At 38.0% G+C, this 72,089-nt stretch overlaps 2 protein-coding genes, 1 non-coding gene and 1 pseudogene across 6 annotated transcripts; 2 read left to right on the top strand and 2 right to left on the bottom strand.

Moving 5' to 3' along the window:
• Positions 1-2,131: 2,131 nt before the first annotated feature.
• LOC130734562 (uncharacterized) lies at positions 2,132-4,538 on the top strand. 4 transcript variants are annotated; one of them, XM_057587031.1, is made up of 4 exons: positions 2,132-2,317; positions 2,553-2,791; positions 3,925-4,021; positions 4,110-4,538. In XM_057587031.1, exons 2-4 carry the CDS (start codon positions 2,612-2,614, stop codon positions 4,364-4,366), a joined length of 534 nt encoding a protein of 177 aa, XP_057443014.1. In that variant the 5' UTR covers positions 2,132-2,317; positions 2,553-2,611; the 3' UTR covers positions 4,367-4,538. The 4 variants fall into 4 exon arrangements, with proteins under 4 accessions (XP_057443014.1, XP_057443010.1, XP_057443012.1 ...); XM_057587027.1 differs by having other exon boundaries at positions 2,547-2,791; XM_057587029.1 differs by having other exon boundaries at positions 2,132-2,360.
• A 26,070-nt stretch (positions 4,539-30,608) lies between these two features.
• On the top strand, positions 30,609-30,715 carry LOC130734882 (small nucleolar RNA R71). Its single transcript, XR_009018219.1, has one exon. It is a non-coding gene; the product is annotated as a small nucleolar RNA R71 (small nucleolar RNA).
• Positions 30,716-46,507: 15,792 nt separating this feature from the next.
• Positions 46,508-47,782, bottom strand: LOC130734218 (uncharacterized; annotated as a pseudogene).
• Positions 47,783-51,195: 3,413 nt separating this feature from the next.
• On the bottom strand, positions 51,196-56,112 carry LOC130734561 (uncharacterized). The gene is made up of 6 exons (XM_057587026.1): positions 55,818-56,112; positions 55,629-55,659; positions 55,478-55,491; positions 55,327-55,377; positions 53,907-53,968; positions 51,196-51,642 (listed from the first exon to the last, which is right to left on the bottom strand). The coding sequence occupies exons 1-6, from the start codon at positions 56,040-56,042 to the stop codon at positions 51,363-51,365; spliced, it is 663 nt and encodes a 220-aa protein (XP_057443009.1). The 5' UTR covers positions 56,043-56,112; the 3' UTR covers positions 51,196-51,362.
• Positions 56,113-72,089: the final 15,977 nt, after the last annotated feature.

The raw sequence follows: 72,089 nt of genomic DNA, 5'->3' as shown, positions 1-72,089 counted from the left end.
GATGTCTTCGAGTAGCAACGAACGGTGCAGTGATCAGGCAAGAAAAGGAGAAAATCTTTTTCCTCCTCCTTCTCCTCCAAGCTCGCGGGTTCAATGGCTATGGGTTTGGAAAATTGTGATTTTTTTCAAGCTATTTATAGTTTATGGAAAATGCGGAAAAATGAAAATTTCGCAGTTCCGATTTTTCCTGTGCCTTCCCCTGTGAATTCTAAGATAGGTTCTGGCGACAGAATTCCAAAACTCAGAATAGGTTTCTTGGAACTAAGACAAACGATCCAAAGTCGGTGTAAATCGATTTTACCCGTAAAACTACTTTTTGCAATTGATGTCGGATGAGAAAACTTCTTTCTGAAGAAAGATTAGAAACCTCGAGAGAAATAGGTGTATGCGTGTGGAATCTTCGTTTGAAGCTCCGAATAGAAAAAGTCTTCATCGACCGTTTATTTTAAGTTTCTTGAGTTATCAGAGATTTAGTTTCGGCAAACCTCCGAGAATTGGAATCGGACGTTCGTACATTTCAGGGTTTCGTATCGAAATGCTTGTCATGGAAAGATTAAGAGAAGTTCTAACATTTCTCTGAAGATTTTTGGAATTAGTTTCCATCATGTATTTAAGTGCAAATTAGTCGTTTACTAACGCTCTCGTCCTAGGTATAAGCGAATACTACTTGCGCTATAGCTTATATCGACTTTAATACTATCCTTAGCCTTTTCCTGAACTTTCTTCTTCATAAATTTATTCTATTCGATAAACAATTGTTCAGATTTTCCTTCACGTTACATTGAAACTAATCGTGAATAAGAATTTTATTCGGTTTATTCTAAGCTTAAAAACTTGGGTCTCACAACCACCACCATCAGATATGGGTTAATTCATTTCAGATATGGGTTGCAGGTTGTTCTAGGTTTAGGTGAGTGAGAAAAATTTGTGGGAAAATCCGATCTTGGTGGACGAAGGGGAGGAGGAAAATCAGATTATGGCTTCTCAGATCTAATACTTCTGCTTCTCAATTTTTAATTTAATTTTTAAAAACATGCACAAAGTCGATGGCTCATCCATGACTCCTACCGGTCCAAGGATTTGAATTCGTGATTTCAGCCATTTCCGTTAGCATTTTATTGTTTCAGAATTTTCTTATTTAAATGTTGTTACTTACTATGCTCTTAAATCTTAATCAAGGAGCAACTATTGGTTACCTAACTGTGAGTAAAACATCATTTTGTCCATTGCACGTTTCTTGATTAAAAACTACTTTGTACGGTTTATAGAATATTGGTTGACCAGATCTGGAAATGGTAGGAACCCTAACCTAACTAGAGTTGAAGATGAAGAAGAAATGAAAGCGATGAATGGGATAAATGAGACGAATCGAGGGTTGGGGAATGAATTTGGGAGAAGGAGTAAGTTTAAGTTGCACTCATTCATGGAGTAAGTTTAATTTTTTTACTGAATAGTTTACTAGATCCACTCAACTATAATCATATTATCTATTCATTAACTATTTCACTAATTATACTCTAATATATTAATTGTTTGAATTTCTGAAGAAAAAAAAAACAATTTACCCGTAAACCTCGTGTAGCATGTAAAAAGCACATTGTGCATAAAAAATGCAAACACGTCCTCAAGGTCCCAATTTAGAACATAAAAAAGAGCGGGCTAACACTCACCCAAGTTCCCAGCACATGCTAAACAAACAACTGTTAGCTTAGCTATTCGCAGGCCGCAATCTTAAGCGGCGAATCCACCAATCAATTAAATCATTTCTCTCAAGGCCCCACCTACCACCTTCTCTTTCTCTATTATTTTTTTCTATGGTAAATTTGTGCGAGCCGAGAAATCAACCATGTTTGTCTTTTTTTTTTTTTTTTTTTTTTTTTTTTTCCTTTGGACACCCGTCTTCACGGGGGAAATGGACACCACAAGACTAATCTGGTTCGGGATACGGTAGTGATGTCCCTGACTACAAAGGTTTTTATTTTTGACCTCCGGACCAAAAGCCTAGGTGAAATCTCTTAAGAAAATGCACATTCACCACTTGTGACACTCTTTGTGGTTAAAAATAAATGTTTTTTTTTTATCATTTTATAAATAAATATAAATCTTTGCCATTTGTATCAACTATCAAGTGTTGTATTGACACAACACAAACACAAATGACACATTTCGCCACAGGAACAACAACATCGAACATAACCAGAAACCAAGTGGCACACACACACGCGGAGAGAGAGGTGCTGGTCTTTGCGTGATTTTGCTGACGCTAGAGAAACCGCATGAAACCCATTACTTCTTCGATTCTCTTCAATCTAAATTCGTAAGCTTTTCTTCTTCTTTGGAACCGGTGCTTCAATTCATGGGTATTGGTTTTCACCTCTTACTTGCCTTGGCATTTTTTTTCTTTATTGTTACATTCTTGTGATTGAAAATGGGAAAATGGGTTATATGAGATTGCTGCTAATGTAAATAATAAGTGATCTTCTTTTTTTTCTGTTGATTTGTTGTTGATGATTTTGGATTTGGACCTGTTATTTTGGATCTGCAAGGTAAAGACTTTGAGGTTCTGCTTTTTTCTTGGAGAAAAACAAATTGAGTGGTTGGTCGTGGGTAAATGGAGGATGAGGAAGGGGATCAAAAGACAAGGAGAGTGGTTTTCGTGACTGTAGGGACAACTTGTTTCGATGCTCTTGTGAGAGCAGTGGATTCTCAAAATGTTAAACAAGAGTTGTTTGCCAAAGGGTATACTCATCTTATCATCCAAATGGGCCGTGGATCCTATGTTCCTAATAAGGTATTTTCAAACTGTGTTCACTCTCTCCTTTTGTTTTTAGTTCTTTCTTTGGGAAATAGATTTTTACATTTGCAAATAATTTTTGCATATTTTCTTAGTACAAATTCATAAATCATAGATATTGATAGAGAGATAGACATAGTTTCTAATGGGAGAGTATGTTTTCATTCTTGTGCTGATATGGGCTATGAAAATTCATGTGAGATTGTTACCTAAAAACATTTGCTAAATGACCTTTCTGGACTTAACTTGATATCATGATTGGTATTTGCCTATTCGGGTCTTTGAGAGATTGAGAAAGAATATGTATGAGGAATCTTGGAGAGATAATTAGGTGATGGTAGCTCATAAGAAGTGACAACTGTGGAAGCTTGCTTTAAGAAAGTTGAGATATAACTGCAGAGCTTTGTACCATGTTAGTTTCAGAAATTGAGCCAAGTCTACCCAATTCTGCCCGAGTTAAGGAAAAAACGATCCTGCATCTGAGTTAACTTGATTTCGCTAAGAAGGAACATTTACTCGTCGAAGTCTAAGAGTTCACTCGCGAGTTTGACAACCATTCTCAGAAGAAGTGACAACTGTGGAAGCTTGCTTGAAGAAAGTTGGCAGATAACAACAGAGCTTTGTACCATGTTGGTTTCTGAAAAAAGTTTAGTTGTGTTCATTGCGTTGATGATTGGATATTGGATACACATGAACACATCTATGTAGTAGCACAAGCTTATGTCTAATTAAAGCCAAGTTGATGTTAGTGTGCAGCAAACTCGCCAACAACTTAACTATTAGATAAAAAAAACTAATATCCGTGCAACCAAGTTCAGAAATGGAGGAAGATATTAGGATCCAAATGCAAGGTATGAGATTGGAAGTATGGGATTCTAATATGGGGTTTATAAGGCCTTGGGCTCTCTAACTACTACAGCTAGCTTTACGGTATGGTTCTCCAAGATTCTTATCAGAAGATAACTCAATATGGAGAAATTTTTAAAACACTTGGTTGTTTGAATTTAAGGACACAATTAACTGCCATGATTTTATTCTATTTGTTGAAAAATTATTGAGAAGTATCATTATCTATAGCAGATACTTTCTTTTTACTGATATTATTGTTCTTTCGTAACTTTTTAATGCAGTCTGAAGGAGATGGTTCATTGGCTGTAGACTACTTCACTTTTTCATCCAGTATTGCTGACCATCTCAGATCTGCTTCTCTTGTCATTAGCCACGCAGGTAGGAAAATTCAAGTGACTTTTGCTCTTGCTGTTTTTGTTATTCGGGGCTTTTGTTATTGAACTCTAGCTATTCTGATTTTATGCAGGGTCAGGTAGCATATTTGAATCATTGCGGCTCGGCAAACCTTTACTTGTAGTTGTAAATGAAGATTTGATGGATAACCATCAAAGTGAGCTTGCAGAAGAACTGGCCAATAGAAAACATCTGTATTGTGCTAGTCCTCAAACAATTCTTCAAACTATTGCAGATATGGATTTAAATTCACTCCTCCCTTACTCTCCAGGTGATGCTACACCAGTGGCCAAGCATATAAATAGATTCCTGGGTTTTCCTGATGATTGATTCATAATTTTTTTTTTGGCCAAATGTCTCAGAGGGATGATAAGAATTTGTTTGGGTTTATGCTGTATTGGAAATCATCTATAAGCAAATATATAATATAATGGTTTTGTATTTACCTCTTTGGATGACATAAGAATGAGGATTATGAAAAGGCTATAATTTCCTTTTTCAAGTGAATGAACAAATTCCGTACATTACCTCAAAAGAGTTTGGCATGAATACATTGGCATTTTCAATTAAATTTTCTCTTTGGATGTTTTTCATGGCTGCTGTGGCAACCATTATCATAAATAAGTTTTTTTAACACTCTACAATTCGTAGTGGCTTTGCTGCATATTTGATTTAGGAGTAAAGTAATTGGATCCATGCCGCAAAAGATTAATGTACATCAGGGATTATGTTTAGACGCCAGCTAAAGTTGAGTTGGTGACTTTGAGGGATTGGTTTTTTGTTGGGCTTTGCGGCAGTGTGATTTAGCCTTTTTGAGCTTTTAATTTGAATCATTTACCACTAAAATACCCTTAAACTTTAATTTCATTCCAAACATATCCCTTCTCATACTTTTCAACTACTCTCCACTACCATCATCTTTATATCGCTTACCCTCATTCAGCTCTCACACTCATCTCCTAGTTTTCTGTGTTTACACGTCGTTTCACACTTTGTGAGTGCGAACCAATGTATGTGCATTATCTCTTCATCTTCTTCCTTGCTTTTAAGCGTTTCACGTGAGTCTGAAACTTTTCGCACTTAGTAAGTGTGAAACTTTTATTTTATGACTGTTGTTTGTATTTCACACATTAGAGTACGAAATTGTTGTTCTGTTCACACTCTAAAGTGCAAATTTTTTCTTGTTTGCGAATTTCACACTTTTATGTGCAAATTTTTCTTTTTAAATTCTTACGCTTTTCCATTTCAGGATAGCTAGTCATGTCTCTTGTGCTCATTGAGGAAGTCGATAATGTGGCTGAAAGGGTTCATAGGAAGATGGATAATTGTGTTTTACACTCTTGAGTGCGAAAAGTAAAAAAATTTAAAACGAATTTTTTTTAAAAAAATTATCAACAGTTGGTGCATTCACACTCTTGAGTGTGAAACTGAATTGTATTTCAAACTCTTCTTGAGTGTGAAATGGAATTTTAAAAAAAATTAAATCGAGAAATCAAATACTCACTCGTTGTTTCATTCACACTCTTGAGTATGAAACTGAGTTATATTTAATACTTTTAGTGCGAAATGGAAAAAAAATTAAAATTAAAAAAATTAAATACTTGTTGCATTAAGAGTGTTAAATATAACTCAGTTTCATACTCAAGAGTGTTAAAAATTTAAGAGAGGGTATTAAGGAAATTTAGAAAAAAAAGGGATGACGTAGGATTAATTGGAGATGGTATTAAAACTATTGCCCCCACAAAAATAAGAGAGAGTGTTAAATTTAACAGCCCACCCAATCAATTTAACAACCTACTTTTTCTCCAAATCCCAAAAATACCCCTTCCTCTTTCATGTTTCACCCCTTACAGCCTCTCAAACTTATTTACCAAGTTTTCAAACCCGGTATATCAAAAGTTTGTAAAAAATATGTTCTTATGATCCAAATTAATGACGTTTGGGAACGGCAAAAAGCATTGGAAAAGAAAACAAAAGCTAAGGAGGATTTTGAGCAGGCCAAGAATGATGCTGAGCTGTCTAAGTATGTTGAGCAGGGTAAGAATAATAAGCAAGTCAAAGCTTAAGTGGTAAGAGCTAGGGGATATAGAGGTTGGGTGGGATGAAATGTGAAGAGTCCAGAGTTCGAACCCTGAGGAAAGACTAATTTACTACTCCAATTGCCTATTAAAATAAAGCTTCGGAAAATATCTGACATTGTTCTTTTCATCCTTCTCTATTGTCAAATAAAATTTCATAATGACCTCAGTCACCTCACTAACAAATAGCAAACCTTAGCTAGTTAATGAAATTAACATAAGTTTATCCAATAACAAAGATTACAAAAAAAATTATCAAAGTGTATTTTTATCATTTTTAAGGGAATGAAAAACACCATTTTTTCGTTGATCACAACTCAGTGGAACCCTAAGATCCATAACAACCAAAAGAAGTTTTTCAAAACAGGCTCAGCACAATGAAAACTATAGAAAATCAAGTGCAAAGGAAAAGCGGAGACTTCAAAGACCTGAAATTGAAAAAAGAAACCATATATTTCTCAATAGGTGAAATTAGGAATAACAATGTCAGTCCGTTGTCGGAAGAGCCGCAGTTCAAAAAATCAATTTTAGATTATTCATCATATATTATCTCTCTTCCTCTAACACTATTGAAAAACCTATTCGACACTTTCTAACTCTATTTGCTTAGTGAGACCTCATATTAAAAATACTGACATAAACAACTTCTCAAACAAATAAAAAACATGAAACATAAAAAATCAAATTAACACAATAAAAACATAGAGAGAAAGAAAAGAGTTGAAGCGCCAGACCTAGACGATGATGACGAAAATGACATGCTCTGGTTCAGATTAATCTGAAACAATAAAGATGGATAATCGAAGAGAAAAACGCTAACCACACGGGGGCAAATTAATGCAAGTGAAAATAAATATGCAAGTGAGGCAACTGCAGAAACTTTCAGGAGCTGCTCTCTCTTTGACATCGGGCCTTGACTCCTCAGTCCACTGCTACGTACCTTGCTGTACAAGCCCACCAATGGTTAGAGAGAAATGGTAATTAACAAAACCATATCTACAAAATGCCAGTTTTCATCAAAAAGGTAAACTTGCGGAATTCATAAGTGTCTCAATGTTTCTTTATTGTCAGGCGAACATTCAATATAATGCCCCTTTTAGTTACCCTTGCATAAACAAAATCAACAGTTTCTGACTCAAAATCAACCAACACTTAGGATAAGCACAAAGATTAAAGCATCTAGAAATCTGTATACCCAAAATGCATCAAAACTTGATGCCAATGGATAAAGAAAAAACAGAAATTAAAGAATCAAAACAGGCTTATTATCAAGAAAATTAGGTTGAAAAGAACATGATCCAAGACTTAAGTGGAAGTTTGTTAAGACAGCAACTCCAGACTGAAATTCGGTTTGAAGACTGATTAGCCTAGGCCCTAAAATGAGAAGGTAATACAACTTCTACTATTGATAGTACATACAATCAATAAAGTTTTAAATCTAAAAAGCGATAAGAGACCACGTTTTAGAATGATCCAGAACACAATTTGACCTGAAAAAGCCAGGCCTGCCACGTCTCCCCCCCATCACTTTAGAGAAGAACTACTGCACAACTAGCAAGAACTAATGTTCACAAGTATAATAATTAATAATTTCAGCTTCAAGCCTATACAAAAATGAAAAGAATCAACAATATCTGGAATCAACAACTTGCAAACCTATATGTTTGGTGCACTAGAATATTAAAATGTGCATCAGCATATGGAAAAATGCTCGGCTTAATGAAGGAGTTCCCGAAATTTCTGGTCATATGGACGATGTTTAAAATCATTAGAATTCAAAAAGAAACCAATGCATCGCATTTGCTGCAGTTGCGGCCATGTCTAGAGTTTTCTCTACCCTCAAACATGGGTTTATAATGACTAATGAGATTATGGTATTTGATTTTTTTATGAAGATGGTGGAGGTTCCATTTCAACCAACCAATTATAGTTGAGGCTTGAGGGTGATCAACAGGATTATCAAAGTGGTGACACCCATTTTTAGAATTCTGATCAACAAAAAGTTCAGGATGAATGTTATTTTTTTTAGGAATGTTATTGCTACGATAGAAAACTGAGTAAAAATGAAGATGCATTTACAACTACACAGTGTTGTGTTAGGGAAAACAATCCTCTCATGTTTAGGCAGCCAATATCACAGTGAGGAAAATTATAGTCTTCTAGGACCATAGTAGTCAAATCCCGGATAGCAGCCAGCCCCAAAAGTGGGACAACGGTATGGCGCATAGCAGGATAGCCGCTACCCTGATTTTTTATATATAATTAATAGTTTAAACACTATACACATATAAATACTAAAAAATCATAAATATTACCGAAAATTCAGAACATTCATAATAGCAATAAAAGTCATGGTATTGAACAATAACATACAACTAAAAGCCATTGAAAAGCAAGGTAAAAACCACTTGAAAATCTGAAACAATGTTCGTTGGAGAAGCGGTGGTTGTCAGAGAAGGGGGTGGTTGTGGTGGTTGAACTCCAAGCTAGCGAGCTCCAAGGAGACTAGACAAGGAGCGCAGGGGCGAATGAAATAAGAGGCACTAGAGTTATTCAGAGGGCTCTGACCTAAATTTTCCCAGGAAGTTCCAATTATGCCCCTAAAAAGGTCGCCCAACGGTTTAAAACCGAGGGCTTTTAGCCATTGTCTTGCCCATCACATTCACGTCGCAATTTACCTCAAAATGGCAGCGATGTCAGCCGCAATCGCTATGCGCGATGCAATGAGACACTTTGTAGCATCCGGAGGCTGCAACACGACGCTACTCTGCTATAGCGGCACGATCGCGCGCTATTAACTACTCTGTCAAGGAGCTCACTCTATTAATGCTGATTTTAGAAGGGAATTCTTGCCTTGTCTAGATGTCCAATAGATTAAACCTTTTGGCTAAAGTGAAGATCATCAGATTTGATGATGAAGCTATTTCTGTAACATCCCGACTTGACGACTAGCCTCACGGTAACAACACGAGTCTTTTCAATGCGCTTTGTCCTCACTCATGCACTTCTCGGGAATCTTCCCAGGAGGTCACCCATCCTAAAATTGCTCCAAGGCAAGCACAGTTAACCTTGGAGATTTTATGAGTTGGGCTCCCAAAAAGAAGATGCATCTTGTTATGAGTAGTACCAATCAAATTCTTTATGCCCTCCTTGACTGTATAGTCTCATACCTATATAGCCTCGGAATACCTCTTGCCCGGGTGCGCAATCGGTTCATTCATGTGCCCCTCCGCCTAGAAGCGTGTCAGGAGCCGCTCCTTATCCGTGTCTCACTGCACCGACGATCACTCCCCTCCCTCGTCAGTCTCGGGTGTCACAAGCCAACCAGCTTCCGCTTGGTTCATCCCCGAACCACACCGTACTGGGAGAGGTCAGCTCTGATACCATTTGTAACATCCCGACTTGACTACTGGCCTCAGGGTAACAACACTAGTCTTTTCAGTGCGCTTTTTCCTCACTCACGCACTTCTCGAGAATCTTCTCAGGAGGTCACCCATCCTAATATTGCTCCAAGGCAATCACACTTAACGTTGGAGTTTTTATGAGTTAGGCTTCGAAAAGAAGATGCATCTTGTTGTCATGAGTAGTACCAATCAAATTCTTTATGCCCTACTTCACTGTATAGTCTCATACCTATACAGCCTCAGAATACCTCTTGTTCGGGTGCGCGATCGGTTCATTCATGTGCCCCTCCGCCTAGAAGCCTGCCAGGAGCCGCTCCTTGTCTGTGTCTCATACAGGGGAACCTATCACGTCTCTATGTCATAGTTAGTCGATGCATGTGAGTATGCATGAAGACACTTTGCATATCCATAGGCGACCCCTCATGGAAAGGCTGGACGAACACGACTCCGCGATCGGGGATGGACCTCTCCAACGCACTGCTACACCCGGGGCCGACGAGGTCCATCCCCGATCGCGGAGTCGTGTTCGTCCAGCCTTTCCATGAGAGGTCGGCTATGGATATGCAAAGCATCTGCATGCATACTCACATGCATCGACTAACTATGCCATAGAGGTCCATCCCCGATCGCGGAGTCGTGTTCGTCCAGCCTTTCCATGAGAGGTCGGCTATGGATATGCAAAGCATCTGCATGCATACTCACATGCATCGACTAACTATGCCATAGAGACGTGATAGGTTCCCCTATATGCGAATGGTAGACTTGGGTTATACCTGTGGATGTTAGGATAGTCACCATACATGAGTTGAGTGATTGTCTTCTAGAAGTTGACCCTTGCTTGTTTGTTTTTTTGCTGTTTAGGGCGCTTAACCCCTAGATGGATCGCCGGCTAATGGACCTACATCTGTCTGATGCTGACGACGACTCGGTCAGGGAGATAGACCACTCCCATTGACGGTATGTGTATAAAGGTCTCGTACTACAGTCGACCTTCTTTCAAAATGGAACACACCAGAAGATGGTGGCCTACAAGGGTGAGCTTCGTATCCCCTACCCTCCTGCTCGCTTTACACCCCCTACCGAGGACCTGCGCCAGAGTCTTCGATGGAGACCGACCCTTCGGAAGATCCGTCTTAGGTACCTGAGTATACCCCAGCTTCGCCAGGATGTAAGCCAGCCTCTCTTGCCCACACTCCGACATCACCTGAGCCGGAGCCTGCCGCCGCCGCACCAGCCGCTGAAGAAGCACGCATGTAGGAGATGCTTGAGAGACTCTTAGGTCGCTAGAAGCAGCGCCTGAAGACGATGGTACGGGAGGCCGTTGCCGTGGGGTTTGAGGATAGGGGTTAGTGAGTCAGGTGGGAAGAGAGGTGTGTCTGTACTGGGGGTCAATTCGAGTGCTTTGTTCCTAGGGCTCGACGCCTCCTTTAAGCCATCATTGTATGTCGATGAGCTTAAGCAAGGTCGAGAGCAGTAGTTTCCCTTTACTTTAAATTATGATGATGTAATAAACAACTTTTCCATTTTAATAAAATAAGGTTTATTCAGTATTTACTTGTATCATTTACCTTAATGTTATATAAAAGGTTTTTGTTTTGGCTAAAACTTACCCACGTTTTTGGAATAGGTTACTTAAGTGACCCTCGAGAAATCGGAGTGTTACATTGTTGTATCAGAGCTTTGATTGAGAAAACCAGAGCTTTGGGCTAGTGGTCCCTAGGAATTGAGTCTGAGAGAGTTGGGTAGAACTTGTTTGCTAAGATGTTTGCTTGACTTGTGAGATTGTCTGGAGTGTCATTGTCATGATGCTCAACCTTTTGAGTCCTTTGACTCTGAAAAATCTTGTTTGAATTGTGTGTGAACAGTGGCTTAGATAATTTTTTTGTGCAGGTTGAAGATGCCTCCACGATAAGACCCATCTAATGCTCAGTTGGCTCAAGCTATGACTCAGTTGGCCCAAGTAGTGGCCCAGCAAGCTGCAGCAACTACTGCCAATAATGCTGATCAAGCTCAGCGGGAGGCTGAGGAGCATACTCGGAGGGATCAGCAGCAAGCACGAGAGCTAGCTCAGGCTAAGACTAGGGGGTTGAACGACTTCAAACGCTAGGACTAGCCGAGGTTCAGTGGTGAATCGGATCCGGAAAAGGCTGACCTTGGATCAAGGAACTTGAGAAAATATTTGGAGTGTTGCAGACCCCTGATAATACTAAGGTGGTGCTAGCTACGCACATGATGTTGGGTGATGCTGAGTACTGGTGGAGGAGCGCCAGGCAGAGTTCGGAAGCAAGCAACACAGAGATCACATGGAATACCTTTAAGAGGGCATTCCTTGACAAGTACTTCCCTGAGACTTCAAGGGAAGATAAGGAAACACAATTTCTGAAGCTCCGTCAAGGTAGCATGTCTGTCGGAGAGTATGCCGCCAAGATATAGGCACTGTCAAAGCACTTCCGATTCTTCCAGCTGCAAGTGGATGAGTCCTATCTGTGCAACTGTTTTATGATGGAACTGCGCTACGACATTGAGGAAGCTGTTAGACCTTTGGGTATTCGCCAGTTCCAAGTGCTGGTGGAGAAGGCTCGAGAGGTTGAAGCTATGAAGAACCGTCGGGGAAACCGACAAGTGAGTGGTGGACCAATTCGGCCTAATCAACAACAACTAAGGAAAGGTGACAAGGGAGGAAAGCCCTTTTTTGGTCAATCAGCAAGTGTAAAGATACCACCCGGTTTTAAAATATCGAACCAAAGGGAATGTGTTGGTAGATCCGCAAGTGTACGAATCCACCCGGTCAGTGGCGGAGTATTGTAGTGACTGGGAGGAGCCTCAGCTCCCCCTAAGTCTCAAAAAAAAATTTGAGTACTAGTAGTAAGATTTAATATATAATATTATGTGTGTAAAAAAAGAGTGGGGCCAAACATGTATGTCAAAAATTGAAGCTTCTCCCATCACAATTCATAGTGTCAAACCAATCTGCTCATATCTATATAGTATAATAATGATAAAGTTACTTTTGCCCAAATTTTGAGCTTCCTCCAGAAGCTTTCATTTCTTTCTCACGGTACCTCTTCTCTTCCCTCAAGATTTAGTGGGTTTCCAACTTTGCTTCCAAACTTTCACCTGTGCAAAACTTCAGGTTTCTAACTTTATCACTCTAACTCAACCTTTTTATCTTCATTTTCTTTTAATCTTTTTCTTGCTCTAACATTATTCTTTGTGTGCAGCTCTCAAACTCAAAGCTTTTTTTAACCCCATTTTCTTGGTTGAAGTTAAAGTGTATCAAAAGGTCTCACAAGAAGGTTAGATACTTATTTATTCTGAAATTTTCTCTATTCTTATATACTACATTTTTTATACTAGATTTTATTGATGTTTGGTTGAGTAATAGTCTCAAGAGCATGTCAATGTTTGATTTTTATTATTAGAAGCTTTGGGTCTGCTGTGATGATGTCTGAATAGCATTTTTTTTTATTGTTGAATACATTTCAGCTTATAAAAAATTAGTTTGTGTTAAAGTCTTATTTTAGCTCCTCCTAATATTTTGGTCAAGCTCCGCCACTGCACCCGGTTTTAAATATCGAACCACAGAGATTGTGAGTGACTAAATTCAGCTTAAGCCTTGAGTTTGAAGGTTTGGTTTATTAAGATAAAGATACATCGATGCTGCAAAGATAAAATATAAGAAAAACAGAGATGAAATCAATTCAAGTACATCATTCTAAGCACATGAACTCATGAATCTCTCCTTGATGATATAGCCTAGTTACTCACTTATTGATTCCTCACTTAAGTAATTCTCTCATACTAAAATCTAGGCCCAATTCCTTGTGTACTTAGTCATTTATATGAGGTTTTAGATCATGCAAATTCAGGCCATCAAACCCTAACCCTTCCTCTATTCCTAGTAGCAAGCATAGAAGGGGTAATCCCAAATCGGTTCCCTAATCTATAACAAATTTCCGTTCTGATCATAGAAAAGCATAAAGCAAGCATGCATACAAGCTTAGATTGATATTTAGAAAATGGGATTCAAGGAGAGAAGAAGAACATGTGGGAAAGAACTTAAGACTATAACTCAAATATGAAAAGTCTTACAAAGAAAACCAAAGCAATAAAAGAGAGATTAGCCAAGCATGGAAGCCTTCTCTCACTCTCCTAGATGATCCTCTACCTCTGAATTTTACAAAGTATGAAAAGATACAAGAGAAAATGACTAGAATCCTATTTATAGGAAAAAATCTCGAGTCTGGGCTGTTTCGGGCGCTCAGGCTGCAATTCAGCACGCCTGAGCGCCAATTCAAGCTGAAAATGTGCCTCTGGAAGGCAATTGGCGCCTAGGCGCCAATTAAGCATGCCTATGCGCCAATTCCAAAAACCCTGGAAACAGTAATTGGCACCTAGGCGCCAATGGAGCACGCCTAGGCGCTTTAAACACGCTGGAAAACCTTTTTAGCTTCCTCGTTACTCCTTTTCAAGCCTCTTTAAGCCTCCATTCAACTCTCCAAGCCTCTAGACCTTCCCTCTTCAGCTGATTCAACCTGAAACCTTGATGAACAAGCTTGGAAAATATCTTGAAACTTAAAGGTCAGTTTTGCACAAAGGCTCCAAAACAAGTGGAAATTGCCTAAGACTCCTAAACTCTAATAAAATGTAACTAAAGTCCATATAAAATTACATAATTACTAAAACCAAACAAAAACTCAAATAAAGATAAAAATGCATGAGAATGCATGAAACACTATATGAGACAAAGAAAAAAGACTCAAAACCTACAAAGAAATGACTCTAAAAACACTACTAAATCCGGGTCATCAGAATGTGAGTGAGAATTGTGGGTTTAAGCTTAAAGCTTGTGAGTTTTGAAAGGAGTAAAATTCCGATTTTGAGTTTGATTGATTGTGACAAGGTATTGTCAAAAGAGCAATGGTCAAAGCGTAGAAATTATCAAAGGTAGAAACGCTTTGGGTTGTCGATCATCTAATCCGTTCTAGTCTACCTATCCTAGGCATGTAAAATCTTGAACCAATCCTTGTTGCTATAGCCTATCTAATTACTTATTGATTCCTCACATAAGCAATTCTCTCAAACTAAAAGTTAAGCCCAATTCCTTGTGTACTTAATCATTCATTTGAGGTTCTAAGCATACATATTCAAGCCAACAAAATCCAACCCTTTCTATATTCCTAGTAGCAAGCATAGAAGGATCAATTTCAATTCATGTCCCTAAACTAAGCAAGTGTGCACTCAAGCTAAGCATACATATTAGAATTGAAATACAAAGATGGAATCAAGAACTCATGCATAGTGATAGGATTTAACAACTAAAACTTCATAAAATCACTTGAAACCCAAAGCAAAGAAAAGACTAGCCACTCATGGCTAGGGAATCCATACAAAGAAATGTAAAATAACCTGAAAAAGTACAAGTTGGAAGCCTCTCACAAGCCCCAAATTTCCTTCTCAGCTTCTAAACTTGACAAAACTATAAGAAAATGATCCAAGGTTCCAACGAAAATGACAAGAATCCTATTTATAGGAAAAATGGGCGAGCCAGGGCGCTCAAGCACTAAGAAAGCATGCTTGAGCGCCAATTACTCAAGCCCCAATAAAGTAACTTTTAGCTTAATGGCGCGCAAGCGCTATACAGGAGCGCTCATGCTTGAGCGCCAGCCTTCAAAATCCAGCCTCCAGACCTTCTGTTGAATTGGCGCTCAGTTACACGCTAAAAAACCTTTTAAACTTCAACTTTACTCCACATCAAAGCCTCCATCAAGTTTCCAAGATTCTTGGCCTTCCTCCTTCAGCAGCTTAAGACCTGAAAACTTGCATTCAAAGCAAGGAAAATATCTTGGAACTCAAATAGGTTATTAGCGCAAAAGCCCTCAAATCAAGTGGAACTTCCATTAAACCCTTAAACTATGCTAAAATGCAATAAAAGCCCTGATAAAACTATGAAATTACCATATTGAAGCTTGCGTTTTACCACCCATGAACAAAGATGAAATAAGATGGAAAATAGAACTTACCTTGAGATGGGAGTAAGTGGGTGCAAGTGAAGATGAACTTGATGCAATGCAAAGCTTCAGAGTAGAAGAGAGAGCTAAAGTGTGTGCAAATGAGAAGTGGGAGGTAGAAATAGGGTATAAGTAGAGTGAGGTGCGGTTTTAATAGAGAAAGGGAAGATAGAGAGTGAGAAAATGAAGAGTTAGTGGGAGTTTAAAAAGAAAAACTAAACCAGAACGCGATTTCGGCGCTCAAGCGCTAGACAGGGGCGCTGGAGTGCCGCTAGGTGGAAAAGAAATAAAAGTTTATGTTGGATTGGCGTTTGAGCGCCCCACCCAGTGCAAAATTATTGCACAGAAAGCGCCTGAGCGCCAGTGAGAGGCACTCTGGCGCCAATTAAGCTCAGAAACTTCATATTTTTTTGTCTTTTTTTTTTCTAAAAAGAAATGATATAAAGCAAGCAAAAGCATAAATAAAAATAAAAACATGGGTTGTCTCTCATTCAGCCCTAAGTTATAGTCCTAGGTAGACTCTCCTTCCTTTGGTGTTAGGAATGACATTCCTTACCATAAATTATCTTACCACAAGTGCAAAGGAGAAACCTCTTGAGCAAATCCACTCAAGAGGCAATATCTTTTTGTTCATCAAACCAAGCTCTAGCTCCCCTTGTCAAGGAATAAGGGAAGAGCTTAATCTTTAACTCATCATCTGTCACTCCTTCCTTCTTGACAAAAGAGCTAGCTTGGGTAAACTTAACCATGTGGGCATGGAGATTCTCGTACGTCGACCCCCATACTTGTTTCCACTAACAAGCTTGATGAGAGCCGGATGGAACTCTACATCACTTTCTTTAACCTTGGAGGTCTCTTCCGGAATATTGGGTAAGCTCTTGATCACATCACAAACAAAATCATCAACAATGCAAGTTTCTAACATGGGATTGAAAACTGAAAACCTTACCTTGTCATTACCCACTCGGAGAATGAGCGGACCCTTATCAACATCAATCTTAGCTCTACCAATGGCTAAGAAAGGTCGGCCAAGAATGAAAGGAATCTTTGCATCCTCCTCCACATCTAGCACCACAAAGTCCTCAGGGAACACGTACTTGTCCACCCTTACCATCACATCTTCCACAATCCCATTTGGAGTTTTTAGGGATCGTTCCACCATTTGCAAGGAGAGCATAATCGGGGAAACCTCTCCTAAATTAAGCCTTTCAAACATGGAGAGCGGCATCAAGTCCATGCTCACTCCCAATACACACAATGCTTCCACTTTCGGGGTCTTTTCTCTTTCTTAGCATTTTTCATTGCAGAATAGCACTACATTCTTCGATCAACATCACTATTTCATCAACCTCCTTCAATCTTCTTCTCTTGCTTAGGATATCCTTCTGAACTATAACTTAGGGCTGAATGAGAGACAACCCATGTTTTTGTTTTATTTATGGTTTTGCTTGCTTTATATCATTCCTTTTTAGAAAAGAAGACAAAAAAAATGAAGTTCCTGAGCCTAATTGGCGCTTGAGTGCCTCTCACTGGCGCTTAGGCGCTTTCTGTGCAATAATTCTGTGCTGGGTGGGGCGCTCAAGCGCCCTGGGTTGGCGCTCCAGCGCCAATCCAACAGAAACTTTTGTTTCTTTTCCCCTAGTGGCGCTCAAGCGCTCCTATCTAGCGCTTGAGCTCCCAGATCGTGTTCTGGTTCAGTGTTTCTTTTAAAACTCCCACTAACTCTTCATTTTTCCATTCTCTAACTTCCCTTTCTCTCTTAAAACCGCACCCCACTCTACTTATACCATATTTCTACCTCCCACATCTCATTTGCACATACTTTAGCTTTCTCATCTGCTCTCAAGCCTTGCATTGTATCAAGTTCATCTTCACTTGCACCCACTCATTCTCATCTCAAGATAAGTTATATTTTCCATCTTCTTTCATCTTTGTTCATGGGTGCTACAATGCAAGCTTCAATATGGGTTTGGGTAAGAGATTTTGTGCTTGTGTAAATTGGTTTGGGGTTGTATATGCTAATCATGGGTATTTTGTGCAATTTTATGAAGGGTGAGTGAAATTTTGAGATTTTGGTGATTTAGGATTTTGTGGTTTAGTTTAGTTTTGTTCTTGCCTTCTAGGTGTTTGTTAGAATGCCTCGATGAGTTTTTCTAGTCGATTTTGTGCAAATGCTCTTGTGGTTGTCTTTCTCTTTTTTCCAAATTCTCTAGAAAACTTTTTGAGTGTTCTTAGGTGCTTAAGTCTTTAGTTTCGTAAATATTTTTCCCCTTTTGGTTTTCATTTTGTCTTTAACTAACATTTCTAGCGTTTGTTTGTGGCATGTGGTTGTGCTAACTTTGTGCAGATGCCTGCTAAGAGAGCAAGGTTTTCCACAAGAGCCACAGGGTCTTCCTCCACTTCCAAAAGCTTTGACCGCTCTCGATTCCTATCGGCAACAAAGGAAGGGTTTTATCAAACTATCCTAGCACACAAAGAGTGTGTGAAGGAGCGGAGAGTTATCTATAAGGATGGAAGAAAAGACCCCCTTGGTATGCAAGAAGCCATTGAGACAAGGAAGTAGGGGAATTGGGTTAACCCCAATCCTTTAGCTTGTGAGGTCATGGTGAGGGAGTTCTATGCGAACACCTACTGTGACGACCAGGAGCACAAATTGAACCCCCCGACCTACTCATCTTGGTTTTAGAGGATTTTTCATAACGTACCAAGCTGAGGATATCCGGAAGTTCCTTGGTCTCCTTACTGAAGATCAAGAGACGACCCTCTTCCCATGGAAGTCTACTTTCCATGAGCTACTTCTTGTCCACACACCGAAATTTCGTGAAGATTTGAAGTTGGTGTTGGTTAGGCCTGGTCAAGATTGGGAAGAGGATGATAGAGAGGATATCACTTACTTGTTGAGGAAAGACATGACACGCTGGCTAGAGTTTGGGCTGAGTTTTTGCAGGACTCACTGTTTCCTAGCTCTCACAAGTCTGAAGTGAGAGAGGTGGTTTTGATTGCAATTTATCGCATCGTCAAAGGTCATCATCCAATTGATGTGGCGAGTATAATATCTTACAGAATCTACTCACACTACAACATGGGAAGAGACAAGCCTCGACCCATCTATCCTCATAGGTTGATGGTATTGAGGTATTTCTTACCCATAGTTTAGGTCATGCAGTTTTAGCATATTTTCCTATTTGTATCCTTTGTTTTTCTTTTCTATCATGCATTTAGTTAGAGTTTGTGTTCTAGGGTCTTTTACTTCCCTATACTCACATGATTTTGCATGTAGTTTTTCTCTCTAACTTGTGTTGTTTTTGGAAAATGTTTTTGTTGAATACTTATGTTGTTTTGGGGATGAGTGATTGCATGTTTGGGGAAGAGAGATTGAGACTTCGGTCTTCCGATTGTCTCTTGCGGATAGAGTTGGTGAGATTCCATAAGGGTTCATCTTTGACCCTTCACCACAAAATTTCCCTGGAGTATCCTGACTCATTCGTATTTCTGGGTTCTGTATTGATTTCACTCTTTGCACGCTTTGTGCTATTCACGAGACTTGTAGGTTTTTGAGCATCCGAATTTGTTGGTTTGTATATTCACTCTTTCCTGACTCATTTGTCCCTAGTTGTCCCATTTTGAGCTTATTGGAGATTTCTTTCTTAGCCAAATAACTGGCATGGTTGATAGGTTGGAAATTGGGGAGTGTTGGTCCTTGCATTATGTTGGAGCTAATCAAAGTTGGACAACACTCCTAATCGAAGTTGGAGTTCCAAAAATGAAAGGAAAGAAATTTGAAAAACGGGTCAAGAGACTTGTGATTTTAGTGTTTGTAATTGAAGCTCCAGAGTTAATAAATTGGACAACACTCAAAATATGCCTTGAATCCTTAGTCTTTCTTAGGGACCAACCACCTTGCACTTAACCAAGCCAACATTTCAACCCTTTGAAGTGTCTTTGAATTTGCACATGTTTGATCTTTGTTGCTATTGAGTGAATGAAATCCAGAACCTATTAACTACTTGTGTGCTCAATGCACTAAATCAATATCTGATTATAGGATTTTAGATCTATATGCTTCTCATGATGGACTCTACACTCTTCTTTGTCTAAAAGTTGGATGAAGTATATTGTTGTGTTTTTCTTTTGGAACCAGCTGTAATTGCTAAGTCCTTCAGTTTTGTGCTGAGTATTCCTTTGTGAGCACTTGTTTTGGGAGCATTTCTTACGCTTGAGGGCAAGCGAGTTGTGTTTACGCTCGAGGGCGAGCTGTCGTTGAGTATAGTGGTGTGATGACCCTCTTTTGGCCTTGTTTTTAGGGTCATTTCTTTGTTAGTTTTGAGTCTTTTCCTTTTGTCTCATGTAGTGTTTCATGCGTTATCATGCATTTTTATCTTTATTTGTGCTTTTGGTAATTTTATAGTTTTATAAGGGCTTTAATTGCATTTTAGCATAGTTTAAGGGTTTAATGGAAGTTCCACTTGATTTGACAGCTTTTGTGCTAATAACCTCTTGAAGTTCCTAGATAATTTCCTTGCTTTGAATGCGAGTTTTTCAGGTCTAAAACTGCTGAAGGAGGAAGGGCAAAAGGGTTGGAGACTTGATGGAGGCTTTAAAGTTGAGTAAAGTTGAAGTTTAAAAGGTTCTTGAGCGTGCAACTGGCGCCTGAGCGCCAATTCAAAAGAAAGTCCGGAGGCTGGATTTTGAAGGCTAGCGCTCAAGCGCCCCTGTATAGCGCTTGAGAGCCAGTGAGCTAAAAGTTACCGTTTTGGGGCTTGAGTAATTGGCGCTCAAGCATGATTTCTCAGTGCTTGAGCGTCCTGGCTCGCCCATTTTGCCTATATATAAGGCTTTTGTCATTTTCTTGAGGACTTTGGATCATTTTCTTATCGTTTTGTCAAGTTTAGAAGCTGAGGAGAAACTTTGACCAATTTGTACTGTTACTCTGTTTGCATGACAAGGAAGTTCGAAGAGTACGAGATCCCCGCCATATCAAAATTCGTTAGGACATCCCTACTGTGATTAAAGTAAGGGCACTTCAGCCTCGACCTAGAAATCTTGTTTGTGATTGTGATTGTTAGTGAGCATGATGCTAGGGTTATCAATGATATATGTGCTATATTATTATGATGGAATAAATGTTAGCTAATGTTATTTTGAACATGCCTATATGATTAGTGTGTTAGCTTCATTTATTGTTATGCATGAAAGTTATAATTATGTTATGAGATTATGTTCAGATGAGATGGACGTGAAAGGCTTAGGGCGTAGTGATTATGACCAACTTGCATGGCATGCATTTGTGGACCAAGTGTCTGGATTAGGCTAGGTTGGCCATGGCAAGTGCCTGGATTGGTGACATTCATGGGATTCCCTGAATAAGGACGAGAAAGATACGATAGTATGTTGGAAGAGGGAGGTCTAACCCTTGATCATCAAGTTGTTGGCCAGCGATGCGTTGGAGAGTTCCATCCCCGATCGCGGAGTCATGTTCGTCCAGCCTTTCCATGAGAGATCAGCTATGGATATCCAAAGCGTCTTCATGCATACTCACATGCATCGACTAACTATGACATATAGACATGATATGTTTCACTATATACGAATGGTAGACTTGGGTTATACTTGTGGATGTTAGGATAGTCACCATACATGAGTTGGGTGATTGTCTTCTAGAAGTTGACCCTTGCTTGTCTGTTGTTTGGGGCGCTTAACGCCTAGATGGATCGTCGGCTAGTGGATCCTACATCTGCCTGATGTTGACGACGACTCCGTCTGGGAGATAGACCACTCCCATGGACGGTTTGTGTATAAAGATCTCGTACTACAGAAGATGACAGACTACAAGGGCGAGTATCGTATGCCCTACCCTCCTGCTCGCTTTACACCCCCTACCGAGGAGCCTACGCTAGAGTCGTTGATGGAGACCGACCCTTCGGAGGATCCGTCTCAGGTCGAGTGTTTCCTAGGGCTCGACGCGTCCCTAAAGCCATCATTGTATGTCGATGAGCTTAAGCAAGGCCGAGAGCAATAGTTTCCCTTTTCTTTAAATTATGATGATGTAATAAAAGCTTTGTCGTTTTAATAAAACGAGTTTATTCAGTATTTACATTTACTTGTATCATTTACCTTACTGTTATTTAAAAGGTTTTTGTTTCGGCTAAAATTTACCCACTGTTTTTGAAAATATTACTTAAGTGCCCCTCGAGAAATCGGGGCGTTATATTGGGTAAATAATCTTCAATAGTGAGGGTCACTTTAGTTACCTTTTCTCGAGGGTCACTTTAGTTACCTTTTCTCGAGGGTCACTTAAGTAACATTTTCAAAAAATGTGGGTAAATTTTAGCCGAAACAAAACCCTTTTAAATAATATTAAGGTAAATGATACAAGTAAATACTGAATAAACATCGTTTTATTAAAAAGGCAAAGTTGTTTATTACATCATCATAATTTAAAGTAAAGGGAAACTACTGTTCTCGACCTTTCTTAAGCTCATCGACATACAATGATGGCTTTAAGGAGGCGTCGAGCCCTAGGAAGAAAACACTCGAATTGATCCCCCAGTACAGACACACCTCTCTCCCCACCCGACTCAATTACCCTTATCCTCAAACACCACGTCAACGGCCTCTCGTACCATTGTCTTCAGGCGCTGCTCCTAGCGAGCCAAGAGTCTCTCAAGCATCTCCTCCATGCGTGCCTCCTCAACGGCTGGAGCAGCAGTAGGCTCCGGCTCTGGTGAAGTCGGAGAGTAATCAGGAGAGGCTGGTGTAGACTCTGGAGAAGCTGGAGTGTACTCAGGCTCCTCGGGCGGGTCGGTCTCCATCGATGCCTTTAGCGTGGGCTCCTCGGGCGGGTAAGGCATTCGAAGTACGCCCTGGAAGGCTGTCATCTTCTCGTGTTCTCCACTCTGGAAGAAGGTCGTCTGAAGAACAAGACCTTTATACACATACCGGTCCTGGGAGTTTTCTATCTCCCAGACGAATTCGTCGTCGGCATTAGGTAGAAGGAGGTCCACTAGTCGGCGATCCATTTAGGCGTTTGTTGGTTCTTCTACAAGTGCACAGAATCTACCCGGTTTTAAATTATCAAACCTCAGGGAATTAGATTGCGAATCCAGGTTAAGATTCAAGTTCAAGGTTGAAAAGCGAGTAAAATTCAGTTTTAATGATTGGTTGTTTCTTGAGTTATGTGAAAGATTAGTGAACGAGTAATAAAGCGATTGAAAATTTCAGAGATGAGATTGCCTTGGGTTCTTGCTCAACAAATTCAGTTTTAGCAAACCTTCCTATTCAATAATTCCTGAGTCTCTCCTTGATGTTCTAGCCTAGATAGTCATCTATCGATGCCTCGTAAAGAAAACCCTTTCTAATCAAAAGATAGATTCAATTCCTTGATAACCTAAACATTTGTTAGAAGCACTAAGCATGCAATTCAGGCCAACAAACCCCAACCCTTCCTCTATTCCTAGCAGCAAGTATAGAAGAGGTAATCTCACAACAAGTCTCAATTCTATAACAAACTATCGTTATGATTATAGAAAAGTAAAAAGCTAGCATGCATTCAAGCTTGAAAGATAAAGCATAGGAGTGAGATTCAAGGGTTTACTCAGAACATCATGAATAGAAAATGATTGATAGCTAAAACATTCAAAGTCTTACAAAGAACCCAAAGCAAAAAGGGTGTTTTAGCCAAGCATGGCCATAAAATCCATACAAGAAAATAAAGATGAAACCTGGAACATAAGGCTTAGAGAAAGCTCCTCAAGCTCCAGAACTCAAACCCTCTCTTCTAACTTATGAAAATATGATAAAATGACAAAAGGTTCCAAGAGAAATGTCTAAAAACCAATTTATAGGCAAAACAGTCGAGACTGGGCGCTCAGGTGCCAATTCAGAGCGCCTGAGCGCCAATTCCAGCCAAAAACATGCTCTCTGAAGGCCAATTGGCGCCTAGGCGCCAATTCCCAGCGCATAGGAACTTAAGCTCGCTGGAAAAGACTTTTTAGCTTCTTGTAACTCCTCTTTCAAGCCTCTTTAAGTCCTCCTTCAATTCCATGCTTCTTGGCCTTCTTTCACCTTCAGTTTCTGATCTGCAAACTTAACCAACAAGCCAAGGAAAATTCCAGAAGCTCAAAGAGCTTATTAGCACAAGAGATCCTTCAATTAACACAATAAAACCATGCAAGTCCTAAACTTACTTAAAATGCAAGAAAACTCCCTATAAAACTACAAAATTACCAAAACGAAGTAAAGACTCAACGAAAGATAAAAATGCATGAGAATGCATGAAACACTACATGAGACACAACAAAAAGACTCAAAACAAAGAAAGAAATGACCCTAAAAACACCACTAAACAAGGGTCATCACACCACTATACTCAACGACAACTCGCCCTCGAGCGTAAATAACACTCGCTTGCCCTCAAGCGCAAGAAATGTTCCCAAACAAGTGCTCTCAACAAGGAATACTTCACAAAAAACAGGGGGACAAAGGAATCACAGCTAGTTCCAAGAGAAAGACCCGACAACCTACTTCATGCATCTTTTGAAAAGAGAAGAGTGTAGAGTCCATTCAAGAGAAGCATATAGAACTAAAAATCCTAGGATGAGATGTTGATTTAGTGCACTGAGCACACAAGCAAGTTCATAGGTCCCGAATGTCATTCACTCAATAGCAACAAAGATCAAACATGCAAATATTCAAAGAGACTTTAAAAAGGGCTGAAACATTGGCTAGGTAGAATATGATGGTGGTTGGTCCCTAAGGAAATTCTAGGCTTCAAGCACATTGAGTGTGGTCCAATTCTAAAACCCCACCGGAGCTTTTCACAATAAACTTTTTAGCACAAGTCTCTTGTACCCCCCCTTTTTTCAACTTTTTCTTTTTTTCTTTTACAACTCCAGCTTTTGTTCAGGAGTTCTTTTTTCTTTTTTTTCAATTTTTTTCTTGGGGCAAGAGACTATTTCACAATTTTTCAGCTCCATATAAATATAATCAAGGACCATCACTCCCCAATATTCCAACCAAACATTCGCCCCAATCACTTGGCTACAATAAAATCTCCATAAAGGCTCAAGTGGGGCAACTAAAGACAATGTTCAATCAACTAATTCAGAATCTCAAGAAATCCTACAAGTCTCAAGAATAAAGCAAGAATCACAAAGCATGCTATGAGTGAAATTAATGCAGAACCAAGAATTGCAAGTGAGTCAGGATCCTCCAGGGAAATTTTATGGTGAAGGGTCAAAGATAGACCCTTAATGGACTCACCTCGACTCTTTTCTCAAGAAACACTCGGAAGACCGAAGTCTCCTCCTCTCTTCCCCAAACATGCAATCACTCATCCCCAAAAACAGCAGCAAGTATTCACAAAAGCATTTTAAAAAACAGCACATGTAAGGAAACAAAACTATAGCTAAAAGCGTGTGAGTATAGGGAAGTAAAAGACCCAAAAACAAAAACTTAAATAACAATGCATGAAAAAAAGAAAAATAAAAGCTACAAAGGAAAAAATATGTAGAAATGCATGAGCTAAACTAAAGGGAAGAGTTGACCTTCTTTACTAATTACCATGGAGGCCTTAGAGCCACCTCCTACTCCAGAATTTAGGTTCTCAATCCCTGCACAATGCAACAACCAAACAAGCAAAATAAAACAAAACTTGGGTTGTCTCCCAAGCAACCCATTGTTATAGTCTTAGGTAGACTATCCCCCTTATCAAGGAGGTTTGAAAAACATGGTTTCCAACTTCAGAACCTCACCACCTTGGTACACTTTCAACCTCTGCCCATTCACAGTGAAAGTATTCTTGGTCTCTGGGTTTTCAACCTCAACAGCACCATGAGGAAACACCCTCCTGACCACAAAGGGTCCAGACCATCTAGACTTAAGTTTCCCAGGGAAGAGTCTCAATCTAGAATTGAAGAGCAGCACCAATTGCACTCTCATAAGCTCGGAGTCGAAACTCATCAAGCTCATTCAATTGCAAGAGTCGCTTCTCGCTAGCAACTTTCCAATCAAAATTCAATTTCCTTATGGCCCAATAGGTCTTGTGTTCTAATTCCACAGGTAAGTGACACGCTTTCCCAAAAACTAAGTGGAAAGGAGAGGTACCAATTGGAGTTTTAAAAGCGGTTCGGTAGGCCCATAAAGCATCGTCAAGTTTCCTTGACCAATCCTTTCTGGAAGAATCTACCACCTTTTCAAGAATACTGTAAATACAGTTCTCGCACAGGACAGATGTCGAACGCGATGCTGGGACAACCGGTTCGACAACTGACTAACAGTAACAAAACCAGAAAAATAATAAAGTAGAACACAGAAGATTGGTAACCCAGTTCGGTGAAACTTCACCTACGTCTGGAGGGTTTGCACCCAAAGAAAGGAAATCCACTATCTCAAGATTCAGGAATTACAGACACTCATGAACACCACAGTTCATAGTTCACTTCCTAATCTACCCAAGTGTATTTCTACTTAGTATCTCAACCTAAGTATGAGAGTCCCTCTCCCTTTCTCTCAATCACTGCCACAGTGATTGGTAACAAACAATCAACAATCAGAGTTTGAAGAATTAAAGAACACAGAACACAACTTTGCTTTATAGAATCATGGAGCAAAGTTTGTTCACAAGAAACAAGGATAAAGAACAATGAACAACCCTAAAACACTTGATCTCTCTCTATTAGCTTCAGTGGTCTTCAAGCTTTAGGTCTTCATCCTTTTTATAGACTTCAGCAGCAGCAGGTAGGCACTAGGGTTTGCTTGGGCTGAAGTAACAGATTGCAACAATAATCAAATCAAAACAGAATCTCCAAAGATCTTGTTGCGTTTTTCCCAAGTAAAGATAGAAACAAATCTTTTATCAAAGATTGTTTCAACAAATAACAACCCAACAATTAAAACCCTTCTGAAATAGCTACTTGCTCCTCAAGTAACTCAAAAACATATCTTCAGCAAATCTTCAGAGGGCCCACAAAATTAAACTTCAGCAAAGGACTGATGTCCTAGCTTCACGAAATCAGATGCCACGGCATCTGCTTCGACAATCAGTTGTTTTTGACAAAATGCATGACAAAATGTTCCAACAAATACGTTTTAACTCCCGATTAGAAATCTCAACTTGCCCACTAGTTTGGGGGTGATAGGGGGTAGACACTTTGTGCTTTACACCATATTTTTCCAAGAGAGACTCTAAAGCTCTGTTGCAAAAGTGGGTACCCCCATCACTTATAATCGCCCTAGGAACATCAAACCTAGTAAAAATGTTCTTCTTTAGAAAAGCAACCACCACCTTAGAGTCATTTGTTGAGAGTGCAGCGGCTTCAACCCACTTGGAAACATAATCAACAGCCACTAAAATATACTGGCAACCAAAAGAAGGTGGGAAAGGTCCCATGAAATCGATGCCCCAGACATCAAACAACTCAATTTCCAAAATATTTTTTAGGGGCATCCCATTTCTCCTTGAGATGTTACCAGTTCGTTGACATCTATCACAACTCTCAACAAAAGCTCTACTATCCCTATGCAGCGTAGGCCAATAGAAACCACTTTGGAGAACCTTAGCAGCGGTCCTCTCCCCACTAAAATGTCCACCATAACTTGATCCATGGCAATGCCAAAGAATTTTCTCAAAATCAACTTCTGGGATACACCTTCTAATGACTCCATCAGAACAAATTTTGAAAAGGAAAGGGTCATCCCAGAGGTAAGATTTTGCATCATGCAGAAATTTTTTCTTTTGCTGCCATGTCAAGTCATGGGGAATAAGTCTAGCAACACGGAAACTAGCAAAATGTACATACCAGGGTAGGGGTTCCTCGGTGGAAACAGCTAGGAGTTTCTCATCCGGGAACTCCTCTTGAATAGGTATTGGGCTGCACGCCCCACCTTCCAATCTTGACAAATGGTCTGCCACGCTATTGTCCTTGCCTCTCCGGTCAATGATCTCAAGGTCAAACTCTTGAAGGAGTAAGACCCATCGAATCAACTTTGGCTTAGAGTCTTGTTTAGCAAACAAATGCCTCAAAGCAGCATGGTCAGTATGAACAATTACTTTAAAACCCAAGATGTAAGGCCTAAACTTTTCACAAGCAAAGACTACACCCAACAACTCTTTTTTAGTTGTAGTGTAGTTCCTTTGGGCCTCATTCAACACTCTACTTGCATAGTATATCACATACAACACTCTTTCTTTCTTTTGACACAAGACAGCCCCTAAAGCTACATCACTAGCATCACACATGATTTCAAATGGTAGAGACCAATCCGGAGCAACAATTACCGGGGCTGTCACCAAACTCTCTTTAATAGACTCAAAAGCTCTCAAACAATTCTCATCAAAAGTAAAAGGTGCTTCCTTCTCAAGCAAGTTGGTCATAGGCTTAGCTAATTTGGAAAAGTCTTTAATAAACCGCCTATAAAATCCAGCATGCCCGAGGAAACTCCTAATACCCTTGATGTTAGTCGGGGGAGGGAGCTTTTCAATGACTTCAATCTTAGCTCTATCAACCTCAATCCCCTTTTCGGACACCTTGTGTCCAAGAACTATGTCATCCCTAACCATGAAATGGCACTTCTCCCAATTCAAGACCAAGTTGGTCTCTTGACATCTTTTCAGAACCAAGGCTAAATTCCCTAGGCAAGCATCAAAATTTGGACAAAAAACAGAGAAGTTGTCCATAAAAATCTCGATGCAAGTTTAGAGAAAATAGCAAACATACACCTTTGGAAAGTAGCTGGGGCATTACAAAGCCCAAATGACATTCTCTTATAAGCAAACACGCCGTAAGGGCAAGTGAATGCCGTCTTCTCTTGGTCTTCCAGTGCAACACAAATTTGGTTGTACTCGGAATAGCCATCAAGAAAACAGTAGTATTGATGCCCAGCCAACTTATCAAGCATTTGATCTATGAAAGGCAAAGGAAAGTGATCCTTTCTAGTTACCGAATTCAGCCTTCGATAGTCAATACAAACCCTCCACTTCGTCACTTGACGAGTGGGAATCAACTCATTGTTCTCATTGGCAACCACAGTGATGCCTCCTTTCTTGGGAACCACTTGAACGGGACTTACCCATTTACTATCCGAAATTGGATAAATAACACCTGCATCAAGCAATTTTATTATCTCTTTCCTCACCACATCCTTCATGGAAGGGTTAAGTCTTCTTTGAGGTTGGACTATAGGTTTGTAATTTTCTTCCAACAAAACTTTATGCATGCATATCGCATGGCTAATACCTTTGATATCATCAATAGTCCAACCCAAAGCTGACTTATGATCCCTCAAAACTCTGAGGAGTTTCTCCTCTTCCAAGGGAGTGAGAGCACTATTTAAAATAACAGGTTTATTCTCACCTTCCTCAAGATATGCATACTTGAGAGAGGAAGGGAGTGGCTTGAGCTCACTCTTCTCCTCAATCGGAATCTCCTCATCCCTAATTAACTCTTCTCTCCACATGCATTCGGTGGAAAGGGATGAGACAGATTCTAATTGAGATAGAGTAGCATTCACCCCCTCCATGATTGTTGTTTCCAAGGGGTCCTTAATAGATATCCTAACAAACTCTTCACACACGAGCTCATCCACTACTTCACACCGGAAAACTTCCTCATCTGCTCGGTGTTTCAAAGAGTCAAAGATATTGAAGAGGACCTCCTCTTCACCCACTTTCAATGTTAGAGTTCCCTTAGCCACTTTAATCTCAGCCTCACCTGTGGCTAAGGATAAAAATGGTCTCCCCAGTATGAGAGGAACTTTAGAGTCCTCTTCCATGTCTAAAATGACAAAATCCACTGGGAAGACAAACTTATCCACCTTAACCACAACATCTTCAATGATCCTGTAAGGGGTTTTTAAGGACCTATCCGCCATTTGCAAAGAAATCATAGTTGGGGTAACCTCACCTAAGTTCAACCTTTTAAACATACTAAGCGGCATCAAGTTGATACTCGCTCCTAAATCACACAAGGCTTCTACCATCGTTGACCCCTCTATCTCCACTGGAATAGTAAAACTCCCGGGATCTCTCCTCTTTTTAGGCATCTTCCTTTGCAAAGTGGCACTACACTCTTCGGTCATCAAGATAGTTTCATCGACCTCACTCAACTTCCTTCTCTTACTTAGGATATCTTTCATGAACTTAGCATAGATTGACATTTGCTCCAAGGCTTCAGTAAAAGGGATATTAATATGGAGTTTCTTAAAAACCTCCAAGAACTTAGAAAATTGTTTATCCAAATTTTTCTTCACCAAAGCCTTGGGAAATGGAATCTTGCGGAGCTCAGGGGTATGAGTGTTTACAACCCTAGTCCTAGTGGGCTCTCTAGCTCTTTCCTCCATAACACCCTCATCTCTTTCTACCTCAGCTTCTTCATTTTTCTCTCCCTCAACTTTTTTCTCTGGCTCATGTAACACTCTTCCACTCCTAGTAGAAACAACAGCAGTATTTTCTTGCCCAGTTAAAGTTAAAGTTTCGGAAGAGAACTTACCTTGGTGATTTTCGGACATTTGTTTCGCTAGCTGTCCCAATTGACTCGCCAGGCTCTTTATGGCCAACTCGTGGCACTTGTAATTGCTCGCTGAATGATCAATAAATCCTTCAATCAGCTCTTCAAGACTTTTCTTGCCAACCGTCTTTACAACAATTTGCGGCTGGTCAAGAGGACCTTATTCTGAGGTTGGAGCTTTTCCTCCTTGAGTCAATGTTCTGACCTTGCTAACATCATCATTGACAGTACACTGGTTACTATCATGAGATTCACCACAAAATTTGCACTCCAAACAAGTTACTCTTGCTCCAATTGACTTGGTATCCTGTATATGTTTCCGGATTTCCGCTACTTCCTCGGAGAGTTGCTTGTTGGAGGCTATGAGCTTGTCATAAGTTTCCACTTCAAAAGAACTTCTTCGGATTTGGCGTTCATTCTCGGAGTTCATGGCTCTCATCACCATTTTCTCTATCAAATCATACCCCGCTTGTGGGGGAAGAGCATCGAACTCCCCACTTGAAGCCGCATCCAAGCCAAACCGTTATGAGTATAGTAACCCATCATAGAACTTCGCCACACATTCAACTTGGGTGAGATTGTGTTGAGGACATTTCCTCAAAAGCTTCTTGAAATGCTCCCAAGTCTCATAAAGATTTTCATCTGAGGATTGTGTGAAAGTCATGATGTCATTCTTCAATTTCCTCAAGAGGGACCTTGGGAAGAACCTCGTTGTGAATTTTTCTGCAAGGTCTTCCCAAGTAGTGAGACTCCCTTGAGGTTGTGAGTTCAGCCAATCCTCTCTGCGTCCTTCAAAGAGAAGGGGAATAGGCTCAACCGGATTGCTTCCGAAGGAACGTTCACCACCCGATACGTGTTGCAATTATGGATGAACCTTTCCAAATGAGCATGAGGATCTTCTGAAGAACCTCCACCATATTGGCTTTGTCTCACCATGTTGATGAATGTCGGTCTCAACTCAAAGTTCCCCACTCCTTCGGGAATAACAATACTTCCGGGATAGTCAAAGCTCATGGACCCCGAAGTTAGTTCCCGAAGAGTTTGGTTGGCATTCTCAACTTCTTGTTCACGCAAACGGAGGGTGATACCCTCTTGGATTCTTGCCTCAATATGGGCTTGCATCTCCTCCTCCGTCATATGGCCATCCATGACGGTGTCTCTTGTGAGAGTAGCCTGAAAGTTTGATACTAAACAGAGAAAGATTAGAAGCACCAATTCTAGACAAGTTCAAAACAAAAATAAAACCACAAACTAAAAACTTAAACCAAAAATCGCAAAACAATTCCCCGGCAACGGCGCCAAAAACTCAGGGAATTAGATTGCGAATCCAGTTTAAGATTCAAGTTCAAGGTTGAAAAGCGAGTAAAATTCAGTTTTAATGATTGGTTGTTTCTTGAGTTATGTGAAAGACAAGTGAACGAGTAATAAAGCGATTGAATAATTCCTGAGTCTCTCCTTGACGTTCTAGCCTAGATAGTCTATCGATGCCTCGTAAAGAAAACTCTTTCTAATCAAAAGATAGATTCAATTTCTTGATAACCTAAACATTTGTTAGAAGCACTAAGCATGCAATTCAGGCCAACAAACCTCAACCCTTCCTCTATTCCTAGCAGCAAGTATAGAAGAGGTAATCTCACAACAAGTCTCAATTCTATAAAAAACTATCGTTATGATTATAGAAAAGTAAAAAGCTAGCATGCATTCAAGCTTGAAAGATAAAGCATAGGAGTGAGATTCAAGGGTTTACTCAGAACATCATGAATAGAAAATGATTGATAGCTAAAACATTCAAAGTCTTACAAAAAACCCAAAGCAAAAAAGGTGTTTTAGCCAAGTATGGCCATAAAATCCATACAAGAAAATAAAGATGAAACTTGGAACATAAGGCTTAGAGAAAGCTCCTCAAGTTCCAGAACTCAAACCCTCTCTTCTAACTTATGAAAATATGATAAAATGACAACAGGTTCCAAGAGAAATGTCTAAAAACCAATTTATAGGCAAAACAGTCGAGACTGGGCGCTCAGGCGCCAATTCAGAGCACCTGAGCGCCAATTCCAGCCAAAAACATGCTCTCTGAAGGCCAATTGGCGCCTAGGCGCCAATTCCCAGCGCCTAGGCGCTTAAGCTCGCTGGAAAAGACTTTTTAGCTTCTTGTAACTCCTCTTTCAAGCCTCTTTAAGTCCTCTTTCAATTCCATGCGTCTTGGCCTTCTTTCACCTTCAGTTTCTGATCTGCAAACTTAACCAACAAGCCAAGGAAAATTCCAGAAGCTCAAAGAGCTTATTAGCACAAGAGATCCTTCAATTAACACAATAAAACCATGCAAGTCCTAAACTTACTTAAAATGCAAGAAAACTCCCTATAAAACTACAAAATTACCAAAACGAAGTAAAGACTCAACGAAAGATAAAAATGCATGAGAATGCATGAAACACTACATGAGACACAACAAAAAGACTCAAAACAAAGAAAGAAATGACCCTAAAAACACCACTAAACAAGGGTCATCATCGTTAAGCGCCCCAAACAGCAGACAAGCAAACAAGCAAGGGTCAACTTCTAGAAGACAATCACTCAAGGCATGTATAGTGACTATTCTAACACTCACAGGTATAACCCTATTATAGGTTCATATATATAGGGGAACCTATCATGTTTCTATGTCATAGTTAGTCGATGCATGTGAGCATGCATGCAAACGCTTTGGATATCCATAAGTCGATCCCTCTTGGAAAGGCTGAATGAAAAGGACTCCGCAATCAGGGATGGACCTCTCCAACGCACCACTGCCCAACAACTTGAAGATCGGGGGTGAGACCACTTCCAACATCTCGTCGTATCTTGCTCGTCCTTATTTAGGGCCTCCCCTGAATGTCACCATTAACTTGTCCAATCCAGGCACTAGCCATGGCTAACCAAGCCCAATCCAGACACTTAGTCCACAAAAGCATGTCATGCTGTCATCATCACTAGGCCCTAAGCCTTTAAACGTCCGTCTCGTATGGACAAAATTTCATAACATAATAACTTGAGTAAATATCAATAAATGAAGCTAACACCCTAGTCATATAGGCATGTTCATAAAAACAATAACTAACATTTATTGCATTTCTAGCACATATATCATTGATAACCCGAGCATAATGCTTTCTAACAATCACAATCACAAAGAATATCTCTAGGTCGAGGCCAAAGTGCCCTTACCTTAGTCACATCGGGGAATGTCCTAAGACTTTGGATTTGGCGGGAATCACATTCACCTAGAACTTCCTAGTCATGCGAACAGAGTAACGATACGAATTAGTTAATCGTTAGCGATAGTATATCCCTTCCCCTTGTTTTCGAAAATATCATCTTAAAACCTCGAAAAACCAAAACTTTCTCTTTCATAAGATCAAAATCTTCTTTCTAAAATATTTTGTTTGAAGATCATAAGAACATCAAGAAATTCTTTAAGAAAACTTTCATATTCATAAACATCTCTAAGCAACTCGATTAAAATCATTCTCTTCTGGATGTGGCAGATCTACAGAAGCTGCAACCACATAGCATATTGAGAATGACCTTGCTAAAGGCTTAGAAACTAAACTACCTAAGAAAAAGAAAATGAAAAGAAGGACAAGAGAGGGAGAAAGAACTCACAGTTACAATAGGGAGGAGCTTGGTGAGTTTGTGTAAAGAAATGAGAGGGGGAGAAGGTTTATTTATAATAGTGAGGAGAGGACAAGGCATTCAAGAGAGGAATGAATGAAAAATTCTCTCCAAAAGATCTTTGAATTTTCGGCCAAAGCTTGGTCCACAAGGGTTAGTTTTGCAATTTATTTTCTAGTCCAAAACTCTCTTTAAAACCATGCTTTAATCCTCCATTTAATTGGAATTAAAACCACAACTTTAAGCATTCAAAGACAAGTCCTTGCTGACCTTAAATGAAGGAATCCTTACTTTTAAAATATTTCTTTTAAAATTAAAACGTTCAAAGACAAGTAACTCCATGAAAGCCTCCATTCGTTGATTTGCTCCTTCTCCTTACACCATAAATCACCTTAAAACCATGAAAATATCTCTCTTCACTCCCTCACTCTTCTTGGCCGCCCATTCCCTTCTTCTCTTCAGATTTTCTCTCAAAAATCTCATTTAACACAAGACCAAGTTTGAATTTGAAAACCTCAAATTTGAATTTCAAAACCTCTTCATCTTTTACATCTCCAAAAATTCGACCAAGCCTTCATTAAGGCTCCAAAAATATTTTCAAATTTATTTATTTAATAAACCATATGTTTTAAAATAATTAAATATATCTTATTTAAATAAAAACTCATTTTATTTAAATAAAACCCTCTAAAAAATAGAAGAGAAGTCCAGTACCTCCCTCCAAAAATATTTTCAAATTTATTTATTTAATAAACCATATGTTTTAAAATAATTAAATATATCTTATTTAAATAAAAACTCATTTTATTTAAATAAAACCCTCTAAAAAATAGAAGAGAAGAATATTCCCTCATGAAATATTTTAAGAATCATGTCCAGCACCTCCCCATAAGGTGTGGCCCACGAAATTGTACTCGCCGACTCATTTCGCCAACTTATCGCCCTAGGAACAAAACACTCGAATTAGTCCCCAGTACAGACACACCTCTCTCCCCGCCGACTCAATAACCCTTATTCTCAAACGCCACGTCAACGGCCTCCCGTATCATCGTCTTCAGGCGCTGCTCCTGGGACCCAATAGTCTCTCAGGCATCTCCTCCATGCGTGCTGTATGTAACATCCCGATCTGACGACTGGCCTCACGGTACAACACGAGTCTTTTCAGTGCGCTTTGTCCTCACTCACGCACTTCCCGGGAAAACTTCCTAGGAGGTCACCCATCACGATATTGCTCCAAGGCAAGCACACTTAACCATGGAGTTCTTATCAGTTGGGCTCCCGAAAAGAAGTTGCAAATTGTTGTCATGAGTAGTACCAATCAAATCTTTTATGCCCTCCTCAACTGTATAGTCCATCTCTACACAGTCTCGGAATACCTCTTGTTCGGGTGTGAGATCGGCTCATTTCTGTGACCCTCCGCCTAGAAGCCGGCCTTGTTCGTGCCTCACTGCACCGGCGATCACTCTCCGCCCTCTTCAGCCCCGGGTGTCACAGGCCCACCAGCTTCCGCTTGGTTCGTCCTCGAACCACACCGTACTGGGAGAGGTTGGCTCTGATACCACAATGTAACGCCCCGATTTCTCGAGTTTCACACAGTAAACCAAACATCACCATTTTCGTAAAGAATTTTCGCCGTTCAATTATTAATCTTGTTTTAATGACAAAAGTTCATTTATTGCGAAACTCTTGAAAACTTTACGATATAAATTTGCGGAATATATAAGACATGCATTTAGGAATAAAATGACTTTATAATAAAAGAAACTGTAATTCCAAAGTACATAAATTAAACCCTGGGCTAAGGCCCTACATCAAAGTATATCAAAAACCGGAAAACAAAACTGATAAAAGATAGTTCAGCACCACGAAACACTCAACCCCCAGCATGGCAACATCAGTCACTCGTCGAGTCAACCGCACTGTCTCTGGCGCTTCTTCACAGAGCCCTGACCTCTGGTGCATCTCCATGTCCCTCAGTCTCGACAACCCCAGGTGCATCAGCTACTGCATCGTGCCGTGGAGCAAAGTCCTCCATAGGCTCAGCAGGAACTGGAAGGGACTTTAGAGGCGGAGCTGGAAAGTCGCCAATGCGTGCCCACCAATCTGGTGCCCCGAACGCCCGTGAAGAAACCTCCCCTCCTGCAACCCTCTGTGGAGAGTTCGAGCAAGAACCCTCATGCAAGAAGCGACATGGTGTGAAGGGCATCTTGACCATGCCCCACTCCATGATCTGTGTCTTGACGACGTTCCCGTGTCGGTCACGTCCAGTGATCGTAGCGCTGCCGACATAGAGGCGACGTACCTTGGCAGAGTCGGACTGTCAGGCGTTGTCCTTGTGCTGATCAGGTAAGTCTATCGTCCACGAGGTCACTGCACTCTTGACCTTCACCATCTGGGCCCCCCCCCCCAGAATAACACATAAACAAATAACAGGGTCAGATCTCATGTTCTCATATAAACATTCACATAATCATGTAACTCTCATAAATAACAAGGTATGATAAGCATAATTTTTAGGTTATATCTCAGCCAGTCACCTAAGTTCAGTTAGGCTAGCGACCTCACCATTCACACAACCACCTCAACACCAATGGCCATAATCACGATCATCCGCAGATGAATAATTCTCGGAGGGGACACACCGTACATCCCTCAATCATGTGGGGGGACACACCGTCCGCCCACAGAATCACAAGGTGTGTCCCCCCACATGATTGAGGGTTGTACGGTGTGTCCCCTCCGAGAATTGTTCATCTGCGGATGATCGTGAATATGGCCATTGGTGTTGAGGTGGTTGTGTGAATGGTGAGGTCGCTAGCCTAACTAAACTTAGGTGACTGGCTGAGATATAACCTAAAAATTATGCTTATCATACCTTGTTATTTATGAGAGTTACATGATTATGTGAATGTTTATATGAGAACATGAGATTTGACCCTGTTATTTGTTTATGTGTTATTCTGGGGGGGGCAGATGGTGAAGGTCAAGAGTGCAGTGACCTCGTGGACGATAGACTTACCTGATCAGCACAAGGACAACGCTGGCAGTCCGACTCTGCCAAGGTACGTCGCATCTATGTCGGCAGCGCTACGATCACGGGACGTGACCGGCACGGGAACGTCGTCGAGACACTGATCATGGAGTGGGGCAAGGTCAAGATGCCCTTCGCACCATGTCGCTTCATGCATCCAAGAGATGAGGGTTCTTGCTCGAACTCTCCACAGAGGGTTGCAGGATGGGAGGTTTCTTCACGGGCGTTCGGGGCACCAGATTGGTGGGCACGCATTGGCGACTTTCCAGCTCCGCCTCTAGAGTCCTTTCCAGTTCCAGCTGAGCCTATGGAGGACTTTGCTCCACGGTACGATGCAGTAGCTGATGCACCTGGGGTTGTCGAGGCGGAGGGACATGGAGATGCACCAGAGGTCAGGGCTCCTGTGAAGAAGCGCTAGAGATAGTGCGGTTGGCTCGACGAGTGACTGATGTTGCCATGATGGGGGTTGAGTGTTTCGTAGTGCTGAACTATCTTTTATCAGTTGTTTTCCGATTTTTGATGTACTTTGATGTAAGGCCTTAGCCCAGGGTTTAATTTATGTACTTTGGAATTACAGTTTCTTTTATTATAAAGTCATTTTATTCCTAAATGCATGTCTTATATATTCCGCAAATTTATATCGTAAAGTTTTCAAGAGTTTCGCAATAAATGAACTTTTATCATTAAAACAAGATTAATAATTGAACGGCGAAAATTCTTTACGAAAATGGTGATCTTCACCGCGGTGACTTCATGGACGATCGATCTTCCTGATCAGGGGAAGGACAACGCCTGGCAGACAGACTCTAGCCTGGTACGCCGCTTGTACGTCGGCAGTGCTACGATCAACGGACGTGACCGACATGGAAACATCATCGAGACTCAGAAGATGGAATGGGGCAAGGTGAAGATGCCCTTTGTGCCTTGCCGTTTTCTGCACCCAGGTGATGAGAGCTCCGGCTCGAACTCTCCACAGTTGGTTGATGCATAGGAGGATCCTTCCGAGCATGTGGAGGTTGCTGCCCCACCGTCCATTGTGAAGTTGTCATATCAGTGGAGGCAGAGACGAAGGGCAACTGTGCTGAACCAGAAGTCAAGGCCCAGAGAAGAAGCGGCAGAGACTTTGTGGGTGGCTCGAGGAGTGATTGATGTTTGCTTTGTTGGGGGTCGAGTGACACGTAGTTCTGAACTATCATTTACTAGTTTTATTGTTCAGAGATTATTGATGTATTATGAATTAGGGCTTTAGCCCGAGGTTTCAGTTTATGTACTGTTGAATTATTATTGCTTTCAATTAAAGAGTTGTTTTATTCAGAAATTTATGTTTTATTTATTCCGCAAGTTTAAGTCGTAAGGTTTTCAAGAGTTTCGCAATAATTGAACTTTGTCATTAATTGAAGATTAATAATTGAATCGACGAAAATTCTTTACGAAAATTGGTTACTTGGTTACTGTGTGACACTCGAGAAATCGGGGCGTTACAAATGGTATCAGAGCCGACCTCTCCCAGTACGGTGTAGTTCGGGGACGAACCAAGCGGAAGCTGGTGGGCCTGTGACACCCGGGGCTGACGAGGGCGAGGAGTGATCGCCGGTGTAGTGAGGCACGGACAAGGAGCAGCTCCTGACAGGCTTCTAGGCGGAGGGGCACATGAATGAACCGATCTCGCACCCGAACAAGAGGTATTACGAGGCTATATAGGTATGGGACTATACAGTCAAGGAGGGCATAAAGGATTTGATTGGTACTACTCATAACAACAAGATGCATCTTCTTTTCTGGAGCCCAACTCATAAAAACTCCATAGTTAAGTGTGCTTGACTTGGAGCAATATTGGGATGGGTGACCTCCTGGGAAGTTTTCCCAAGAAGTGCGCGAGTGAGGACAAAGCACACTGAAAAGACTCGTGTTGTTACCGTGAGGCCAGTCGTCAGATCGGGATGTTACACATGCCTCCTCAACGGCTGGTGTGTAAGACCCGGTTTAAGGCTTATTATTTAAATAATATTATTTAATAATATTATGTGAATTACTTGTGTTATATGTGATATAATGCATTTATAAAAGGTGATTTATTATTAGAGGCAATATGAGGTCTTAGTAATGTCTACACGTTGATGTACGCGTCAAAATCCGCCCAACAAAGGGGATAAGTTGGCGAAACGAGCCGGCAAGGACAATTTTGTGGGCCATACCTTAAGGGAAGGTGCTGGGCATGATTCTAAAAATATTCCATGAGGGAATATTCCTCTCTTCTATTTTTTTGAGGGTTTTATTTAAATAAAATAGGTTTTTATTTAAATAAAATGTATTTAAATATTTTAAAACCTATGGTAAATAAATAATTTTGAAAATAATTTTGGAGCCTTAATAAAGGCTTGGTCAATTTTTGGAGATATAAAAGATGAAGAGGTTTTGAAATTCAAATTTGGGGTTTTTTGGTGCATTAAGAGGGACAACATGGTGGTTAATGCACTTAATCACATGTCATTGACTTGGTCTTGTGTTAAATGATATTTTTGAAAGAAAATCTGGAGAGAAGAAGGGAATGGGCGCCCAAGACGAGTGAGGGAGTGAAGGGAGATATTTTCATGGTTTTAAGGTGATTTATGGTGTTAAAGGAGAATGAGCAAATCAAAGAATGGAGACTCTCATGGAGGTACTTGTCTTTGAATGTTTTAATTTTAAAAGGAATATTTTAAAAGTAAAGATTCCTTCATTTAAGGTCAACAAGGACTTGTCTTTGAATGCTTAAAAGTTGTGGCTCTAATTCCAATTAAATGCAGGATTAAAGCATGGTTTTAAAGAGAGTTTTGGACTAGAAAATAAATTGCAAAACTAACCCTTGCTGACCAAGCTTTGGAAGAAAATTCAAAGGGTTTTTGGAGGAATTTTTTCATTCATTCCTCTCTTGAATGCCTTGTCCCCTCCTCACTAGTATAAATAGACCCTCTCCCCCTCTCATTTCTTTACACAAACTCACCAAGCTCCTCCAAAGAGTCTGCATGCATACTCACATAGGTTTCGACCAAGCCAGGCTCCAAAAATATTTTCAAAATTATTTATTTAATAAATCATAGGTTTAAAATAATTAAATATATTTTATTTAAATAGAAGCTCATTTTATTTAAATAAAACCCTTAAAAATTGAAGAGATGAATATTCCCTCATGGAATATTTTTAGAATCATGTCCAGCACCTCCCCATAAGGTGTGGCCCACGAAAATTTACTCGCGGACTCATTTCGCCAACTCATTGTCGTCGTCGGGCCGATTTTGACCTAAAAAGTCACTGTCGCATAACCCTAGCAATACTACAGTCAGAACACTCGTAATGTCGCGTACATCGATGCCTAGACATGACTAAGACCTAATATTGCCTCTAACAATAAATCACCTTTTATAAAGCCATTATATCATATATAGCACATGTAATTCACAAAATACTATTAAATAATATTATTTAAATAATAAGCCCTAAACCGGGTCTCAAAATTTCCATTAGGCACTAGGCAATGCAAGTTATTTGCTGATCCATAACAACTTCTAGATTCAATAGGGATTAAGTTGGTTAATGTGTTGTGGGTTAAGGGGTAAAGGAGGTCTTTTTGTCAAATATATAGTACTATTAGAGGAAGGTAGAAAAGGGACATCAAAGATTAGCAACAACAGTAGATAATGGAGGGGCATAAAGAACTTAGCAATTAGCAGGCTTAATAAATTTCTTTTCAAGTTTTGAAGCCATCTGGTTGGAACTGGCATCTTTATTACAACGAATAGGGCAAACTACCTTGATTACTTTACAAGTAGCATAACTTTGAGGGTTCACAATCCTACTAATGCCAAAAGGCCCCAATACTCTAAAATGGCTACACATTTCTCCCTTAGAACCCCTCTTCTTATTTACAGGCAATATGCCTTACTCATTAATATAATAAACTAACTTGCTGTTATTCTAAACAAACGATACATATGAATAATCCCCCCTAAACATTTACCGCATGGATAAATTAAGTCCTACCAGGTCCCATTATCTAAAGTCTCCAACTCCATCAACGTTTACATGACTAGTAACTATCACCAACATGTAATTTCCATCAGGAATTCAGGATCCCACCGTTGAAAATATGATGAGCCAGAGATGGAAAAATTGTCCTCCCAGGTCCCACTGGTCTTCTTTTTCTCATAGCACCTGAGCAATGTGGTGGTTCTGCACTTTATTTGAGGCTTTGCAGTTTGCAACTCCTCCTTGTGGGATCTCTTAAGTTCCATTTGGGCTCGGTCCATTAGGACAACAATCAAACCTCATCTGCAGAATGCTCAGACTGTCAGTATCACTCCTGTTTTCTCCTTCTGCAGAGCTTCCATTTATGCCAACAAAGTGTGCTTTACTGGTGCAAATCCGTAGCATCTCCTCAAGTGACAACCCACTATCCGCCACATGTGGGTTGTTGACTTGTTGTCTGGCAGCTAGATTCGTGGTGGGGGCATGGCTGATGACCCGGGTTTATATGATGTTTTTAGGGTTTTTCCTTGTAGGTTTTGAGTCTTTTTCTTGTGTCTCATGTAGTGTTTCATGCATTCTCATGCATTTTTACTTTTATTTGTGCATTTGCATTAGTTTAGTAATTCTGTAGTTTTATAAGGGTTTTAGTTGCATTTTATTAGAGTTTAGGAGTCTTAGGCAATTTCCACTTGTTTTCCGCCTTTGTGCAAAACTGACCTTTAAGTTTCAAGATATTTTCCAAGCTTGTTCATCAAGGTTTCAGGTTGAATCAGCTGAAGAGGGAAGGTATAGAGGCTTGGAGAATTGAATGGAGGCTTAAAGAGGAGTTAAAATGAAGATAAAAAGGCTTTCTAGCGAGTTAAGAGCGCCTAGGCGTGCTCCATTGGTGCCTAGGCGCCAATTGCTCTGTTCCAGTTTCTAGAATTGGCGCCTAGGCGCTCTGAATTGGCACCTAGGCGCCAATTGCCTTCCAGAGGCACTTTTTCAGCATGGAATTGGCGCTCAGGCGCTCTGAATTGGCGCCTGAGCGCACGGAACAGCCCAGACTCGTGATTTTGCCTATAAATAGGATTCTAGTCATTTTCTTTTGTAATTTTGGATAATCGTTTCATACTTTGTAAAATTCAGAGGTAGATGATCATCTAGGAGGGTGAGAGAAGGCTTCCAAGCTTGTAATTCAGGTTCTTAGCCCTTGGCTAATCTCTCTTCTATTGCTTTGGTTTTCTTTGTAAAACTTTTTATATTTGAGTTATAATCTTAAGTTCTTTCCCACATGTTATTCTTCTTTCCTTGAATCTCATTTTCTGAATATCAATCTAAGCTTGTATGCATGCTTGCTTTATGCTTTTCTATAATCAAAACGAAAGTTTGTTATAGATTAGGGAACCGATTTGGGATTACCCCTTCTATGCTTGCTACTAGGAATAGAGGAAGGGTTGGGGTTTGATGGCCTGAATTTGCATGATCTAAAACCTCATATAAATGACTAAGTACATAAGGAATTGAGCTTAGCTTTTAGTATGAGAGAATTGCTTATGTGAGGAATCAATAAGTGAGTAACTAGGCTATATCATCAAGGAGAGATTCATGAGTTCATGTGCTTAGAATGATGTACTTGAATTGACTAGTTGAACAAGAACCCAAAGCATTTCCATCTCTGTTTTCTTATATTTTATCTTTACTACTTCAACATATGTTTTCTACAATAAAACAAACTTTCATACTCAAGGCTTAAACCGACTTTAGTCACTCACAATCCTGTGGTTCGATATTTAAAACCGGGTGGATTCGTACACTTGCGGATTTACCAACAATGGCCAACCACAACTAATTGGGAACACCACTTGGGGAGCTGTGAGATGACCAGAGCAACCCTTTCCTTCCTCAACTTTCTCCATGGTATAACAGCTGCCCTTTCATGAGTATCTATATCACACGGTTCCTTTGGTGGTGTAGGAGCGGCCAGACTTGGTAGTAATTGAGTCTCTTTGATCACCAATGAATGAATGTTTGATAGCCTCTTTGATGTTGTATATGAGCCAGCCTCCTGCAGTTTGTGAGGAGGAAACTTGGCCAACATAACAAAGACCACAAAACCTTTTGTTGTCATTGAATAACCACCCCTCTCAATAGGAGACCCTTAGTCTGGTGATTTCAGGGTGGTGGCAGTTCAGCAGGGCTTTTTGAATTTCTCTTTCTATCGATAGTATCCGGCAGTTATAGTGGTGGTGAAGGCATGGCAAACTAATACTAAATAATTCTATTAACTAACTATACCTATCACTATCTTCTCTGTTTATAGCAAAGGGAGAGAGTACTATTTTGTATTTATTTTAGCATTAGTCTATCTATTTAGTGGTGGGTATTTTGTCGAGAGTGCCAGGAGAGTTTTGGGGAACTTGTGGTAGTTATTAGAAATTGGGAGGCCTATACTCAACCACAAAAGCTAGCTCAAGAGTTGAGGTTTGCACAACCCTTATAAACACTTGATTGCCTTATCTCTAGCCAATGTGGGACTTCTAACACACCCCCTCACGTCCAGGATTGAACAGACTGGAACGTGGGAACAACAACGGGTGGCCCAAATATGGGAGGTCTCCACACAACAAATGGATCTAGGATAGGCTCTGATACCATATTAGAAATTGGGATGCCTATACTCAACCACAAAAGCTAGCTCAAGAGTTGAGGTTTGCACAACCCTTATAAACACTTGATTGCCTTATCTCTAGCCAATGTGGGACTTCTAACAGTAGTTACATTTGTGTTTTCTTCTGGGATTTTGTTTGTATTATAGTTTCCCAGGAGCTTTTACATCTTTGTTCTCTAATAGCTTTTGGTATCTTTTGGAGGATACCGCCTTCGTATCTAACAATATTTCTTTTTCTATAAAATAAACATCATTAACGGTTACTCGTACAGTCAAACAGCAAATTTTTTAGCTATACATGGCATCTAGAGAATGTTAATAGAATCATACAATAATCAAGCTCACCAATGCAACTGAGGATGATGCAGTGAAATTGAAAGTATGATCAATTTTACCACTCACGCGTAGAGTCGTATTACAATAACTAACCTTGTGATGTCATGCTCTGATGAAGCAACCGTGGCATAACCAGCTACAGTCAGAACCTGGGAGTCATTAGTTCATGCAATTAAACAAGACTTTAGCATTTAGCATTACCAGCACCAAATGTAGAATTAGAATTCATCCAATGCAGCTTCCAATACAGAGTAGATGATTAAAATTGAAAATTACTTGATAAAAGGCATACTTTATGACCCTTTGATGTGCTTTATCAACACCAACGATAAATGTAATGGAAAATCACCAGTTAGTATTTGAACCAAATTCTTCAATTAAACTGCTAATAGTTTGATCACAAAGGATAACTTGTTAGTGGTTAGTCTCCAAGTGCTTATAACAACCAAAACATAAGACAGAATTTATGATTATATAAGTAAATTGTTAGTGGTTAGTCTCCAGAAGTGTTCTTTGTGTACAATATAGAACTCCACTTTTTTCTCATAAATGATAAATAGATAAAGGTTTTGGGTTGCTTATGAAAAAGAACAGAAGTACAATATCAAGGTGACCACTATATTAATAGTGGAGATGAGGAGTTGGCTCATTGTGTCACGTTATACCATAAAGGGGTGCTTAAATTCTCAAAATGATTTTCCCTACACATACAGCCAAAAGGCATCTCCTTCACTTAAAACATTAATGTCCCATGAGATGAAAGCCTTCAGAAATAACAGTTCCTTCGAGTGACAGAAATTACATGTTAATCACCCTAATAATTATCATTTCCTTTTTCAGGACATTTGAATATGTATACAAACGCATAGAACACTCAACTCCTCTTAAGTCCTAATCAGAAATAAATTCCCCTCACAATGCAACAGTAAGCAAGTTTAATAAGTAGCCAACTAAGCATCAATATTCAGCAACTTATTTAAGAATTAAACTAAGTAAACAAGAACATTTCAGAACAAACCTTGATAGCAGCTTTTCCCGCTCCTTCATGAGATTGATATAGTTTAAGAACCTAATGCCATTTAGAAAACTAAACGACGAGTCCGATTTAAACAACGAGCTTCAATCAAGATAATTATTTCACAACCAATTTCTGAAGCACTAAGTAATTACCTCGTAAACGCGCCCTGGAAGCAAAGCATGTCCAATTACATCCACCACAACAGGAATGCAAAGTGAATTTGTCAGCAACAAATAAAAATATCAAATCAATCATCACAGCAAAACGAATTAATTGAAAAAAAAAAAAAAAGCATAGGACCTCGATTTTCAATAAAATTTCCAACTCTAACCTGCAACACAAGTAGGAACAACATGCATGAGCCCCTAAACTTACAATCAAAGCATCAAATCACAAAGTAAGCATGATAAACTAAAAGATCATAGTAACACGAGCGAAGAATCAGCAATGCAAAGGGAAAAACCGAATTAGAGAAAAATGGCATTAAGCTTACATTAGATCCAGAGAATGTGATTCCACGGGCTTGAGTAATGGGTCTCGGGGCTGAGATTGGAGGTGACGGTTAAAGAGGAAAGCAGAAGCGTTGATTTGTATTGATTCCTCAATTGATATATATACAACTGATGCAGCTCACTAATATGGAAATATATTGACTCATATTCTAATATTAATGACCCTAACTGTTGCCACAATTTAAGAAATCTGTTTCCTTAATTTTTGCTGTCATATAATTGTGACAATTGATATCAGTTTCAGCTTTCTTTCCCGTATGACTTTCACAATCACCACCATTCAAGGGATTTTGACTTTGCTCCTTTTGCTGCTGATTTTGTTCCTTAATCCTTATCAACGGTGGCGTAGGAAAGGTGGTTGGTTGATGCGTAGGCGGCGAGGTAGGAAGAGAATCTCCAGAGAGGCTTTGAACTGGAGAGCCTCTTGCTCAGCGTCAGCGACATGCATTGCATTTTGTTGTTTCTTTTTTCTGAGGAGGACTAGTATTGCGATGCTAGACTGATCAATATAGTGTACAAGTGAAGTGATGGTTATTGGTTAAAAAAATATTTTGGGTGGTGAAAAAACAATATAAGCATATTTTGAATTTTTTTTGTGTTGCAAGCATATTTTGATTTTGAATTTTGATACTTCATTTTGTTGTTTTTTGACTTTTTTCTACTCCTTGTTTTTTTATAGACAAATGTTAGTTATTAGTAATATTAGTAAATTAGTCATTCTCAGGGTTCGAATCATATACTTTTCACCCTTCATGTCACTCAACCCTTATGTCCCTAGCTCGGACCACTTGAGTTATCATTCTTGGACTCTCCCTCGTTATTTAAAAGGATAAACTAGGATATAGTAGTTTGGTCCTATTTGTGTTTGTTATAAGACTATGTACAATAGTTCTCTTTCCCAACACCCTTATTTTTCACTTTTTACACTCAATATCATCTTCTCTGTCTTCCATCTAATAATTCAACACACATTCAATTTTTACTCACTACAATGGTTTTGTTTAATAAAATTCAACACCCTACCCCACCGCTTTAATTTCATATTCTTATTTTCTTTTATGTTTTTGTTTTGGTGGTTATATATTAATAACAATTATCGATTGAAATTAAATTAATAATTTATTTGAAATTTATTTTTTTAATTTTATAATCTTAATTATTATTTTTTTCTTGCAAGTAAGAAATGCGAGATATAGGGATAGTCATTATTAAAACAAGTAAAATTACAAAAAACTTAAAATGCAATACAATACACTAAGCAAACAATCTATTTAATCACGAAACATTCTGAACTTTGTCCATATGTGTTTTACTAGATCTTCTTGCAATTCGTGATGTACATTTGAATCACGCATCTCAGATCTATCATGCACATGATTCGCAATGCTGGTAGCACCTCGGTCGAAAATGGCTAGGTTTACTAGACCCACTTGCCTCAAATTGATCATAATCTATCAAATGTTGAGCATATGTATCTCGTTCATCCTCAACAATCATCTTATGCAATATGATACAGGACCTCATGATGAGAGCCAAACGGGATGGTTCGCGAATGATTTTAAATCGAGCCTGCAACACCCCAAATGCATGTTCGATGTCCTTCCGACATCCCTCCTGATATTTTTCAAATAACTTATCTGGTTCACTTTGAGGAAGTCTAATTGATTTGACCAAAGTCGGATAAGAAGGGTAGATACCGCAGCAAGATAGTATGCCATATTATACGAACGTTGATTCACAAAGAAGTTCACTCTTAGAGTATTTCCCTGTTCAACATCATCGAACACGGGTGAACGGTCTAGAACGTTTATATCATTCAATGTGCCCGGACATCCAAAAAAGGCATGCAAAATCCATAAATCATAAGTTTCAACTGCTTCAAGAATAACAGTGGTGGTTCTCTTATCTCCCTGAGTAAATTGACTTTCCCATGTTGTAGGATAATTTTTTCATTCCCAGTCCATGCAATCAATACTCCCAATCATCCCCGGGAATCCCCGCATTTCACTAACATGGAGTATTCTTTGCAGATCATCTTGAGTTGGGGCTCTGAGATACACTGGCTCATACAATTGTATGATTCCTTTATAGAATCTACGCAAGCACTCCAATGTTGTAGTACCTCCTATTTTGATGTATTCATCGACCGCATCGGCCGCCATACCATATGTTAACATTCGCATGGTCGTGGTACATTTTGCTAATGGAGATATACCTCCTTTTTTAGCTGCGTCAACTCCTTGGGTGAAGTAGGTGTCACTTCTAGATAGGTCGCCAACGATCCGAAGGAACACATGTTTCCGCATCTGGAATCGCCGACGAAACATTGCATCATCATATGTAGGTTGATCTGCAAAGTAGTCGTCAATCAGTCTTTGGTTTGCTGCTACATGATCTTTATTGAGATATTTTCTCTTGACATGAGGTGTATATCCTTCCTCTATTTGGTTTTGTTGCTCCCTGAACTAGTTGATGATATATCTCTCTTCAATTTCAGACTGCCTTTTGTAAGCTTCAATATCAAAAATAAATTATGAAGGATCCGTTTATATTTTGTTAGTAATATGAGATTTTTGGTATTGGTACAACAATAGAAGAATGAGCCCCCATTTAAATAAGAAATTGAGTTGGTGAAATAGATGGACTCCAAACAAATAATGCAATGTAGTTAAATAATAAATAAGAATAGAAATCAGATTGAGTGGTTGAAATTAACGGACTCCAAACAAATAATGTAATGTAGTTAAATAATAGATAAGGATAGAAATCAGATTGAGCGGTTGAAATTGACGGACTCCAAACAAATAATAATGCAATGTAGTTAAATAATGCGGGAGTGGTAAAATTGATCATACGATCAATTTCACTGCATCATCCTCAATTGCATTGGTTTTTTATAGGCCTCAATTGCATTGGTGAGCTTGATTATTGTATGATTCTATTAACATTCTCGAGGGTCGAGATGCCATGTACAGCTAAAATATTTGCTGTTTTTTTTTTTTCTTCATCGGAAAATAAAATATTTGCTGTTTGATTGTAAGTGTAATCATTCAATACTGACGTTTATTTTATAGAAAAATTAATATTGTTAGATACGAAGGCAAAAATGCAAAAAGGACAAGGTATCCTTCAAAAGATACCTTGAAAACTATAATACAAACAAAATCCGAGAAGAAAACACAAAACGGATCTACCAAAAAGTTCCTCAAAACTCTCTTGACACCCTCCACAAAATACCCACCACTAAATGATAGACTAATGCTAAAATAAATACAAAAATAGTACTCTCTCCCTTTGCTGCAAACAGAGAAGATAATTAGATAAAGATAGTGATAGGTATAGTTAGCTAATAGAATTATTCAGTATTAGTTTGTTAGTTACTTACTTGGATTAAATAAGGAATTATCCTATAATTAGAAGGGGTTGAGAAGGAAACGTGTCTAGTATTTTTAGAGCATTGGGGTCTGTTAGCATTAGGAGGATCGCTGACTCTTCGCTGACTCTTCTGCTACTTGTACAGTTGTACTGCAATCAATGGACTTTTCCCTATTCACTGTATTTAAAAATACTAGTTCCTCTCAACTGATATAAGAGCTCCGATCTTGGATGCATTGAGTACATTGGAATTCTGATCGTGAAGCAGAAACGGGTGTCAAACAGAGAGTTTGGGACAGGAATGGATGAGATGTTGAGACAGTGCAGGGAGAAGCGCAAGAAAATACCCACATTTGAAGGAGGAAACACTTAGTGGTGGCTTATCAACATGGAGCAGCATTTTGACACCATTGGTATACCTGAGGAGGGGAAGCTATCAACTATCAAGGGATGATGAGGTTGTTAGAGGTAATGCTTACATTTGATGGTTTGGGTAGCAATCTCACCATCCAAATGCAACATGGTCGGAGTTCATTAAAGCTTTGCTCAAGAAGTTCCAACTAGAATTCAATCTAGGTTTGGTAATTTGGAGGCCCAGAAAAAGTAAAGAATAGGAACAAGTGGGGGAACCGTGTGATATAGATACTCATGAAAGGGCAGCTGTTATACCATGGAGAAAGTTGAGGAAGGAAAAGGTTGCTCTGGTCATCTCACAGCTCCCCAAGAGGTGCTCCCAATTAGCTGTTGATGGCCATGCCCCGACTACGAATCTAGTTGTCAACAAATAATGCAATGTAGTTAAATAGTAGATAAGGCATGAAGTGTCAAAATACAAATAATGACTTGACAACATTTAATTTCCAAACAGCTCGCGGCTCAACGTTTTCACCAGCTCTTTGCTCCGGTCATCGAGATGCTCCTTTGAACTTAGCTTCATTAACATCTTCATCTTCTTAGTATTACTAGCTTCTTTCAACAATTGGTTAGCCTCCTCTTGCCTCATGACTATTTTGTCCAATCGTTCCAACTCTTTCTCCTTATATTGTTTAAATTCATTTCTTTTTACCCTTATTTTTAGCTGCATCCCTCTCTATTGGGCGAGCACTAGATCCTACGGAATTGGAACTAGATCTCTATTTATAGACCAAAAAAATGATGAATTTTGGTAAATAAAAAGTAAAATTAAAATTAATTTACTATGAAATAATTGACCCCAAATAATTAGGATGAGATAAAAATTTAAAAATCACAGCAACCAATAAGATTTTGTCAAGTGTTTTAAGTGGCCCTCATTCCCTCCTCATTCAACGGGTTTAATATTTTCAAATTCCAACAATTCACCTCACTTTCAACACCCCTTCAACACTCCATTGCAACACTTCGACTATTTAATATTTTTTTCAACAAGCCCATTGTAAGTAGTCTAAAGGGTTGATATTGTCACTCCCGCCAACCCAATTTTCATCCCCTTTAAAGTATTAATTTCTTAAAATCCTCTTGGCTTCAATGAACACCTGAGTTCTAAAATCCAGCTCATATTTATGCTTTTAATGTATGTACTAAGAACTACAACTCTTTTTTTTTTATTTTTTGAAAGTACTAAGAATTACAACTCGATATATTAAAAAGTATAACTGTTTTCAGGTTTTTATTCTTGATACAACTTTTGGTAATTTATGAAATGAAAGAAAGTAACACAAGAATGAGGGTTAAATTGTGTTTAAAAATTTTGCCAAATAAAATCAACAAACTCAAATTGTTTTGAAAAACCTTCTCTTAAAAACTCATTTGTTAGTAGCAACAGAGATACATCAAGAATAAATAACAAAGATAATAAGTACACAATTTTTTTTATTATGGTTCACCATTAACCCTTGGGCTACGTCTAGCATGTCCTTGATTTCCTTCCAAGATTATCCACTAGTGTAAAGCAAGTATTTTACAAGACCTCTCCTCTTACAAGAAGTTAGAGTCTGTTTCAATTTTTCTATCAACATAAACTCCGGAACTGGTTTGAATTCTACTGCACATATGGGAAGGGTGGTGAAGAGAAGATTGTGACCCAGATCTGATGTTGTGCCAAAATGGAATTTGGGGTGGGTATGATTAACAAAACATTTAGGCCAAAGAGAAATAAATATATTTTAAAAATAAAAAATTAAAACTAATTAACCGGGAGGTAACCTAGGATAAGGGGTAAAAAGGTGTTTGTGCAATTTGCACAATTTGCATATTAGGGAAACCCTCAAGAGTGTGAGTGTTCTCTACTTTGAATTCTCTCTAAGAGTTGACAGTAGAAATTGTAAAGTACTAACATAAATTGTATCAAAGTTTAATTTTAAATATTTTTAACATAATTCTAACATAAAATTTGAGTACAAATTCGTCAGTGTATCCCAGATTGTCCAAAGAAATAAAACCACTAACCGCACCAGGAAAAAATCTATAATGCATGTTACAAAATAAATGTGCAAACTATTATTTCCACAGCATTTAGTACCAAAATATATAGCAACAACAATGCATGTGTTTTATATCCAACCCTATATTATTGTATAAACCATAACTACAAAGGGGTGATACATGGCATAAACTATAAACTTCATCCATTAACTTGATAAAACATGAAATTATCATGGCGACTCGCCTAGTTTGAGAGACGACTAAAATACAAATAACTGTTTTCTCAGGTTTGCTCCTCAATGAGCTCTTATTGTAAAGCAATGTCAGCACAAACCAAGCACTATCTGATTATACAAAAATCAAATTTAAGAACACATCCTTCATTGCAATTATCAGGAACAATCTGAGAGAGATCGAAACAAACTCTCGGGTCACTTCATGGTGAACATAATCTGCTAAAATCTCTTCGATCCCCGCATGAGTGTGCCAGAATACAAAGCAATTTGCTACAAGCAACGAATAGGCATTTGGGTATAATAAAAGAAGGGAGGCAACTGCAGAAACTTTTAGGAGCTGCTCTCTCTTTGACATCGGGCCTTGACTCCTCAGTCCACTGCTACGTACCTTGCTGTACAAGCCCACCAATGGTTAGAGAGAAATGGAAATTAACAAAACCATATCTACAAAATGCCAGTTATGAAGAAAAGTGCGTGGAAACCACACATGATCGAAAACTCAAAATTGACTTATATTGGATGTTTTTTTTTACAGCAACTCTAACTCAAATTCAAGCTGAAGGCACGCTATAGCCTAGCCCTGACATGAGAAGGTAATACAACTTCTAATATTGAAGCCTATGTAAAAAGGAAAGGAATCAATAGAGCTCCACCAATTGTCACTGGGTACACTGAAAGATTGAAATGGGCTTCAGCCTACAGAAAAACATGAAAGTGTAGGTATTTCAAGCAATGTCCGGTTATAGGACAGTGCTAAAAGTCATTACAATTCCCTAAAAGATCAATGCAGAGCATTTGCTGCAGTTGTGGTTTTCTCTACCCTCAAAGATGGCTAGAGTACACTTAAATAAATTTAGAAGTGCCCATGTAAATCAAATTTAAACTCAATTGAGGAGATTGGACAAGAATCTACTTTTGCAGCATTGAGGCAACTGGGTTTATAACAGATGATGGAATTCATTTATTTATTGAGGATTATGAATGTCAGCTTTTGGACCAATCACAGTCGAGGGTGATAAATGGAATCATTAAAGTGGCAAAGCAAAAAGTTCAGGAAGAGTGCCATTACTATGATGGAAAACTGAGTAGAAATGAAGAAGCCTTTTCAACAACAGAATGTTGAGGCTATCACTCTTTAAGTTTAAGCAGCCAATATCCCACAGGAAAATTTTAGTCCTTTCGGAGGTCATTCTATTAATGCTGGTTCTAAAAGGGAATTCTGCATTCTCGAGATGTTGAACAAATGAAACCTATTGGCCAAAGCAGTGTTGTCAAGACCACCATTTTACTGGTATGATCACATGATCCTATGAGCTTACACCCCTTGCCGTGCTGGATTGTAGTTAAAATTGCAACTTGGTGTGGTAAATATTAAATCCCCATTCATGCTCATATGATCATGAGAATAGTAAATCTTTCACAATACCAAGAAGGCCGGAGTAGCTCGGCTTGCAAGTTGGATTTTGCAACCCAGGTGGGAACCCCACCCCCACACACAAACTCCTGACTCAGCTTAACCCTTTCTCATTCCCTATCAGTCACGTGATCTCTCTGCTCCTCCATCCTCCCTGCTTGCTCTGCGCAGAACCCTAACCCCATCCATCTCATCCCTGTCCAAAGCTCGCTTTCTATTTATTGTTTGGTTTTTCTGTTCTGTTCTCTTGTTATTTTTTTATAAATTACTATTAGATATAAAATAGACATAGATATGATAATAATAAAATAACTACAAAAAAAAATCAAGTTTCCCTAAATTTTAGTATTATACTTATTGATTATATTATCATGTTTTATACTAAAATATATGTTTTTAGTAGGACCTTACAATACGTGTTATGGTCCTCTGATTTACAATCTATCACCCCCTTCCCCATCCTAAGTAAGATCTCGATTTTCATAACATTGGGCCAAAGTGAAGGTATGAGAAAGCTATTCCTTAGGCCTTCAGGCAATGCAATTTATTTGCGGATCCACAATTTCTTCATGACTAAACAAGGATAAAGTTGGTTAATCTGTGGGGTAAGGAGGTAAAGGTGGTCTTTTTTATCAAATATATGGGCCCCTCTCCTCTAAAGTGAGTGGGGGTAAAGTAAGTCATCACACCATTGATCAAGTTGTTTTTTTTTTTACTTTTCAAATTATGTGATCACTATTAATGGTATGAAGACTTACTTTACCCTCTAAAGTGAGTCCCATTACCTTTAGAGGAGCCAAATCCCAAATATATGTAGTACTAGCAGAACAAGGTAGAGAAGGACCTTCAAAATTAGTAACAGTAACTTATGGTGGGCATAAAGAAACTAGCAGGCTTACTAACATTCTGTTCAAGTTTTGAAGTTATCTTCTTTCTTTACAGAAAAGGGAGTATTATTTTAAGTATATTTTAGTATTAGTCTATTCCTTTGTTATGAGCGTCTTGTGGAAGGTGCTCCCTACGAGAGTTCTGGAATTTCTGGCCACATTTAGTGTTTTCTAATGGGGTTGTATCTGAAGTGTGGTTTCCCAGGAGCTTTTCATTTTGTTTTCCTAAAGAATGTCAATAGACTCTACAACTACAATAATCAAGCTCATCAATGCAATAGTGGATGTTGCAGCAAAATTGAAAGCATGATAAATTTTACAATAAAATGCTTTGAGTCACATTATAGCAACTAACCTTTGGATCTCACCCGCTGCAGTAGCAGCTGTGGCATAACCAGCTACACTATGAGGTAGAACCTGGAAGTCATTGGTTCATACAAATAAACAAGACTTTAGCATTTAGCATTACCAGCACCAAATATAGAATTCATTCCATTCAGCCTCCAATACTTGGTGTAGGTAATTAAAATGGAAAATCACGTAATAAAAGAAAAGCATACAATATGACTCATTGGGGTGCTGAGTGCTCTATTAACATCTATATGGTAGGAAATACTTTGATGTAGCTGCTTCTATAGGAAGATTATTTTCTATTGTTTATGTGTAACTTCAATTCAATCCAATGTGCACACATATACATATAGTTGACCATGAAGGATAACTTGTTAGTTGTTAGTCTCCAAGAATTTTAATAAAAACCGCTGGGGAACCACACCACAAAAGGCAGCTACTGTAGTTGGAAACCCGAGGCCTTATAAACCCCTCACTCAAGTTCCATTACCCTATAATTAGATTCTAACACCCACCACGTTCAGTTGCCCCAACACCTACACTCACACTCGCTGGCTGTGTACTAGCCATTTGACTAGTCCTGAGGGAACAGTTCTTCAATTGCTAATGAAAATTTTCCCCTATAAGAGCAAGAGGAACCGGTGAAGTACAATATCAAGGCACGCCATATTATCGATAGTGGAGATAGGTCATAGTGTCATGTTATATCATAAAGCTGGTATGAAAATTCCTAAAATGATTTTCCCAACACATAATGGCCTAAAGGCCTTTCCTTCAGTTAAAACATAACCTCACATCAGATAAAAGCCTATAGAAATAACAGTCGAATGACAAAGAGTCTGTTTTTTTTTTACAGTTTTAGTTAAAAAATAATTACACTTTGGTGTTAAAATTCATTTTGTTTGAGGTGAATTGTGTTTGGCTAGTTTTTTCTGTTCTATATAAGAACTGATACAAGTAACTTAACTTATGTTTAACAGAACTGAGAATTTTAACAACTTTGTTAAGAAAAATCCACTATAAGTGTGACTTACAAAATGTATATCAAATTGACACATCAAAAGAAAATATATCTTATTTTCAGAACAAAAGCCATATTTTTAAACTTACTTTTACAATGTCATTTCCAAAAGAAATCACTCTCTCAAACTTAATTCTACTAAATTTTGAAAGATATGAACCCATTAATTACTTGATAACCACCCACCCAATTATATTTTCCTTATTCAGGGGGCATTTGAATATGTAAACATGTGCATACAACGCAACATTCGACTGAGACAAATTCCCTTCACGATGAATAGCCGAAAGAAACATAACATGCAACAGTACTCATAATTAATAAGTAGCCAGCTAAGCCTCAATACTCAACAACTTTTTCAAGAATTAAAATAAATGAATAAAAAGAAAATCTCAGAATAAACCTTGCTAGCAGCTTTTCCCATTCCTTCATGAGACTGATATGATTTAAGAACCTAATGCAGTATACATAACCAAACAACAAATTAGATTAAAACAACAAGCTTCAATCAAAACATGATTTCATAACCAATTTCAAAAGCACTTAGCAATTACCTCGTAAGCGCGCCCTGGAAGCAAGCATATCCAACAACATCAAAATCCACCACAATAGGAATACAAGGTGAACTTGTTAATAACAAAAAAAAATATATATAGCAAATCGAATCATCACAGCAAAATACAATAACCAAAAATTCAAAGCAACCTCGGTTTTCAATGAGATTCCCAACTCTAACCTGCAACACAAGTAGGAACAGCATGCATGAGCCTAAGTTACAATCGAATCATCAAATCACAACGTAACGATGACAAACTCAAGATCAAAGCACAGTTACAGCGAAATATCAGGATCGTAATGGAAAATTCGAATCAATGAAAAATGAATTAATCTTACATCAGATCCAGAGAGCGTGATTCCACGGGTTTGAGTGGCGGACCATGGACCGGTGAAGAGAGAGGAGGGAGGGGAGGCGATGCCGTTGGCGGCGGCGGAGATCGGAGGTGACGGCGGCGGAGGGGAGGTGGTGGTGGTTGAGTAGGCGGCGAGGTTGGAGGAGAATCTACAGAGAGGCTTCGAATTAGAGAGCCTCTTGGTCAGGGTCAGCGACATGGATTGCATTTTTGCCCCTTTCTTTTCCTCTGAGGAATTTTTCGAAGCAACTCTTGTTCTAACTGGAGGAGGTAGAAAGGGGAGACATATAGTGTAAAAAGATTTATCAAAATTAATTAATTTAGACCTGGGACAAGTATTGAATTTTTTTTTGGTTAGAGGGTTAAAATATAATTTATGTGAAAGAAAAATGAGTTGTTAATCCAGTGAATACTATATATTAATATATTAAAAAAATAGATAGAACAAATTCTTACCTATTAAATAGTTGTAGCGGGTATGTGGGTCAAGTACATCCGGTATTCGGACAAATATTATGCTGTAAATAACAAAATAAGAAGAAAAGTGAACATGCACAAAAGGATATGTGATAAAAATCACATCTGCAAAATCAAAATAAAAAATGAATCAAAATCTTTTGGAGTAAAAATTAGATTTGAAGGGATAATTAGTCAAATAATTTTTTTTTTTTTTGAGAAATCAAATCTACAAATTTGTTTGATTTTTATGCGTCACTTTTTTTATTTACCAGATCTTATATTGAGACATGATCACATGAGGATTATTTGTTTACTTTCTTTACTTTTTTTATGTGTTACTTCTCCCCTACCGGTTCTCATTTTTTTTTCAAAAAAAAGGTTCTCCTTGTTTTTTGTTTTTTTAAAACGAATAAAAAAAATTGAATGCAGATTTTTTCTGTTTTTATTTTATTTGAAAAAATATTAAATCTGTATTTTCAAAATTTGTTTTTTTATTGCAGATTTAATATTGAAAAACATGCAGATTTAATATTGAAAAACAAAATTTATATATTTTTATTAGGATGATATGGGGGTGACACGTGGCAAAATCTTCTAGAAAAAAACCTTCATTTAGTATATTATATAGATTAATATATTATGGTTTTTTCCCTAATTTAATTTTTTTTATGTCTCATTATAAAAAGATATCTAATTTTAATCATCGGCTTTCATTAAAAGAATGAACCAAGGGCCCGTTTGAGAGAGCTTATGAACAACTTATTTAAGCTTATGCTATAAAATAAGCTCTTTTGTGTGAGTTTAACCGAGCTTATCGAATAAGCTCTTTTAAACTTATCTCCATAAGCTTATTGGAATAGATTATACGGACTTTTAAATGAAATCCTCTCTTCGAATCCTGAAGCCCCTTATTTTTCACACTACATTATTTTTTTCCCTAAAATTATTTTTAGAAACCCTAAAGTATACATAACACGTTCTCCTCTCTTCTATCCCTAACTGAGACGTCGTTCTTCTCCTTCCTCTCCTCCGCCAATGCACCTCCTTCCTCTCCTCCGGCGGCGCAGACCTTTTTCCTCTCCTCCTGTCACGCACCTCTTCCTCTCTATAGTCGAGCATCTTTTCCTCTATATTAAATGTAAACATCATTCTTTTCCTTCTATTTTCCCTAAACAGTGAGATCTCTTCATCCAGTGTTCCAAGATATTTTCCAAAGTTATTATCAGTTTTTTTTGAGTTGTTAGATGTGAAAATTTGGAGAAAGGTCTGGTTCCGATTGTTTTGAGGTCTGCTATTTTTTTCTGCTCGCCTTGCAATTTTGTGGTTTCAATGTTGTTTTTAATTTTAATTTTGTAATATCAACTACTAATAAGTGCTTACGTATGAATACATGCAAACGCTTCTATTCTTGTATAAGTTATTCTCAATGTATACACCCAAACGCAAATAGCTTATTGAATTTAAGCGCTTATGACATAAGCTCTTATATGATAAGCGCTTAATTAAGCTAAATGATGATACACGTAACATCTCGATTTGAGACTGGCCTCACGGTAACAACACAAGTCTTTCCAGCACGCTTTATCCTCACTCGCACTCTCTCTAATAAAACTTCTCAGGAAGTCACACATCCAAATATTGCATTCTTATGTAAGAATACATCCAAACGCTTCTATTTTTGTATAAGTTATTCTTAATGTGTGCACCCAAACGCAAATAGCTTATTGAATTTAAGCGCTTATGACATAAGCTCTTATACAATAAGCATTTATTGAATACGCAATTAATTAAGTTATTTTCTCAAACGCGACATAAATGATGATGATATGTGAAACATCCCGATCTAACGACTGACATCATGGTAACAACACAAGTCTTTCTAGCACGCATTTTCCTTACTTGCGCGCTCCTTGCGAAAACATCCTAGTAGGGCTGAGCACGTAACCCGTTACGACCCATACCCAAAGAACCTGTGGGCAAAAAAGAAAGAGAACGGGTGGTTTTTCTCGAAAATCGAGTTTATTCGAAATGCTACAGTAGCTTGGGATGGTTACGTTCGGTCGGTTATGGGTGTGGTTAAAAAAATCCATCGATACCCGAACCGACCGAATATATAAATAAACATTGTTTCAGCAACCTATGATACAGATACATACCCGAACCGACCGAATATATAAATAAACATTGTCATAATGTCACTTATTACCTTTATCAATATTAACTACTTTTTTTTATTTGGAAAAGTTGCATTCTAGAATTCTAGAAACGAATGTCCCTCTTTCTATCTAAATTTCAAATTAATTTGAAGTGTGACTTTCTTCTTTCACTTTCTTCTTTCTTTTTCTTCTTTTTTCTTCTCTCCTCTCACTCTTAGAATCCGTCCAAGTTCCACCACCATTATTTCTCCTTGTTTCTGAAAACAAGCCCACTACACCTACCACCAATCTAAGTCGCGACCATCATCAAACCAATGGGGCCATCCTTTTTCCTCATCACAAGGAAACAACATCGCCACCATCAGAAGTAACGATCAACTCCCCCCCACCCCATCAATGCCTAATCACGACATGCAAGTTTGCTTTTCCATCATCCACAACTTTGGGTGAGATTTGAGACTCCGCCTCACCATCTCCTAACATCTTCGTTAGGTGTTGGTATGCTGATGGTTCTCTTTCTCTTTCTTAGAGAATTAAACTCTATTTTCTAGCTTGAACCAACACAGATCCGCTCGAGCCACCTGTTAACCCGTACCACCCAGACCCGACACACCCGAAGCCAACCACGGTCGGAGTCGACCTTGAATATGTTTGATTCAACTCCGCCCAAACCCGACTTTTCTCACCCGAACCTGCCCGCTGCTCAGCCCTACTTCCTAGGAGGTCAAATGATGACCAAGATTTATATGGTTTTTTCTCTTTATTTTCTTGTCTATTCTTTTTTTTTCTTTTCTTTTTAGTTCTTAATTAGTGTCTTTAGTTATGTTTAAGTCTTTTGGTATTCATCATTTGCATAATAGTCCTTTTTGAGTCTTTAATTGCATACTTAGTCATTAGAAATTAGTCTTTTTGCATTACAGTCCTTGGTCTAACATGTCAGAGCATTTGAGGGCAAAATGAGAATTATAAATAATGAACATGTGTTGAATAACCTTCTGAACTTCCATAGCTTTTACTTGATGTCTATTGTTACAAAATGAAGGTTTGATGTTCATTTAGTGTGCACCCAAGTCTTAAATGTCCATCATAGGTTGACTTGGAATCTTTCTTGGAGAAGAATAGCAAATGATGAAGGTGATTAAAGGCCAAGAAGTTTCAAAACCAAGCATTGAAGATATTAAAGTGGGAGTTTTGAGCTGAAGAATGAAGAAAAGATGCTGCCAGCGAGGTTTGGCCGCATGTGCGTGCACGCCTAGACAGTGTGTTGGCTTTCTTGGATGAAGATGGTCGCATGTGTGCGTGCATATATGGCACACACATGCATGCCAAGTCAATGCCTTGACACATTTGCACGCATATGCAAGCAAAAGTGGCACACACATGCGTGCCTGCTCGCCAGAATTTGCATATAAATAAGACTTTTGTATTTTAGTTTGATATCTTAGGGTCTGTTTGATTGTAGTTTTAGTTTTCAATTTTTAAAACAGTTTCTTTCATAAACAATTTTTAAAAGCAGTTTTCATAAGAAGAAAACAGTTTGAATGACATGTTTTCCAATATTAAGAAAAATGATATCTGAAAACTAAAAACAGAAACTGAAAACATCATTTAACTATTTTGGTTTTTTTGTTTTAAAAACTGAAAATGAGCTGTTTTTGAAAACTGTTCTTATAAAACAGGTTTTCAGTTTTAAAAACTGCAAACAAACATGCCCTTAATTTTTCGAAACAATAGCTTGTGTTAGGTGTTTTGGAGCATTTCTAAGGCTTCTTCTCAAGTTAGAATAATGTTTTCCTTAGCCATGTTTGGCTAAGTTTCTTTTAGCACTTGGGATGTGAATCCCTAATATGTTCTGTGTTCCAATATTAGCTTGAGTGCACACAAGTTGTTTTACTTATTCTTAGTTCAGATGGAAATTTGGCTTAGAATAGGGGACCTGAGATAGGATTGATTAGTTAACCTGTGCTTGAGGAATGATGGTGGGGGTTGGTAGTTAATGGCTTGAAAATAAGAACTTCATCTTCAATTAAGTTAATTACAGGTACATGAGGAATCAGTCTAATGAGATTTAATTGAAAACTTTACTTGACTTGAGGAATCAATAGTTATAGAACTAGGCTAGAGTAACCATAGAATGAACTCCATGAAATCCACATACTCTCTTTTATCTAAAGCATAACTTGTTTTGGTGAATCTAAACCCAAAGTGTTTGCTCTTAACATTATCTCTTCTTTGATTATGAAAACTAAGCTCTCTACCAATCAAACTTATAATTTGTCTTTACTTTCTTGTGTTCTAAACAACTCTTGCTTGTGTGAATTGGTGTTTCCCCAATCCATGTGGTTTGACAATCTTTTATAGTACTTTGAGTGTACCATATACTTGCGAATAGCGTATCATCACGTCCCAATATTACTTCAAGGCAAGCACACTTAACCTTGGAGTTTTTATGAGTTGGGTTTCCAAAAATAAGATGTATCCTATTGTCATGAGTAGTACCAATCAATTCTTTTGTGCCCTCCTAATTTCTCATATACATACAATCCTAGAATACCTCTTGTTCGGGTGCGAGATCGGTTCATTCATGTGCCCCTCCACCTTGAAGCCTTATTAGGAGTCCTTCCTTGCCCGTCCTTCATTACTTCGACGTTTACTCCCCGCCCTCCTCGGCCCCAGGTGTTACATGTCCACCAACTTTCGCTTGGTTCGTTCACCACAGCGTATTGGGAGAGGTTGGCTTTTATACCATTTGTAACATCTCAATCTGACGACTGGCCTCATGGTAACAGTAAAAGTATTTTCGGCACACTTTGTCATCACCATTTGGTACTAATAGTATTCACTAATACTAACACTATTAATATTGTGAAAATACTATTTTGCCCCCATATAGGAAAACAGGGTCTTACATTTACTATCAGATTTTGTTCCTTTTCACTCAACTGTTCAATTTCGTGATCACTTTGATTACAAATTTTGCATGCTTCAAACATTTCTTCTCATCTAATGACAAAACACATTGTATATGGTGCTACCATGTGATATGAGTACAAACCTTTCTTCTCATCTAATGCAAGAACACAAAATATAAATTGTTTATTTTTCAACATAGAAAATGGAAATGCCTGCACATCAGATTTGGATGTATAATAGGCTTCTTCCTGGTCGAAGGGGATATGCGGCTGAATTTTTAAAAGGTGTTGAAGAATTTCTAAGTTTTTCTTGTCGGCAACCCAAGTATATAACTGAGGGTGTAATAAGGTGTTCTTGTGATGTTTGAAAAAATGAGAGGCATTTATCCCAAGATGAAGTGAATTCTCATATTCACCAAAAAGATTTTACACCTGGTTATTGGTATTGGACATCGCATGAGAAGGAAGTTCCTTAGATAAATGTTGATATTGATATGCATTCAATGAGTTCTAGTAGTCAACAACAGTGTTGTTTTGATGGAAATTTGGAGGATGATGTTGCGAGTATTAATTGTGAGCAACATGTTAGACAGAATCAAGAGGAGCCCCTAAATATGGAATATGCCAAATTTTATGACTTATTGAATTCAGATCAAAATAATCGAAGTTGTTTAGTGTGGTCGCATTGTTGAGCTGAAAATCTAAACACAACATGACATAGGCTTGTTTTGATGATGTGATGAAATTTGTGAAGGGGTCGAGCCATCTTGAGAATGTAATACCTCCTAACTTATGGAAAGCATAGGGACTCGTAGCGGAGCTTGGTCTGTCTAGCAAGAAAATGGATTTTGGCATCAAAGGGTGTGTTGTATTACAAAATGATTCAGCTTTGAAGAAATGCATGTTTTGTAATGCACCTTGGTATAAATCACGCAGTGCATACAAGTAGACTCCTAAGGAAATTCCCCAAGATATATTGCATTACTTGCTTCTCATACCGAGATTGCAGTGATTCTATATCTACCAATTAAACTAATCCAATAACTATATCTAATTTAGATTAATATATTATGCAGTATATATGTCCAAACTTTGAAAAATATGTATGGAAACCTTAGTGATCATGTCATTGACAAACACGGAGGGTTTGAGAATATATAAGCCTGATTTTCAATTATTTCCACTTATTTACAAATAGAAGTATGTTGATAATTTACAATTGGTTTTATTGATTAGGTTGATATTAATCACCAACTTAGGTTGCAAAACCTGGACTTATATGACTTTACAAGAGGACCTTTGAGAGTAACAAAGTCTTAGCCTATTTACTTTATTAATAGATACAAATTCCATACAATTGCTCGGTGAAGGAAGTGTTAGTGGTAGTGCACATGGTGAAACCTCAAATTATTACCATGATGTTCTACAAGAGATTCTTGACTTGGAATGGCCTAGTCAAACAACAAGGATGCTGGTTTTATTTTATTGTGCTTGGTTTGAAGGTTCAGCTTGGTTTGAAGGTTCAAACCGTGGAACGAGGAGGCTTACAAAGTATGAGATTGTAGAAGTACTAAAAGGTTTACTATTCTTCATTTCCCAAATGACAAAAGAACAAGGTTGATTGGTTAATAGTTATTAAGACAAAGTCAAGGAAGATGTTGATGACAGAACTATGTTGGAGGTTGCTTACCAAGCGGAGGAGTCACTTGTTAGTGCAATGATTGAAGAAGACCCAATTGGTCAACTCCAAGATGATGAAATTGAAAGGTGAAGAGGTTGATTTGCCTAGAGTTCTTGGCAATGATTTCATTGATTATTATGGTGTATGATGAAGTAGAAATGTAATTTGAAGAAGATGATGATGAAGATGGAGATCGAGATGAAGATGAAGATGAAGATGGAGATGGGGATGAAGATGATAATAATAAAGATGAAGAGGAATAGCTATTTATTGTAATAATATGTTTTAATTTATCTACTAATACTCTAGATTGTAATAATTCTATCAATATTGTTTAATTTTTATTTAGACAATAGCTTATTATTTTTCTATTATGCTCTAGAAAAATGGGTTCTTCATATGGTGTTATCTGACTCTTCTTGAGTCTCAACTCCTCTCCTAACCCAGTTTCCTAAATGATACCAAAGATACAAAAGATAACAATCTCTCTCAATTCCCTCTTATTTATAATGCTCCCTCTAACTAACCAACAAACTACTAACACTTCTTAACTATCTAGCTTCTAACCCTAAATTTCTATCAGTAACACACAATTTGGGAGGAAGAGTGAAATAATGCCCACAAATTTGAATACAGACTTGTGAAATTCAATTATGCATGGATGCCCAAACTAAACACTTCACCTTAGAAGGAACTAAGGATTTCAAACGAGTTTATCAAGGAGGAAGCTTTCAATGTTGGTGGATGATAAATTGAAAGAGAAGAACTCAAGTTAATCCATGAGATTTTAATTGAAATCTCTAACTAAATGAAACTCAATTTGAAGAATGGTCTTGATTAGAATAAAAGTGACTATTGAGAAAATTACTAAAGAGCATACAAAGGGAGGCAAAATCCTATATAATTTGGGATCTTTCCTACCCACATAACAAACATTTTAGAAAGTTAAAATCAAGAATATTAACAGTAACTTGCAGAGCCTTTTAAAGCAAAATCAACATATGAATGGAAATACTCATGTACAATAGTTATATATCTCAAAGTTTTCTTATTACTTAAGGTAATTTTGAAATTTCTGCAGAATTTATACAATATGACTGAAACTTGATCGTATAGATATATATGCTTTTTTTGCCATTTTGACATTCTAGAATGATATATAAACATTTTCAGCATCATTTTGAGATGTTTTTGAATCTATGTTTGTAAAGGTGATTTAACATGAATTTGTCTCACTTTGACTTGTAAGTTTCATGGCTATCTACTGTGAATCTTGTGGTACATGTAAATTTGACTCTATTTATAAGGTTTCTGTGATGGGTTCTATTCTTGTATGAGATTTTCTTTGTTTGTTTGTATTGGGCTCCCTTTTGCTTTAGGTCAACCCCAAACTCTGTCAGATTTTCTATTGGAATATTTTTGTTTGGTTTTACAGAGAAATTTGTTGCATTTTAATAATATGTTGGGTTAGAAACAACCAAACAAGGGATCTGCAAAAATAAGTGATGGAACTATCCTGTAAGTATGCATTGCTTCTCTGAAATAAATAAAAGAATGAATTGAATAACATTTTTTCTTCTTGAAACCATATTTTTTTTGCTTGTTTGAATCTACAATACTATTGTAAAACATAGATCTTGATATGCAAGCATGATAGTGTCAAGACTGCAAGTCATTTTTTGCCATTAAAAATCCAATCGCTCGATCCATATTAGTATGTCTTATCAATTTTTCATTTATTGTTTTGATGTACATAGGTTTGATAAGCACAAGTTGGTAGTTGGGGCTATAGTTGCAATTATACAAAGTACGCTTGAGGAGGCTCATCCATCATGGAAGCAACTTTTTATAGAACAATGATATAAGTTTTTTGATTTGTTTAAGGTAATCAAACCTAAAATTTTTGATAAAAGAATGTTTACAATATTTTGTGTTGTTTTGGATATATGTCTAATGTTTGATAAAAGAATGTTTACAATCACACTTTATCCTCATTACAGTCAAAGTTTGCATGGCCACATTAGTATGACGACATGGAGCTACGTAATTTTGAGAAACGATGTGTAGCCAAAATGATACAATTACTGTAAGAAGTGCGGAAAAACTTAGATAGAAAACCAGATTGGATTGGGGATAACGTATGGGCAGAATTGAAGGCACATTGGGAGTCCTCTCATTTCATAGTAAAGTCTGAAATAAATAAAATACATCGCAGGTCAATAGCAGATGCATCTCTTCACAGTTTACACAGGTAAATCAATACCGCATCGTTTGCATTGGAAGAAAATGGTTTTATTTTTTTGGTAGTTAGAATGGTATTCTTAATGCTCTACTACTTTAATAATTTAGTTTACAAAATTAGTGACACAAAAAATCATTTATCAAATATAGAGGGGATCAACTGGAGCAAATCCATCCTTGACTGATTTTTATTTTCGCACTCATCGAAGAAAGGATCATAGTTGGGTAGGTCCTCATGCAAAATTTGCTTATGTAAGTATCATCCTTTTTCTTTCTTCTTCTCAATGTTCTAGTTGTAATTAGTCTAATGCTAAGATATTTTTAAATATTCTCAAGCAACTCATTTGTAGGTTTACACTATCTATTACATTATCACTTAGTGGAAACTAGAATTTACATAGCATAGCTTAATTGCAGATAATGATTGAATAACTGCATTTTACCGATGTGCTTTATCCATGAGAAAACCGCAAATGGACAAAAACCTCATTAGAAACCTCGTTGTTGATGTGTGCTTACAAGTTGACTCCAATTAGGCTTCACCTTACAACAATCCATTAATGATGCATGAGTGATTTCCTGCTGCATTGCACACAATGGACATATATCATTCTACACAAAATGAGCCTCCCTTCTACTATGGTTCACTTAGTTCCCATTCTTGAGAGTTCTCGAGTTTCAGAGAGAGAGAGAGAGTGAGTGAATAACTGCATTTTGCAGATAATGATTTCACTAACTGATTGTTATTGATACAAGTATTTATAGTGGAATAACTAACTCATAGTTAGTTGCTTCCTCTAACTCATATTACAAGCTTATAACTGAAAGTTAAACTTGTTATTATACCTCCTTATTACTTATTTAAACTTATGCAAGAAAAGTTTGAAAAGAAGAAGTTAGGGAGTTTTCTACACATTACTCATTAGAGAATGGATATGGTAGTAAACAATCAATTATGCCATCAGATGTAGATATATGGATAGATTCTGTTGGGTAGAAGAAAGGGAGGATCTTTGGATTTGATGGTTCTTTAAGCAAACTTTTAATTGCATCTTCAAGTCGAGGAACACGTCTTTTTGCTATTATAGAGGATGTTGATGCTTAGAAGTCATGTTCAAACCGTAAATTAATCACTACTACAAGAGCAACATGAGAAGTTAGAGACGAGAAAGGAGAACATGGAGATGAGGAAAGATTTAAATGAGACTAAAAAGTAACTAGTAGCATTAATGAAGCACTTAGGATTTGTTCCTTCTTCTTCTTCTTGCCAAGCATCATCACCTCAAGATAGTGGTGAAGGTGAAGATGAAGAATATGAGAATGAGTATTACTAGATGATAATAGTTATCACAATGCTACTTGGACCATAGCAAATTGAGTTTTATTTCATAAGATATGTATTACTATTTTACATAAAAGATTTATCTATGCTTACTTGTGTCAAAGATTTTACTAGTGATGTTGGGTATTTCATAAACACACTTCTTGAATTTCATTTCATTTCTCTGTTCTTCTATGTGTCTAACTCTGTATTTATGTTTCTTAATTATATTTAGGTAAACATTGTTTGTCAACCACAAGGGGTGGCCCAAGTGGTGAATGTGCATTTCCTTAAGGGATTTCACCTAGGCTTCTAGCCCGGGTTCGATCCCCTCTGAGGTAAAAAATAATACCTTTGTGGCCAGGGACATCACTATCGTATCCCGAACCAAATTAGTCACGTGGGGTCCCTTTCCCCCGTGGAGACTGGTGGCCAAAGGACCACAAAAAAAACATTGTTAATCATGTTTATACACTTAGATTGGAACAACTGTTATGATAAAAATTATATTTCTCATTTTGGTAACTATATATTTAGTTCAGCGGTTGTGACATGATAGAGTTAAGAATGAGTGTTATTTAATTTTAACATGACAATGAAAAGATGAAGTCAAAGTGAAATTAAAGATTTGCTTTACTAATATATTGGAAAAATCTAAACATCTGATTTTCCTACTTGAATAAGGATTTGTGAAATTTAATCTTTCTTTACATACTATTTGATCTTTTAAATTAAATAATTTTTAAGTATATAAATGTGTTATTTAATTTAATTTAATATTTTTTTAGAAATATTTCACGTAATATTACAAATAAAAATTATATAATTCTATAGATTTAGCTACGGTTGTTTCCTACGGACAATTAAATATTTCATGTAGATTTACCTGTGAAACTCACCTACAAATTTAACCACAGGTATTTCCTACAGATTTTGCTATAAACTTTTTCTACATATTTTGCCAAGATATTTCCTACATATTTACCTATAAATTTTTCCTACTGATTTAGCCACAAATAGTTTCTACAAATTTCTATAAACTTTTCCTACATATTTTTCTACGAACATTTCTTACGGAATTAGACATAGAATAAGTTACCTATCACTACACCAAAATAGCAATTTAGTGGCCAAATATTCACGGCGGTTGGGGCAACCGTCATCGCTCCTGATTCAAACGTACAATTTGCGGCGGTTTGCTTCAACCGTCGCTAAAGTTATTGCTTTATTATCGACGGTTGCCAAGGGCCGGCCCAAAATTCCCTCAATCTCCAATATTTTCCAAAATCTAAACCCACCTACAAAATCGATTTTCAATTCCCTCCAAGTTTTTCATTCAAGTGTAACCTCAATCTGACCCCAAATTTCTCACAATCGTATCTCACTCACTATGAACATAACTCACCTTCATGCTCCCTCTTCCTCATCGTGAGGGCTCACCAAGCTCTGATCTGCATCTCTTTCTCACATCTCGCTAACGTTCTCCTAGTATGTGTGTTCATCTCTTTCTCACATGTCTCGCATCTCTTTCTTTCAAATATGCTTATATATATTTCTCTCACGACATATATCCCTAACTTTCCTCTCTTTGAATTTGGGGAAGAAGACCCATTCTAGTGATCCTGCTTCTCGATCTGCTCCTAACACTAAGGAGGAAAGACATTAACTCTCCCCGGGCTTGATTGATCCACTCGAGAAGGTTAGGGTTTATCCAATCTCTCATAGTTTTTTTTCCTATTTCTCATTTACAAATTCATAGGCAAGGTCTGATATTTGAATATGGATATGGAGGCTCTTTTAACTTTTGTGCATGTTCTGGAATTTTTTGCAATGTATTCAAGGGATTTGGTGTTTTTTTGCTTTGGTATGGGTTTGGAATTTGGCCCAAGAAATGCATAGCTCCTTTATAATATCATAACTGGAGCATTTATATCAACCGAGATTGATTTCTCTGTGTTGTGGGTGGTTTCTTTCACATGTTATGTACACTAATGATGGAAGCCAGTGACTTACTACATTGATTAGAATTTTTTTTCACATTGATTAGAATTATCTTATTAAAAACAAATTCTTATTGCAATTCTGAATTTTGTTTTCTTTTGTGGTACTTGTATGCTAGTTTATGGAGAGGATCTTCAATTAATTAGAATTTAAAGCTTGTCCTCATGCTATTTGCTGAAATTAGTACATATTGTAGGTTATAAAAGGGGAGAGGGATTTGATGGAGCTTGATGGTTGATCTATTATGTCCTCAATTTTTATGTACTGAGTTTTTTCTTTTGTTTTTCTCTCTTTGTTTGTTATGTGTTTTATTCTTTAATGTATTCGGGTTGAGCACCCCTTGTGCTCAATTTAATTCAATTTGACTTATAAAAAAATGAGTGATCCCTTGAACTATATTTAATCCAATAAGTATTCATTTGGTGTTTTTGTATGTTGTTAGTGTAGATTTGATTAAGATCTACTTCTGTTATTTTGGAAAATATTTGTTACACATGTTGAGGACTTGTTTGTGTCTCATATGTAGGTTTTTCGTGTTCAGCATTTGAATCATAGCACGTTGGTTCTTGCCCATTGTATGTTTCAACTTATTCTTAAAATCCAAATTTTGAACTGCACTCAAATCTGCTATGTAAAGGTTATGCACTAAGAAAAATTGTTCAATCATATTGAGTGTGTGGATAACTCCAATGCATTGCAACATGATCTATTTTAGGGACTATGTTGTTTAGTTGTTTAGGTTGTATATGTGCCAATGCTAGAACACTGGAACAATTACTTGCATGTTCCTTTGTCGTATAATGGTCAAGGGGAAGATACAATAAGCTATGTATTGAAATCAAACTAACTATTTGAATAAGAAATGCATCAGAATGAGATATGTGTCAACATAGAGTCATGTTATAGTCAATTTTCACATTGGTATAAAGTTATATGGTTGGCCTTTAGTTTTTTATTTGCTCCTTTTTTTCCTTAGAAGGTTATGTGTTTCCTGGCTTAATCTGGTTTGGCTCCCCTTTTCCAATACTCGTGTTCGCAGGTGTCTATCAACATCTAATGACCAATCTAGCTCTTCACGAATCAATCTGCCAAGTGCACAAGTTGGCAGCAATCATAGTACGTCTATAACAAATACTGGATCATCATCTCAGGAAGGGGTTCAAACTAACTCAGTTATTCCTAATGAGGTACGTACAAATGCTCAGGATGAGCCACAGGTTGCAGCTTCATCCTCAACTCAAAGAAAGCCTAAAAATGCTAGCTGGAATGTGAATGTCATCTATATGTCACTATTTTTTATACAACTTCATTGTTTATTGATCTCATACTTCTTTTGCCTTAAATATTCGGTTACATGTCGTGTTAGATCCCAATGGTCATATTATTCCATCAAAGTTAAGAGCGGCTGAAGTCTTGACAACAAGAACTCCAAATAGGATATTGACCTAGTGGAATTCATATAGCCTACCAGTAGGAGATTATGGTGGCTTATTGGGTCAAGCTTTGGGGCTTTTGGCGAGCAACTTTTCCAATTTTCCTATAGTGTATGAGAAATTGAAAATAGTACATGATCATTACAAGGATAATGGTTATAACACCATCAAGGTACCAATTTTAAATAATTGAATACATTTGATGTATTTTGGTTTGAAGTGCTAACATATTTCATTATGTTTTATTGAAGGAAAAATTTGTGGTAAATGATGATAATCATAAAAAATTTATCCTAACTAGTTTGGGGAAGAAATGGAGAGACAACAAATATGAACTGTTCCTTGATAAGTATGGTTGGGAAGTTTCTATGGCACAAAATATTCAGAATCCCCCAAAAGGGATTGGGCCAGATCATTGGATACTTTTTGTGCAACACAAGCTTAGTGATAAACAGAGGGTAAGACGAATATATGATTGGTTGATTATTGTGTTTGTTTAAAATGTAGGAAATATCTGGAAAAAATGCAGCAAATCGGGCTAAACAAGTGATCCCTCATATACTAGGATCAAAGTCACTATCAAGAAAGAGAGATGAGCCAATATGAAATTCTGATCCTTACTCAATCTGTTAGTATTTGAAATTTTTAGAAGGATGACTTAAATGTATGGTTATTGTTTATATGGTGCAAAAACATAAGAGTTGCAAGATGGACGACCGTATAGTAGAGCAAACATGTATCTTGTTTCTCATCAAAAGAATGATAGAACTTATGTTCATGATGAGGCTAGACGAAAATGTGTACGTATATTTTATTATTAGTCATTTTGTACTGTCACTGGAAACTTAACAACAATGGTTGGTTGGTACACTTTATATATGTGTCTGTTCAACAGTATATGCAGGACCAATTGCTCACTGCAATTGAAAATTGTTCTTCTGAAAATGAAGCCTTTGTTGATACTTTTAGGAAGGAACGTCCTGGGTATGTACATAGCATGGAACTTGGAGTAACTCCAACTCTGATCACTACACCTAGCTTTAGCAGGTCAACCCTTCAAAATGATGTATGATGGAGAAAATGTAATCTGAAATTAAATCTGAAGGAAAAAGCTGCTAAAGTTGATGCTTTAAAAGTACAAGTTGCTGAGATGGATGTTTTGAAGAAACAACTTGCTTTCCTTATGCAAGTTCATAAAGAAAATGGGGTAAAGAATTTAATACTAAATTTTCTAAACATTTTTCTTTTTTAGAGCAACTAGTATAACTTTCACTTACACTATAATTTCTTTTTAATTTCAGGTTGTTAACTTTGAATCACCGAGAGAAACGAGGTTGTCATTCTCCTCTAGTCATATTTGAAGATCAAGGAGCACCATCACAAAAGACTATTTAGATTTTTCAATTTTCATGTTATGTACTTCGTAGAACATGTGTGGAAAATACTCTTGAGTTAACTTCCTTTTGGTGGAACATGTTATGGGCACTTTGTGGAACATAACTTACTTATATTTTGGAATTGTGTTAAGAACTCTTAACTTCATGGTATAGAATTGATGGATAATGCTTACGCATGTATTTGGTGGTGATTGAATGGATTTTCTGTAGCACAACATTTTCCCTTTGTTGATTAATTTATTGTGTAAACAAAATTAGAAACAGGTTAAAAAAATAGCAAAAACAGGAAATATTGCGTGGGGTTTCTCCTAATTGCCGGTAAGTATGTCTACGACGCTCAACTTGGCGGCGATTTTAACCGCCGCCAGTCCTACTTAGAACCACCGCTAACACCAAGTTTTGTTGTAGTGTATGGAGGTATTACCAACGGACAAAAATCTTCAGGAAAATCAAAAGAAACTGAATCTCTTGCAGATTTTTGATTTTTAGTAAAAATCTGTAGAAAAACCTGCAGGAAATAAGGAAATAGCCAAAACTTTAGTAGTAATGCTATTGCAAACTAAAGAAAAAGGTTTTTTGCTTGTTTACACTAGAGAAATGTTTTTTCGCAACGACAAATGTTGTTGGGATATTTTAAAAGTCGTTGGCAAAACT

The sequence above is a fragment of the Lotus japonicus genome, chromosome 1, assembly GCF_012489685.1.
Source record: "Lotus japonicus ecotype B-129 chromosome 1, LjGifu_v1.2".
Taxonomy (NCBI): domain Eukaryota; kingdom Viridiplantae; phylum Streptophyta; class Magnoliopsida; order Fabales; family Fabaceae; genus Lotus; species Lotus japonicus.
This window is presented reverse-complemented; position numbering and strand designations above follow the sequence as displayed.

Coding starts and splice junctions, on each gene's coding strand:
- LOC130734562 (XM_057587031.1), top strand. CDS start 2,612: ATGGAGGATGAGGAAGGGGATCAAAAGACAAGGAGAGTGGTTTTCGTG. Junction 2,792..3,924: donor GATCCTATGTTCCTAATAAG/GTATTTTCAAAC, acceptor TTTTTAATGCAG/TCTGAAGGAGATGGTTCATT. Junction 4,022..4,109: donor TCTTGTCATTAGCCACGCAG/GTAGGAAAATTC, acceptor GATTTTATGCAG/GGTCAGGTAGCATATTTGAA.
- LOC130734561 (XM_057587026.1), bottom strand. CDS start 56,042: ATGCAATCCATGTCGCTGACCCTGACCAAGAGGCTCTCTAATTCGAAG. Junction 55,660..55,817: donor TCACGCTCTCTGGATCTGAT/GTAAGATTAATT, acceptor CTTGTGTTGCAG/GTTAGAGTTGGGAATCTCAT. Junction 51,643..53,906: donor GCAGCGGGTGAGATCCAAAG/GTTAGTTGCTAT, acceptor GGGCTTGTACAG/CAAGGTACGTAGCAGTGGAC.